Source organism: Sapajus apella, unplaced genomic scaffold (genome assembly GCF_009761245.1).
Source record: "Sapajus apella isolate SASKATOON/1434 unplaced genomic scaffold, GSC_monkey_1.0 scaffold36, whole genome shotgun sequence".
Taxonomy (NCBI): domain Eukaryota; kingdom Metazoa; phylum Chordata; class Mammalia; order Primates; family Cebidae; genus Sapajus; species Sapajus apella.
Window position 1 is genome coordinate 246002 of NW_022436976.1, and position 72089 is coordinate 318090.

Here is a 72089-nt window from a genome sequence, read left to right on the forward strand (position 1 = left end):
TTGGGAAGTTTGAAAAAGGACTATTATGGGTTGAATCTTGTTACCCCCAAAATTCCTATGTTAAAGTCTGGACCCCTAGTACCTCACAATATAACTTTATTTAAAAATAGGGCCATTAAAGATGTAATTAATTATGAGATTATACTGGTGAAGCCCCTATTTCAATATAACTAGTGTACTTATAAAATGGGAAATTTAGACATAGACACCCAAATAGGGACAACACCATGCAAACATGAAGGCAAGGGATCAGGTGATGTGTCTATAAGCCAAAGAATGCCAAAGATTGCCAGCAAACTACCAGAAGCTAGGGAAAAAGAAAGGGAACAAACTCTGTCTCACAGCCCTCAAAAACTCAGAAGGAAACAACCTGCCAGCACCTTTATCTTAGAGTCCTAGTCTCCAGAACTGTGAGACAATACATTTGTGGCACTTTGTTATAGCAGCCCTAGGAAACTATACAGGGACCTAAATTTTCTTCCCTGGTCATTCTTTAACTTTGTAAAATTTTGTTTACTTAGTCTTTGCCTTAATTATAGAGCTTAAAATTACAAAAATCTGGGTTGGAACCAAAATTTTCCCCAAAGAACCAAAGTTAAATATAGCCCTTGACTTTAGACTCATCAAACAGCTTTAATCTCATAACATTAAAACAAAAACGTAATAGATTCTTAAACATGCAACTGAAGCATTATGGTTCCATTTCACAATTTTTGAAGGAAATAGAAGCAACATTTCTCTTAGGTTTATTTTAGCTTATGATTCTGGGGAATCAGTAGAGGAAATCTAATTTTTACTTTAGGCAAATGTTTTTGCTCTTTGGTCTAATTAGAAGGGATATCTCATATGACAAGTACAAGTAGACCAGTACTACTGATATTGTTTACTGGTATCGTTAATAGTTCCAACACTACTGGAACTATTAACTCACCTCACTCCTTATCTAATCAGCAAAAGGCCTTGATTCCTACTTCACAAATAAATTACAAGCTCCTGGACATGAACTCCTTCAAATGCTTGCCTTCATGACTATTTATTTCCTTAAGCATCAGATAATGCTCATCATTACCTTTTTAAAGGGTAATCTCTGTACACTTGTGCTCTTTATTCTCCATTCTTTTACAGTACCTTCTTGATGTATTATTTGTCCTCTCTCTTTTTTATGTCTTCTCTTCTGGTTTCCTACTCCCCCCAACCCCTCCCCAACATAGAAAAATGATACAAACCTTCCTCATCTTAAAGAAAATGCAGTAATTTCTATATATTATTACATGCAAAGAATAATTTGAAATACTTGTATTGCTAGACCTCTCTGTAATATTTGAGGTTGTTGCTGATCATTCCCTCTTTTTTGAAACTGCCCCCTTTCTTGGTTTTCATAATGCACTTCTGATTATGTTTGCAAATCTATGGGCATTCTTTTTCAGTCTAGCTCACAATGCCTCTTCTTGTTTCTCCTCCTTAAATGCTGGCTTTTCTCAGAGTTCATTTTTGGCTCCCTTTTCTTCCCCTGTGTTTCAGTTGCTGATCTCCCTCCCAAACATAGCTTCAGTTATCCTCTGTATGCTGACGATGACCAATTACATATCTAACTCAGACTTTGGAACAGCAGCCTTAGGTGCAAGAAGTAGTAGAATATATTTTCAAACTGTTTAAAGAAAAAAATTAAACCTAGTATTTTTAATGATCACTTACATATTAGCATGAATTGGAAACAATATCAAAGATACTAAGACTCAGACCACCTAACACACATATTAAAAGCACTGTTGGGGCAATTCTCCAATTAGAAGCAAATAAGATATAGCAAATAAGTGTTAGTAAATAATTTAGTAAAATTTCTTGTCTAAAAAAGTAATAAATAACAACAACAAAAGTCTATCAATGTTTAAACTTTAGAAATCACCAACATGAATCAGATTGGTGTTGGAGTCCAGAGAGACACAAGAGCTTACTAAGGCATTTCTGTTGAAAGAGAAGGGGATAAGAAAAATATAGCTATTGACAAGCTTTAGAATTCTATTACTGTAGGAAATAAATCAATGAATGCTAAAGATAAGAACACATCTTAAGTTGAGAAAACACCAGAGGACTAAAGTCATAATGTGTAATTTTCAAACCAGCAGAGTAAAACTCAATCTATCCAATAGTTGTTAGGACCAGAGGAAAACAGAAGAAACAAAAAGGAAATACATGAAATGGAAGAAATAAATGCAAGAAATAAATAAATAAACCTATTTGAATTTGTTAAACTCACTTTTATTAAGACAGAGACTCTCAGTATAGATTTTTAAATGATAAAATAGTATAATGTTCATAGAGAAATATTTAAAATGATAATGTAACAATTTCAAAATTACCTATGTGTAAAAGAAAATGTAAGAAAGATAGGTTTTTTGTAACAGGTAATGAGAAAGAAAAAAACAGTTGATCCTAAAATATTTTATTATGCCTCATTATAACTTTGTTCAGCATCTTTCTAGCTCAAAGATTGCTAACTCTGTTCTACAGAACTCTTTGTCTCTATCTTGATGGTTGTCAACAACACAGTTGTCCTGCAACACAATCTAAGTTAAAACATAACCCAGTCCTGTTACTGCTTTTTGCAATCATTACGCATTGCCTATGGGATAAAGTCCAAGATCTTTGTCACGTTATTTAAAGCCTTCCTTGATTTGTGTTGGCTATTTCCCCATTGCCTCTCTACCCTTGACCCTCCTGTTCTCTCCTCTTCATGCTTTGGGATGAAACATTTGCACTTTTCTAAGTAGAGCATTATAGTTCTCATTTATGTACCTTTGCCTATTTGGCTGTTTCTGACTGGAATTTCCTTCTTCCTTGTTTGTCCATCAGGACTTTGAGAAGGTACCACCCTCTCTATGATACTGTCTCCTTTATGATTCTATATTTATATGACATTATATTACATCACATTACATTACTGTGTTGTCCTATCTGTATCCCCTACTAAATTTTAAGCTACTGGAAAACAGGGATCACATGGTCCCAGCTTCCAGCACAGTGCCTGTCATGTGATACAAATTGTTCTCCATGAATAAATGAATCCGAGACAATAAATATCATGTCTCAGGTGCTGGACAGTGAGAACTCAGACCAAGAGGTGAGAAACAAAAATTTAGAAAATAGGTTCTGTGTACAAAGGTTACAATAAGTGATTTAGTTAGCTCAAAAATGGAAATTAACATAAACTAGTTATTTTCTGAAATTTAATAGTACTGTATGAGTATTATACTTAGGCAGTACTCTGATGGTTGCATGTGACAGAAAACCAACTCAAATAAGTTCATTAAATACACAGTATATATAAAAAATATTGGGCATGTCTCAAATAGCGTTATAAAGGTGAGGCTGCCCCTACAGCTCAGGTTCAGAGGGAACTGGGAAAACTGGGGTTGTGAATGTAGCCAGTGTTCTGAGCATCTCTTGGTCTACTGGCCTCACCTCTTATACCAGCTTCCCCCTTTCAGTAGGAAAAATGGACAGAGAGGAGCCCTGAGCCTTACAACACATAGTTTTGCTGTCAGAGACATTGATTTTCTTCACTGGTTTCTGTTGAATAAGCCCTTGAGAAGAGCCCTGAAAAGGCTTCTGAGTCAGGTGCCCATCCAGGGTGAATCAATGATAGCAAAGATGGCAAGGGCAGATAGCCAAAGGTATGAGAAGTGGGGCAGTCTCAATCCTTGACATGCAAAATGAGGTCCTCCACTATCATCTGGAGCTTATTAGACATGAAGAATCTTAGGCTCCTGAACTTACTGAACCAAAATCTGTGCTTTAGCTCCCAAGTGATTCACGTACACATTCAAATTTAAGATGCATAGAACACATTAACCAGGAATGACTGTTCTCTATTTGTTTTTTTGAGATGGAAAAAATCAGTACTGGTTTTAAGTTGTAGCAGGAGGTGTTTCAAGGAAATGTTTGCAAGATTATCTTGTGCTTAAAACATGGAATACAAGAGTATCTTGAAAAAATTTGGAATTTTCTTTTGGAAGAAATTTTACAGAGAAATATTCACTCTTTTTCTCTGGAATAATTTGTCACATATGCAATGAAATAGACATTGAAATTTACTTTACTCTCCCATCATTTCTATAACAAATTCATCTATTTTGAAAACAAATTTACCCCAGAGACTAAATACTGGCACCTGGAAATACCTATTTCTATACCAGTGACTTATTTCCCTTTTGGGCCTCATGCTAATTATGTTTTCCCCACAGGATATTGATTAAGCAGTTGGACATTGACTATAACTCCCAATGTGGTCCTGTGATGGTATCAATACTCTTTTTCGGCTTGTGTAAGAGTAACCTGTGTCAACCAGTCATCAAATGAGACTCTGGGCCCTCTGTGCTAAGGGCTGTACCCAATGACATGGATGCTCCTGGAAAGAATAAAAGAGAATCACTTGCATATAAATTTGGTAACACGGGTCAGGTGCAGTGCTCACACCTGTAATCCCAGCACTTTGGGAGGCTGAGGCAGGCAGATCACTTGAAGTCAAAAGTTTGAGACCAACTTGGCCAACGTGGTGAAACTTGTCTCTACTAAAAATACAAAACTTAGCTGGGTGTGGTGGTGTGCACCTGTAATCTCAGATATTCAGGAGGTTGAAGCAGGAGAATTGCTTGAACCTGGAAGGCAGAGGTTGTAGTGAGCCGAGATCATGCCTGGGCAACAGAGCGAGATTCCATCTCAAAAACATAAAAAATGAAATGAAATAAAGTTAGTAACAGGTTTCTTAAATTTACCAATCCTTTTTTCCTAGCTTATTCCAGGTGAGGTCTAGAAAATGCTTTTGACAGTAAAGAATTTGTTCTTGGGTTGAGTGGAGCAAAAAAACATTTTCAAGAATCAACCATTCTCTTTATCTTCTCTGCATATTAGAGCTTAAAAAAACTCAGATGATGTCTTTGCTATAAGTCAAAATGAAGGTTGAATACAATAGACTCCCAAAGGATTAAAGGACAGTTCCAAAGAAATATTGGCTTTTTACATAGAATTGTTTATGTAACTTATTGTTGATGAATTAAATCAAAACATGATAGATATTTTTTCTATAGTAGCTTTTTTTCTTTAATGGTTTAAATCATTTCAGGTGGTGATTTTTTTTTCTTTTAAGACAGAGAATAGGCTAGGTAAGGTGGCTTACACTTATAGTCTCAACATTTTGGGAAGCTGCGATGGGAGGATCACTTCAGGCCAGGAGTTTGAGACCAGTCTGGGGCAACATAGCAAGATCCCTGTCTCTATTACATATACATATATAAAGATAGACAAGTGGTAAGAATTTAAAGCATCTAAAACCAGTTTCAGGATTCTGATTCAAAGTCTCACTAGTTTCTCAAACCAGCTAGCCCACAGTGACAAACATTAGCAAGATGCCAGTTCTCTTGATTTAAGAATTGATTCAGCAGTAAAACAGAACAACTAAACAAAAACCTCCAACTAACTAGACAACTATATCATGTTAAATTAGCAAATTTGATTGACATAAATTATACAGTGATAAAACAGAAAAAAAAAACAGACAAGCAAGCTAGGTCATTAACTATGTACTTTCAGTTAGTAAATTTGATGGACGCACAGTCATAAAGATTCCAGTCAATGGCAATGTTAAGAATAGTCCCTTATTCCAGTTCTTCCCTGAATCCATATAAATTTCCCCTTATTTCCTGGTTCCTGGCTGTATTGCAAATATAGATAAGGAAGGTACACAGGACATTGAATTAAATACAAAATATTTCCTGCATATGGGACCTTGGCTACATGATAAAAAGAATTAGGTCTATTATGAAAGTATTTAAAAATTCTTTTTTTTTTTTTTTTTGAGACGGAGTTTCACTCATGTTACCCAGGCTGGAGTGCAATGGCGCGACCTCGGCTCACCGCAACCTCCGCCTCCTGGGTTCAGGCAATTCTCCTGCCTCAGCCTCCTGAGTAGCTGGGACTACAGGCACGCGCCACCATGCCCAGCTAATTTTTTGTATTTTTAGTAGAGACGGGGTTTCACCATGTTGACCAGGATGGTCTTGATCTCTTGACCTTGTGATCCTGAAAAGTAAAATGCAAGAAAAACTGGCTAATGTTAGATGTTCATCAGCTAAACCAAAATGTTCCTGAAGTTTCTTGTACTATTATTCTAGAAGTATTTATAGATTCTCTTGTCTGGGTCAGTTGCTTTAGTTCTACCTGCCTGCAAGCAGAGCTCATTAACAGAGAGATGGATCCATGTATAGTGAGAGATGGCTCTAAGTAGCAAAACTGTCTGGATTCAACTAACCCAGTGCTTTGTCACTAACTGGTTGTGTGACCTTACTCAACTTTTTGAACCAATCTTTTCCTCAGCTTCCTGATTTGTAAATGTGGATAATAATATTATCGACCTAGGGTTTCTGTGAAGAAAAATTCTTAGTATCTAAGCAATAATAAGTATTTTGTTATTATTCTAAATATTCTAACTGTCACTACTATAAGGAAAGTAGTTTTCAGCTTCTTTCTTCATCCGGCTAATAATGTCTTGTGAATAGCATTAATATAATTGTGACTATGTTTCTGCAGTGAGCCTGCCAATGAATTAACCTGAAAATGCTTCTTAGCTATAGGGACTAAAGCTGTTGAACATCTGAGGCTTGTACAGTGTTGGCCCAGTTCATGCAACTAAGCTTCTTTCAAGAGGAAATATAATAAATTGATTAAAGAGTTTGGTTTCCAGAGTCAGACTAACTCTGATTTACATATTGCTTAAGTCACTTACCAAGTGGGGTTGCAGGCAGATCATTTAGCTCTCAGTCTTAATTGCCCATCTACACAGCCTTTTAATAAGGCATTTCTTCCCCTTAGTGGGCTCAGGGCCAGTTTCATGGGCATGAGAAAGACCTGTGTAGTCACTTATGGTCCTGCACTCAAAAGGGTCCTGTGCTTGGTTTAATCCTCTGCAACAATTGTCTTAAAATTCTTAATAATTTTATCTTTGAACTTGTGTTTTATAGGGCAAGTCCAATGGGACAATAGAGTGTGTAAGTAGTAGAGATAGGTGTAATATGTGTATCTGCCATTCCTTATGGTGCCATTTGCATACAGTTTCCTGATGCCTCACGAGTAAAGAATTTGGGTGGACATAGAGTACATGGAAGGTCAGTGAGACTCAAAGTACCAGATGAGCATGCCATTTCGAGGACTGAGTAAGCAGGTGCCCTGAATTCTTGAGATAATGCTTTCGGTTCAAATCAGAACTTTCTTCAAACACAAAAAGAAAACAATGACATTCCAAGAAACATGAATGACCAAGTGATTATATCTATCCTTTCTTATTTGTGTTACTTCCCTGTATTTGCCAATTACTCATGCTGAAAATGATGACATAGAAAGAAGGAGATAAATGGGGCAGCCTGTAGTTCCTCTTCCTTTCAGTCTTATCCATCAGTAAGCTAAAGGTAGAGAGTGTTGGTAGAATGTGAACATATTAAGTGAAATAAAAACACTTGAGCCAGTTTTGTGCAGTATTTTCATTGTTTTGACAAAACAAAGTATGTATGCATATATAAGCCACAAAATACAAAATGTGTATTCAACATACAAATTAAAAGTTCTTACATTTGTGTTTAAAACTGGCAGTGCATAATATAGATACATTGTGAAATTCATATGAACACTTTAAAATTATAATATTTCTTTACTTAGAACATTAATTGACAAAAAAACAAAAACAAAAACAAACAAACAAAAAAAAAAAACAAACCACCATGACAAGCTGAGAAGCACTGTGGAAGAAAGAAAAAATCTTTACATTTTAGTAGCTTTAATTATACTTTTTTCCTGATGTTTGAATGAGGCCTTGGTCCTACATTTTCATTTTGTTCTGAATCCCCCAAATTATGTAATGTGTCCTGTATTCTTTTGAGGGAGTGGAGAGTCCACAGGACCAAGGGGTTGTGACATCCATTGTGAGTCCTCCTGCAGCCCCCATTTCTAGAACATGTGTGAGGTACCCAACCTGAAATTCCCTCACAAATGACTCATCCTCCTTCATGGTCTGTGTGTGCCACAACTTACGTGGGTGCCAGGGCCAGTTCTCCCTAGGGAAGATTGTGACAAGGGTATGTATACCTCCAAGTTGGAAAGATGGGCAAAGGGTAGCTATTGATGTGGTATATGGGCTAATGAGGCCACACCCATATGCATGAGGCCCGTTGCAGTTTAGACTGAGGAGTGGAGAAAGATAGGAAGAGGGCGAACCATGGCTCATCTGTTCCCAAGCTGCCATGTTCCACCATCACACTAAGAGGTTTCCAAGAATTTTAAATTTGAACCTGATCTTCCAAATCATTATGAAGGTAGTATATTTGTCAAAGTAGGAGATAACACATTGTAACAGCTGATTTATAATGTTCACATATTTAGACACATGGTATTTGGATCTACATTTGTCCTCTTGCCTCAGGACACTTAAATGTTAGTGGAGGGCCTAGATGTGAATATGTGAAGCACTTAGTGCCTGGAACTTGGTAAAAAAAAACAAAAACAAAAACGAAAAACAAAAAACCAGGAAACAGCAGCTGTTATCATTATCAGATAAAATAAATAATGATAATGATAATAATGTCACACCATTTTCTTCTCAGTCAAGGCCCTGAGTTCTGCTCACCTCTTTCTCTCCCTGCACTTTTCCCAATCATTTGTTGTGGTAATGGTGGTAGTATTCTGCTTTCCAACCCTCAGATTAGTGTCTTGGGGGGAGAACTTTCTCTATATGGACTGGTTGCCTGGATCCTTAAAGTGCTGCCTGGGGTCCCACTTTCATGTCCTACCAGCAGGAATAGTGCATTCCTGTGCCTGCCAGAATCATTCATGAACTCAGTGTGTCCTCTGGCATTTGAACTGTGCTGTCTGTTCCACAGGTCATCACTTTTTAAAGTCTCCCCTCTCCCTCAAGAATTTTGAGCTCCTTTGAAATTTAGGGAAAGGTTTATCTCTAGAAACAGTTAAAATAGGTTAACATGTTTCCCTTTTGGCATGTGGGTTCAGGAACTGAGTTAAATAGATTTTTCTCAATTATAATAACTGTGCATTACTTGGGCTTAATGCAATGACTTTCTTGTCCTTATGATTTAGTTCTTATCTGGGTTGTTAAATTTGATTGTCTATGTGAAATTTTGCTGTACGCCTCCATGAACACTACTTTGTTGATTTGTCTTCTCTTTCTTCATTTAATGAATCACTCTAACAAATTTTGTTGGGAAAGATTTTGGCATTTCTTTAAAAGTCTGAAACCATGTAGAATTACTTGGAGGCAATTAAAATCTATTGAGGTCATATATCAGGTATAGTTTGAAAGTATAATTTAAAGATTATAGTGCTTATATTTTCTTTATTTTTGATATTGTTCTGGGCAATGATTTTTTGGATTTGACTCCAAAAGTTCAGGCAACAAAACTAAAAAATAGACAAATGGGAATTACATTAAACTAAAAACCTCCTGCACAGCAAAGAAAACAATTAACAGAGTAAACAGGCAACCTGTGCAATGGGAGGAAATATTTGCAAGCCATACATCTGATAAGGAGTGAATATCTAACATATATAAGGAACTCAAACAATTCAATAACAAGAAAACAACCTGATTTTAAAAATGGGCAAAGGGCCTACATAGACATTTCTCAAAAAAGGATGTATTAGTCAGGGTTCTCTAAAGGGAAACATATACATACAGATAGATAAAGGGGAGTTTATTAGGTATTAACTCACACGATCACCAGGTCTCATAATAGGCCGTCTATAGGCTGAGTAGCAAGGAGAGCCAGTCCCAGTTCCAAAACTGAAGAATTTGGGTTGGATATTCAAGGGAAGGAAGCATTCAGCACGGGAGAAAGATGTAGGCTGGGAGGCTAGGCTAGTCTTTGTTTTTACATTTCTCTGCCTGATTATATTCTAGCCTCACTGGCAGCTGATTAGATTGAGCCCACCCAGATTAAGGGTGGCTCTGCCTTTCCCAGCCCACTGACTCAACTGTTAATCTCCTTTGACAACACCCTCACAGACATAACCAGGATCAATAATTTATATCCTTCAATCCAATCAAGTTGACACTCAGTATTAACCATCCATTGTCAACTTGAATCCATACACATCTCCTGAGATGATACATAATCTTCAAATAAAGACAGTAATGTCATAATTACACTTAACATAATACAAGTGTCCATACAATCCACCAATTCAACAAATAGTCAACAATACATGAAAAAAATGTTAAACCTCCATAATTACTGGGGAAGTGCAAATTAAAACCACAATGAGATATCACTTCAAAGCTACCAGAATGGCAATTATAATAAAGACAAAAAATAGTAGTTGGCAAGGATATAGAGAACAGGAAACCTAGTATACTCTTGGTGGGACTACAAGCTAAGACAATCATCATGGAAAACAGCATAAAGGTCCCCATAAAGACTACATTGCCATATAACCCACCAATTCTTCTCCTGGGTATATATCCAAAAGTTTCAAAATCAATATGTTGAAGAAATATTTGTACTTCTATGTTCATTACAACATTATTCACAATAGCCAAGTTATGGAGTCAGTCTAAGTATCCATCCATATACAGAACATTTTATTTATCCATTCATCTGTTTGGATGCATGTATGTGTACCTGTATATGCATACATATACAGCTGTATATATATATTCATTGTGTGTGCGTGTGAGTACAGCACATATCTATATATACACACAATGGAATACTATTCAGCCTTAAAAAATGAGATTATGTCATTTGTGACAACATGGATGAACCTGAAGGACATTATTCTAAGTGAAGTGAGACAGGGACAAAAGACAAATGCCGTATGTTCTCACTTATTTGTGGAAGCTAAAAAAATTGAACACATAGAAGCAGAGAGTAGAATGGTGATTAACAGAGGCTGGAGAGTTAGAGGAAAGGGGAGATGTTGATCAAAGTATATAATGTTTCAGTCAGACAGGAGGAATAAATGATAAGAATTTGAGGTGATGTTTTTCTTAGCTGGATTCAATCATTCCATATTGTGTGTGTATATATATATATATATATATATATATATCAGAATCATTTTGTACCTCATAAAAATATATACAATTACAACTTGTCAATATCTAACAAAAAGTTAATTTAAAAAGAACTCAAACCCTAGAGGAATTCCAGTGTACCTGGAAGTAGATTTTGCCCAACATGACTAATTCCAAGATGTGGTAATATTTGGAGAAACAGAGGTTTTATTAGGGTTATTTTGCTTCATTTCTTTCTCTTGCTTTTGCCTTATTTTATACATATATCCAGACATCATGAAAGGGGAAGGATCACTTTCTCTGGCAGATATCACATATGGATTAGGTATGCAAAGCATGAGTTCCTATAATATGTGCTTCCCCTGAAACAGACCCTACATACTGTGCATTGATTTTTTGTTTGTTTGCTTTTAACTTTTATTTTAGGTTTGTGGGTACATGTGGAGGTTTGTTAGGTAGGAAACTTGTGTCACGAGGGTTTGTTGTATAGACTATTTCATCACCCAAGTATAAGGACCAGAGGACAATAGCTAATTTTTTCTGCTCCTCTCCCTCCTCCCACCCTCCATCCTCAAGTCTGTTGTTCTTATCTTTGTGTTCATGAATTCTCATCATTTAGCTCTCACTTGCAAGTGAGAACATGTGGTTTTTGGTTTGCTGTTCCTGCATTAGTTTGCTATGGATAATAGCCTCCAAATCCATCCATGTTCCCACAAAAGACAGGATCTTATTCTTTTTTATGGCTGCTTAGTATTCCACGGTGTATATGAACCACTTTTTCTTTATCCAATCTGTCATTGATGAAAATTTAGGTGGATTCCATGTCTTTGCTATTGTGAATAGTGGTGCAGTTAACATTTGCATGCATGTGTTTTTATGGTAGAATGATTTATATTCCTCTGGGTATATACACAGTAATGGGTTTGCTAGGTCAAATGTAATTCTGCTTTTAGCTCTTTGAGGAATCACCATAGTGCTTTCCACAATAGTTGAACTAAGTTACACTCCCACCAACAGTGTATAAGTGTTCCCTTTTCTGTGCAACCTTGCTAGAATCCGTTATTTTTTGACTTTTAAAAAATAGCTATTCTGACTGGTATGAGGTGGTATTTCATTATGGTTTTGATTTGCATTTCTCTAATAATTAGTGATATTGAGCATTTTTTCATATGCTTGTTGGCAGCATGTATGTCTTCTTTTGAAAAGTGTTTATGTTCTTTGCCCACTTTTTAACGGGATTGTTTTTCTCTTGTAAATTTAAGTTCCTTATAGACCTGTGCATTAAGTGCTTGTTTGCTTGATTGTATTTTAGTTGGCAGAAACTATGTAGCTTATTACCCATTGTAATCTTAGTGTTTAACATGTAACTTGAGATACAACATGGGTATGGGTACTTTAAAATTATTTTCTGAATAGAAAAATAAATGTCTCAAGCACACAGAAAATATGCTTAATGCAAAGCTAGAGATTTTCAGGGCAGGTGTGTTGAGAGGGTAAGTAGATGTGGGAGTTGAGGACTTGTCAAAGGAGAACTTGAAGTGACACCCCAAGGCATATAGGGACCATATAAAGAAGAAGATGATGGACTAGTTAAAAAGAAACAATCAAGGGATGAAAGTCATCATGAAATTACATGGTCAGTTCAGTGGGGTAGGAAGTGAACAGCGCAGAGAGTTAGGAGGCTGTGGCCATAATAGGATACTGGGTTTTAAGATTTCACAGGTGGAGTTGTTTCAGGTCATTATTAGATGAAAATTGTGGCCTTAGCAGTACTTGGTCAAACCATATAAAATTGCCAATATTCTCATTTTTTACTTATAAAAATATACTGTTTTTATTCAAAACAATAGTTTGCTAAAGTTTAGTGGAGGTGGGGTGATGATCAAGGAATTTCAAGGCTAAGATATTAATTGACTCATTCATATAGATTCTGATACCACTCAGTGATTTTAGGAGGTGAGGGGGAAGAGTGTTGTACCTAGTTTGGGTGAGGACAGTAAATGACAGTGAAGAGAAGGGATGAAGAATGGCATAGATCAATGGCATAGGATGGAGGCTTTAAACAAACCACAGTAGACCATAGGGGTAATGGCCTAGCTTGGAAGTTGGAAAGGGGAGTTTGGAGAATATTTTTCCCTACCTTCTTTTGATGCTGGATACTTGGATATTAAGAGAATTACCAATGCCTGGGACAGATTTACCATATTTACTCACTCACTTAATTGGCTTATCAGAAACTAAAGAAACTCAGGCCATTGTGTGTCAATGATGGCATAAGGCAAAATTTTGGCTTATTTTATCACCTGTGACAATACAGATCTATTTTGCAATAAACTTTCCTATAACCCAGAGTACATAAGATTGTTTTTTCTTTGTTGTTCTCTATTTTCTATCTTATCCATAGGCTGACATATATCTCTTCTTCTCTGAAGTCACATTGTATGCCCCTCTGCAGTTTACTACTATATCCCATGCTGTATATTTCACGGAATTCACCCAAATGGGAAATTAAAATCTCAGTGAGTGACTTACTGGAAATTTTCCAGGATAAACCCATGGCAACCATGTTCTCTGAAGTTGGGACCTCAGACTCATTTGTCACATGGGGCAGGTAAGTGGCCTTCTCGTCAGGTTTGTGCCTGGTTTGGTTTTGTAACATTCAGAAGAGGACTCCAAACTAACTCTCTGCCCATTTGGCTGGCAAAGCAACTGGATGTGCCCTCAATAAAAAGTACTGACTGTAGGAGCATCAAGGTCTTCCTAGTCTTGGAACTCTCTACTGCATTTTTTGGGTCCCTGTATAGTTGGCTTTCCTGAACAATGCTGTGGTGCGACTCCTTTGGCTTACAGTGAAGGATATAATTAGTACTATATTAATCTTGTTGTTATGATTATTATATGGATGCTGCTGTGGCTGCAGGCTTTAACATCACAGTGCCCTAATAAACAGAGGATCCATGGATAAAACTTCCTGTGGGTCTCACTACTAGGAAAAGCCATGTTTCTCCTGAGCTTCTGGCTTGCCTTTCACTATAGGCTCTGTTAATCTTGTTAATATATATGCCTCCTTTATCCTGCTTACTTGTCACAGAGTGAAATGTGTGACTTGGCCGTAGCAATTGTACAGAACATTATATTATGCATTCTATGTGGTGATCCTTCCTCTAGTTTTTGTTCCCCATGCATTCTTCCTAGAATTACACATGAGCACTTATTCTAATTTTTATGATATATTTACTTCACTTTATTTATTTATTTTTATGTTTATTGCATGTATCACTAAGATGCCTCAAATCTGGTTTTGAAATAAGAAAGGTCTACAAATAAAGAAATTTTGGGCCTATACAGAAAAAATATACTAGATATTTTGTTTTCAATCATAAAGAGATCCACCCACATCTTGAACTAGTTGTGCTAATAACTGAGAACTCGAAACAACAAGAATATCTACCCTTGCAGGCACTGGAATCTGTGACTAGTCCTTCACGAGGACTACCATACTGCTAGGCCTATACTTGCATCCCCTTTCCCTCTTCTCATTCCCGTTTCATCTGCCAGCCTGCTGGCCTTTCTCACACTTATTAAGGCCTTCATTTGTTCTCAGAGACCCCCTTCTCAAGCATATCTCTGAGCATATCTGCCTCCTGATTTCAAAAACAAATCCTCAAATGCTCTTTTTTATGTGTACAGGAAAAAGGCCAATGCTTACTCATCTTTCTATCATTAGAAACTAGCATTGGCCTGGAAAATGGTAAGCAGCCAGTGAATATTTGTTGAAAGAAGTGAATTACATTAAATAAAGTAATGCATATAAGACATTAGTAGGGCCATTGGCACAAAATGCACAATAAATGTTTATTTCTCAATCACTTTCCCTTCACACCTGGACTGAAGCTACCTTTCCCACTTTATCCCCTCCCTCATGGCTTAAAGCATTGCTAACTCTTGTAATTTCATGCACGTAACATTCATTTCTGTGCCTAAGGAACTTTCATGCTGTTCTTTCTTTCTTCAATGCTATCCCTTCCTTAAATGCACCATCATTGCTCAAATTTAGAGAAAATAAGACATATTTCTGGTGATGCTGGTCCAAAACTTTTATATAACAAGTTATGTCTTTTATATTTAAATAATTTAGATTGGTCTTTTCTTCACCAAAAGAAATCAAACAACTTTTAGCAACTCTATTAGATATATGTAATTGCATGTTATTTTAACTGGCAAAGCTCCTTAAAACAAATAAAAACATAATTCCATTTATTGATGCAAGCATTGCTTCTTTCTAGTATTCAAAATCATTAATAAAAGACTCAACAATTATTAAATTTTTGCATTTGAATGGATAGCATTTATGCATATGTACCCAGTTGTTTAGCATTTTAGTATATCGCCCCCTACAGGAAGTCCAAAATACGTTTTAGAACATTTTATAATCCAAAAAAAGGATGGATAATTTATTTATCTCACAAAAATTCAGCCCTAGGCTATTGTCAGCTGCAGTTCTCCTAGCCACTTCCACATAATTTTTAAAATGTGAATGCCAGGAATGGTGCTGTTGATATGAATATCAGGACAAGGAGGAGACATTTCATCAGGACTAGGTGTCTCTGGTGGAGTCTGTGGAGGTATAAACAAAGAAACTCGTGCAATGTTGGATATTTCTGATTTCAGATCGACCTTATCAACAGCCTGAATAGCAATGAAAAGATCTGTACCATTTTCAAAAGTAATGTTTTCTGGTTTAAAGAAAAAGACTTCCTCAGAGTTGGCCTCCTTTGGGATGAGAGCAGTAGTATTCACTTGAAGAGATTCATTGAACTTGTCTCTGAGATCAAGAATACTTGTACTTATTCGAATGATATACTTGTAAGCTAAAATGAAAAAAGCAAAACATGACTTAATTCTGAAATATTAAACTTCTTAAGCAGTAGAGCTTTAAAAATATATTTAAAAAGCTTTAAAAGTCTATTAGAAATTATATCACCAAACCATAAGGTTCCCAAATAAATGAAACTGATGGACCTATTTACAAGGGTTACTATCTCTTTTACATTCTTGTTTGTATATAATGACACAGTGATAAAAGTAAAACTGTATTGGGCATGACTTAAAGCCTTAGTTAGCATTTCTAGGCATAGTGCCAGGAAGAAAGAAGAGACAGTTTAACTACTGTAGTAGTTAAACCAGTGCTTCTCAAACTATAATGTGTGTACAAATCACCCAGGGTTCTGAAAACACTTTCTAACAAGTGTTTATGGGATCCCCATGCTGCAGTCCACAGACTGCACTTTGAGAGAGAAAGTCTGGTAGGACTTGAAGTTCCTTCCAAAAGACAGCCCTGTCTATAGACATCTATGTTCCATTCCCAGTTCTTCCCCAGGAATCACTGCTCCCCAGAAAATGGAGTTTGTCAAAGGACAGTTTGGCAAGATTTCAGAAACAAAGCGAGCTTTACCATTCATAGCTGAAACCTCTAACTCCCAAAGTATACCAGTTTTTCAGTTTTTAAACCTCTCTTTAAATAATTTACACCTTGTTTCAAAGGACCAGCAAGAGCTCTCCTGTCTTCTGTCCCCTAAGCATCAGAACATGGCTGCCTGCCTCACTCAGTTCTGCTCCTCTGCTTGGCTGGTAAACTCCTTTATAGGGTCCACACCAGGTACCACTTACCCGTTCCCTGGTCATAATCATCCCCAGGAGCTGTCCAAGTCAGATTAATGAGTCTGCCCTCATGAATTTCCGCCTTCAAGTCGGTGATTTGGCAAGGTGGGAAGAGATCAGGTATGGGAGCCTTTGGGACATCAGAAGCCACAAATGAGCCTCCCAAGGATGTTCTGCTGAAACATACTTGCTTGTCTTGAAGATCATCCTTATTAATTTCAGGTCTTGATGGATTCCATTTTATTTCATCTGCATTTGAAAAATTACTCAAAATATGATAAGCAACACCACTAAATGATACCTCCCTCTGTTTTCTTATCTGATCGCCCTCTTCCCTTTCCCCAGTTCTGCTTCTTTCCCTCCACACATAGAATTAATTTTAAATATTTGGAGACAAGCCCCCAAATCAGGTTGCATCAGAGAATCACAAACAGAGAATCATAATTTTTCTTCTCTCTTAGATATTTCCTGAATATTTAGTGGAACAAACTTTTGGAATTTATTTTCATGACATTTGTCATGAAATTGCTTCTTTTCCCATCTTTTTGCCCATCCTGATCTTGTCCTTCCACAATGTCAATTTAAATACTACCTCTGTTTTGTTTTTGTTTGTTTGAGACAGAAATTTTGCTCTTGTTGACCAGACTGCAGTGCAATGGCGTGATCTCGGCTCTCTGCAACAGCTGCCTTCTGGGTTCAAGCTATTCTCCTCCCTAAGCCTTCCGAGTAACTGGGATTGCAGGTGCGTGCCACCACGCCCAGCTAATTTTTGTATTTTTAGTAGAGACAGGATTTTGCCTTGTTAGCCAGGTTGCACTAGAACTCCTGACCTCAGGTGATCCACCCGCGATGGCCTCCCAAAGTGCTGGGATTACAAGCATGAGCCACCACACCTGATCTAAATACTACCTCTGTTTTAAACCTCAGACTACTTTAAGAAATGTCTTCCACCCAAATAATAATGTGGGTTTCTTTATCTTCTAATTTATTTGGCAACTAATCAACTGGGCCTTCAAGAATGCCTTGATTATTTATTCTATGCATATTTCTTTCACTTTCTCCATGTTTGTATTCCACTTTTCTTATTAAATCTCAGTTTTTAATGAAATGTTTTATGTTGGAGGTTCCAAAATTCTGTGCTTTTGAAAGACTTAATTTACTCAGTGAGCGCATGGGAATCTAGTTCTTGTAGCAATCCCAATTTCATTCACATTCTTGAAGACACGTATAAAAGTAGTCCTGGAATTAAAAAAATACCCTGGCCTGTTTGATCTGTAGAATTCTCAGGTTCTCTTTTCTTTTCAATAAAAATATCTCATAAGATCTTAACATGGCATTACTTAGAATTAGCTTTCTCATAAACTCTACATCTTCATAAAATTTTATCTGTTAAAGAGCGTTTAATCTTTATACCCATTAATCTGGTCCTCAGCAAAGATGAAGTGAATGCTGTAGCAGATTCAGGGTTCATATTCAAAGAACCAGTAGAGACTGCCATTAAGACTTATTAAGGGATAGAGGGAAGAACATGGCCTTCTCATGCTATGCCAGGCACTAACACTGTTAGTTATATGGGCCCATAACCTCTCTAGCTTCTGTTTTCCCATCTTTAAAAAGGGATACTTACGAGAATAAAATGTATTACTATAAGTAAAATGCTGTGATAAGCATTTTAGCCACTAAACCAGTCCCCTTCTGCCTCCTTCCCCTAACTCAAAAAGCAGTGGCATCTTTTAAAACATTTTCACCCATTATCATTTTTGCATGAGAGACACCATGTGTCTCTGAACCCTCTCTTTGCTAATCACACACCCAAGTAAAGACTACAGTGAGAAGCCTCTTGAAGAAGCTCTTCTCCTTCCTCCAAACCAACATCAGGAAAAAGCCTGCCCAGGACAGGGTAGAGATTGATGAAAAACAAGTCCTGGAACCCATTGGGACGCAAACTTGGTTTCAATTTCTGCTCTAGTGCAGGGCAAATGTTTGTAAGCCAAAGTGGTATGGTACTGTATGTTTCATGGATGTAATATTCCCACATGCTTACACGTGGGTTCAGTGTGCTGGCCTGCATGAAGTTCATCAACTATGCTCCCTGGTCTAAGCAGGAGAAAAGAGGAAAGACAGTGAACTTTGATAATGATATTGATGTAGATAACAAATCTTAAATTATTACTTTTTAAAATTCTCTGGAAATGCTTCATTAGAATAAATTAGAAATGTTTCAATGGAAAGAACTTCATTAGAAATGTTTTTAAAGTAATGATAAAACCTTTATTAAACACTATTTGCCAGTAACATTTGTTAGTTGTATTTACTTATTTATTCTTTGTGACCATCCTATGGGGTAGCTGCCATTATTATCCTTATTTTACAACTGAGGAGAGTGAAGTACAAAAAGATTACACAAAATACTGTATTTGATAGAGGGCTGGGCTTTGACCTGAGGCAGTCAAAAGTTATGTTCTGTCTAGTTATTTTCAACTCGAGGCTTGTCTAGTTTGTCCACGTAAAGGACAGTGGACGACATATGGAGACATTTTTGATTGTCATGACTAGGAAATTGCTACTGACAAATAATGGGTAGAGGTGAGGGATGCTGCTAAACATCCCACAGTGTGCAGGGTAGCCCTCCACAACAAAGGATTGTCTGACTTAAAATGTTAATAGTGCCAAGGTTGAGAAACCCTGATTTATTCATGCACCATTCTGCCCCACAGGCTTAATAGTTTCCTCTGGAAATCAATCCTTTTGCACAAGCCAGGTGTGTTATTGCAGATTACTTACCATTCTCAATCCAGCCAGGTATGAACATTGCTCCATTCTGCTGGGGTACCGTTCTCTGTCTGGCTGCGTTAACTCCTCCCAGAGCCCACACTTTTACACTGTATCTACCATTTGTGTCATAAGTTGTGAAATACCTTGAGTAGACACCGTCGTCCTTAGTGGCATCAGCCCCTTGATAAAGAGTGAAGGAATTAATAAATATCCTAAAGGTAACCAGGAGTGTATTTGTATATTTCCAACTCATATGTAGACTACAAATTTTCAAAGCAACACGAAATTCAGCATTAGCTCCAAAAGACATTAAGATTTTGGTGTGTTGAGGGTGAGGCTTACTTCTTTTATCACTGTGTATGTAGCGTGTGTGGTTTTATGTGTACATTCTGTCTTCTTGAATTGTTGACTTTCTTCTTGATATCTAACATAATATCTTGTCTCTGTTACACCCAACGTAGCACAAGGTAACTACTCAATAAGTATCTGTTGAACTAAATTAGACTGCTATATGTGACCGTGGAGGAAAAAAATGTTGTATGATTATTTAATAAAATTCATGACTTCTCCCCCAGGGTAGATTTAGGTAGGAAATTCATTTACAGAATTCATTCTAATAAGGTTACTTGCTTCACAGTAGCAGACATGTTTTTTTCCAAAAAGAAACGTAGAAGTCTCTTTCTCTCTCTCCCTGATAAACTTCTTAAATACAAGAATAATGGGTAGAATTTTCACTTTGGGGGCAAGCTAATATAGAGTCTGCATAGATACAGGAATCGTACAGGACTGTGCTTGAATCTCTGTCTGCTGCTTTCTAAATGTGAGAGCCTCAGTTTCTTCACCTGAAACTATGCAATGTAGGGAGACTATCTCAGAAAAGTGTTGTGAAGATATTATAAACAAAGATTATATATGTCTTTGTATATATGTATTAGTGTATATATGCATATATATACACAATGCACCTAACACAATATAGTTATTGATTTTCCTCTTTTTCTTTTTTGGAGGTTGTGGAATACCCTATGACAACTCCCTGGAGACCCTGACTCTATTGAGCTTGAGCCACTAATGTGTTTTGGGTCTTGCAGAAGCCGTCATGTTTTCCAACACTTTGAAATGTAGAAATTGTGGGGAAATGGAGAACTCTCCCAACCAGACCCCAATGCTGTGCTGTGTCTAACTGCCCTCATCAGACTGTGCCCTCTTGCCATACCCTGGTTGTTTCTTAGAAAATGAAAGATATATTTTCCAATTTTACCTGCTCCATTATCCAGTAGTTCCAAGGTAATTGTTTTTCCATTCACTGATTCAATTAGGGCTGTGACTCTGGCCCTGAGAATGGGGGAGGCTCCTTGGCGAATCTTTGCGTAAACGATCATAGGGCTGGGGAATTTGCCAGTGTCCTTGTTCATTTTGGAAGTCACGGTAATTGGAGGCAGGGTAGCACTGGATGCGCGGGACGTGACAGTCAGAGTCAAGGTTTGTGAGCTTGCTTGCAGACTGTATTTCCAAGTGCCAACCTGACCAAAACACATGTAAACATTTCCAATGAATAACTTCAGGTGACACAGACCTGACTTCAATGTCACGTACAGAAAAAGCCTCTGATGCAAGCATATTGGAAGCATATCTAAGAAGAAGTGTGCATGTTTGATACTCTGTCAGTTACGGGAGCTTCAGTGTGTTTGAACTAACTATATCATTCCCTTTGTCAAGAAAATCCCATGGTGGGGGGATGGATGGGGGTTGGTAAGGTCTGCAAGCTATATGCTTATTATTGCCTTGGTTTTATCACAGACGAGTCCCTGAGATAAAAGAAATAGTTTTTAGGATCCGAAACTTCGAAGATCATTTTGCATCTTAAATTACTATGTAATTTGAAGGTTCTCCCTTTAGTACCTGGGCAGAATATCACCTGTTTCCCTTTTCTTTACTTGCTGGCATACTGAGTGATTTTCATGGGATGGAGTTTTTTTTCTTTGTTCTGTCTTTGATTCAATACTGACTATTCTTTTAACAACTGTCAACATTTAAAATGCTACAATTATTCTGTGAGTTAAACTTTATTTTATTTTGTTGAATTATGAGAAAGAAAAAAAGGTGACTTCATACCTTAGCAACACCTGGGATTTGGATGTAGGCCATTTTGGTGTTTTTGTCCACTACAAAGCCATCTTGCTTCTTTCCACTGGGATCCCAGAGAAGGATTTGGGGAGGCTGCGTTGTCCAGGTGATAAGAAACAAAGTTTCCTTTCCCACTGTGCTGTCCATGATCACTGTGCCATTCATCCACTGGCTGTTCTGGAGGGTTAACCCCTTACTCTCAAGCTGTTGAGAAAAACAGCTCTTACTTTCTGGAGGGTACAGCTCCCATCATATGGTCTTTCCTCTTCTGCCCCTGTCTCCCCAGGGCCCCATTAAAAAGACTTCAGTGGTGCCTGAGTCCTTGATTTGGTATTAGGACCTATTATGATGCAGTTCTAAGTTACCTTTCTAGCCTTAGCTTTCACAATTTTCCTTCCTCCACCCAAACAAGACTGCTTCCCAAAAGATCCTTTTGAATCCCTGACCCTTTGACTTTATCATTGTTCTCTTTACTATTCCTAGAAGGCTTTACATTTGTCTTCTCCATTTATCTAAGCCTTCTTAGTCTTCTCTATTTGTCTAAGCCTTACCCATCCTTCAAAATTCAGATATTACTTTCTCCATGAAGTTTTCTCTGCTGTCCATCTCATTTACCAGCTGTAAATAATCTCCCCTTCCTCTGATCTCCTGTAGGATTTTATTTCTATCAATCCCTTGACATTCTTCATATTGTGCTTCACCCTATATTTATTGGTATATACAGCTCATCTTATTTTCTAGACTTTGAACGCTTAAGAGAACTCACTGTGGTTTATTTTTCACCCACACATGGATTGTCTGAATTACCTAACTGCTAGGTCAGGTAGTATTGCAGGCCCTGTGGAGATAAATGAAATAAGCCAAGGCCGACTTGTTTGGAATAGAATGAGGGAGCTGCAGAGCAGGGAATGAGGTGGGGAAGGATTAACAAGGCTTTTTTAGAAAATGTGATTTGGAGCATTATCTCCCAGGTAGTTATTAATTGTCTCAAGTTAGCACCTATTAGAAGACAGACTGGCCTAGTTATAGAGCCAAATTTCCTAGTTTCACAGGTAGATTACAAGCTGGTACATGGAGAAAGTGAAGGGCTCTTAGACCTGGTTCTTGTGGCACACTGGTGAATGAGTCTTGCTCATTTCTCCATCTCTCTCTCTCTCTGTTAGGTTTCTTAAATACAAAAATCATGGGCAGAAATGTTCTAATGTGGGTGAAATTGTCCTTTTATCATTTTAATTATTTTTCTAGGACACATTTCTCCCTTTTCCAAACCAGGCCCTTGAGTTTAATTTTCTAAATCTGAACCAGAATAACCCAGATGGGTATAGCTGCTGTCTTCCTAGATTGAATAAATGCTACATTGGTAAGCCAGAAAGCGTACGGTTTCAAAATCTGTCATTATTAGGCTTTGAAATTACAGTATTCCTTTATGTTTATCTGAACTTTCATCATAAAAATTATAGTTCATACCACTGTGAATGATGATTGTTCACTCTCTCTAGTTTAAACATTAATGTGAATAATTTCTGCAATTACTAAAAAAGAGGATTGAAAAAACTACATTTGTTCGTTTTTCTTAATAGTTCCAAGACTTTTGAAAGGCAATTTGGTTTTCTTGAAATTTTGGAACCAGATGGGCCATTGGAGGTTTTCTGGCCTATACCTGGGGGAGAAATGAAAATCCACAGAGGTGAAGTTCTTGGCCTAGGTCACATAGTTAATGGCAGACCCAGTACCAAGATCCAGGGATCTGGACTGACACCACTGGCTTTTTACAGTACAAAACACTTTCTGTCCATTATATGTAAATCTTGGCAAACATCAGAAATTTAATGTAATGGAAAAATAAAACAAGTAATCCCTGAACACTTGTCCCAGAAAATTTGTAATTGAGATGATCTACTCTGAAGAAAATTCTGAGCCAATTATATTGCTCTAGTTGCTTGTTTAGAGATGTTAAAAAAGAATTATTGGCTCTATGATATTTTATGCTGCTGATTTCTATGAAGAAATCACTTAGTATTGTTTCCAAACAAGTAAACACTAATTGCCTTGTTTAAATGATAGTGTTGCATTTTAGAAATAATGTCTAATATCAGGCCAAACCATCTATTTTAATTTTAATTCAGTACCAGAAGAGTGATACTGAATTAAATGGAGTTTAATTCAACTTAAATACTGAATTAACACTTAAAACTTTTAGCCATTAAGTTCTCCATCTTGGCTATGATTATGTGTAAATATGAAAACCAAAGATTAAGAACTCCAACCTGGATGGAGCGCTGAGAGACAGCTCCGTTTCCTGATGAAAGGGCCCCAAAGGCATCAATGAGGCCATTGTTCTGAGCTTGATCAGAAGCATATGTCTGAAAACCTCCTAAAATGCAATTACATTTTCAGAAATTATTTTCCAGAAAGCAAATATTTGTAACATTTAAGCTGTTGTTTAGAGAATATACAAAATAAATATGCCATTATGTTATTAAAGTATAAATAGATTAACATCAAATAGGTGCCTACATTAACTCAGAATTCGATACTATTTTTTTCTAACTTATTTCTTTTTTTCTGAGATAGGCTCTTACTTTGCTGCCCAGGGTGGAGTTCATGGCATGATCTTGGCCCACTGCAACATCCACTTCCCTGGCTCAAGTGATCTTCCCACCTCAGCCCTCAAGTAGCTGGGATTACAGGCATACCCAATCACATCTGGCTAATTTTTGTATTTTTTTTTTTTTTTTTTTTTTTTTTTTTAGAAACGGGTTTTGCCATGTTGCTCAGGTTGGCCTTGAACTCCTGAGCTTAATCAACCCACCGGCCTTGGCCTCCCAAAATTCTGGGATTACGGGCATGAACCACCACACCCAGCCACTAATTTTTAAATCTTAGTAAATAATAGATTAACCTAGCTATTCACCTGGCTACATCTTAGATAAGACTTCATCTTAGTCACCTGGCTACTTTAACTATCTGCAAAGTAGCCATGAATCTCTGATATGATTTGATATCAATTTGTATTATAAAATCTACCTATTAAAGGTCCTGTACTTTTACATGAGAGAATTCATTAAGCTGTACTCCAAGACTGTTGGTTTACTCTTATTTGAAACATAATTCTAACAAACCTGGCTTCAGAGTTTTCTTCTAAATGAGGAAAGACACATATGTGACAACAGGAAGAAATAACAGTGGACAAAGGGACAGCTACAGAATAGCATATCGTAAAAACAGGATTTTACACCAGGCCAGGCAGTCTTGGGCTGTTTAGAATAGGTGTCACTAAGTTAGTTGTTGTGAAAACACTTTTTAACTGTTAGAATTCCATTTGAAGTTACAGAAAGAATTTCAGTAGGGAATTTCAGTTGATGACCCACCCACATCCCCTTACCCAGCCAAGTGCATTTCTTCCCTGTTGCTCTAAGTGTTGGCTTATAGCTGCCTCCTCTTCCAGGAAATTATCTCACCAAAAGGGGCCACCCTACCTAGAGAAATAACATGCCCCTCTCCTCTGCCCTGTTCTGACAGTCCGCAGCCAAAGGCTGATAGGCACAATGGTACAAAAGGCCACCCTCCTCCCTCAAGGTGAGATAAGTCTGTGATGCACTTTTCATTTCAGAATCCCCTATGGGTGCAGCTAGACTCTGTTAGGTCTGCATCAGTGCTTAGCTCCTTCCCTGGCCCTATCCTTCCCTCCTACCTTTTCTTCTGAGAGCTCTCCCCTCTATAAATTGCATGTACCCAAATCCTTGTCTCAGGCTCTGCTTCTAAGAAACCCAGCCTAGGACAGGTAGTATTAGGAGCAAACAGCTCTGGCAATTTAGCGGCCTCAGAAGCAACTCAGTATAATAATTGAGAACCATAATATTATCCCTAAGTTAAACAAGAAAAAAATGTGTTCACCTACTCTGCTAAAGAAGCTGGGGACATATGGAATCTATTTTAACCATCTGTCTGTGTATGGGAGTTAGACATACAATATGTTAAGGTTTCATGGAGAATTGTATTCTATTTTAGGAGTGATCTTTTGCATTGTAACAGGCCCTTTCCCCTTCCTTGCTACTCCTCCTATTTCTTGAATGCTTCTTCTTTGGGTAAAGTTAAAGACTCCCTTATTTGTGCTTCATTGTACTTTCTGTTGCTAATATAGCACTTGTGCCAATGGTGTTATGTAGTTAGTGGCTTGTCATCTGTCTCCCCTGGGTCTCTTGGCCAGCTGCCACTGAAAGGGAGTGGTTCCTGGCTGGGGAAGAAGGTCGTAAGTCCTCACCAGAGTGCTGTGCTGGTTTCATCTTATTGATGCTTCCCTAGTCCTAGATCCAAAGCTTTAAAATAAATGGGCAGAGTGCATTCAAACAGTCATTTGGGGGTAAGGGTGGCTAGCTGGCCAATTAGGTTATACTATATCTCTTTCCATCCCATCCTTCCTCCACTCCCCAGTTGACTGGAGCTCACAGTCCAGAAGGAGATACAATACCTGGGATCTCAGCAAATCATCCCTCACCTGTCATTTTGGACAGCTGCTCTAGTTCTTGAGCTGCAGAGGGCCCCAAGGCCACTGTGTGGATGATGGCACCACTTTGTTGGACCTCATTAAAGCACGAACCTATAGTGTTGTCCTCCCCATCTGTCAGCAGCACAATTTCGGATCCATCGGTTGGATATTTCTTCCGAATCACCTAAGGACAGAATTCAGGGCATGAGTTATCAGACTCAGGGTGGCCAAGGTGTTAATGAAAATTCTGCTTACAGGAAAGGAGAAAAGAAATTCCAGTGGGAATAAACAAAAGTGCCTGGGAATGACCAAATATCTGTCTGTCTTGAAATGATACAATCTTAACCCAGCAGCATTCATGGAACTTGACCGCTGTCTTTCCTCATGGCTAGCCTGCTGCAGAGAAGGATGGTGTGGGATGCAGGGCAACTCTAGGGATGGACAGCACTGGGGAAACAGCAAATAAGGTGTTTCTAGTTTCCTTCATGTGGTCTTTCATTTATAGGCTTTCAGAGCCTCCAAGATGCCTTCAGAAACCATCCTCATTTAATGGGGATTATACTGGGGGATATTAGATCCAGGGCAGACTTTCGCTTGTATGATATTCACCAATCTGACAATATCAGCTATTTATGGCTGGCGTTGGTTCTGATTGGTTATTACCTAGGTCACACGAGTTGTCAATATTTTTAACAGCACTTCTCATTAAAGCAAAACATTTTGTTTCCATTAATCCTCAGTTCCTAGTTGTTCTGTGACACCTATGTCTCAACTATTCCCGGTAGATTTGGATTATTTATTTTTTTTACATGGTGTAGAGAGGATACTCCTGCTACCAATGTTGAATAAGATTAGGACAGTAGGAAAATTAGATAAAAGAATAATGCTATCTATTTAAGAAAAGAATGCAAGAGTCCCCTCTTCCCCTAAAAAGAGTGGAAGGTGAGACCCAGAAACAGGGGAAACAAGCAATCAAGACTAAGCATCTCTCTGGCCTAGAATCTCAGAAAAGAAGGCATCCTCCGAAGGCCTAGTCAGAAAAGAAGTCATCCTCTGAAGGTTGAAGGGAAAGCTGAGGACAGAGGAGTCTTCTGCCCCACTCTGTGTTTTAGCTATTAGAGGAGGCTGCCTTGACTCCCTATAAGAGAACAGAGCTGTGACTGTTGCTGTTGCTGTGTCAAGGAGCCCAGAGCACAGAAGCCTGTCAGCTGTGGCCATGGCCTTGGCCTTATAAAGCTGCAGACCAGAGAGGCCCAATTTGGATTTTTTTTTTTTTTTTTGGTCTCACTCCCCATAACTGCTGCGTGTCATGGAAAACAGGCAGATGTTCCTACATATCCTACAGTGGAGACAGAAGGCAGCTGAATTGAGTGTTGGCAGGTGAGAGAAGGATAATCCTGCCACACAGACTGAGGAGTGTACAGTGTGGCTAGAGGCTGGATGGAAGACAGGGTGATGCTCAGGACTCTGCTCCAACAGAGAGAGCCAGAGTGGAGCTGAGTCATTGGGGGAGGACCACTGGGCCCTGAGCAAGCCAAGAGAACAAGCCAAAGTCCTATGGCCACAGCAGACACCACAGCAAGGAGTTCAGGGCAGACCTGACCAAGGCCTGCAGCAGGGACCAGCAGGGGTCATGAGGACAGTGCAAGATCCAAGGTCCTTTGCCTCATCACCCTGAAGCCACAAGATCTTCTCCTGCCCCATACCCAGACTCCATTCCAGGGGGTATCCTAAATTCCATTGGTATACCTCACACTCTCTCTCACTCATCTGAATGGAAAATGTAGAATGAGAAGTCCTCTCTTCACCACTGTGCCATCTGACATTAGTCATCTCCACTAGAGTCTTGCACAGCAAGAGTTTGGTACAGCACATTGGGGATTTCATTGTCAATTTTCCTTCCTTATTTGCTCCTCTAGTCAAAGCTTGGGTGGGTGACAGGGTAATAAAACGTAGATGCATGCAGGCCTCTGGAGAAGGGTTTTATAGCTGACTATGTATGCAATAGAAACCACTTTTAGGGAATTGATCTTCAAGGTGGACTAAAACAGTCAGAGTGATAGAAAGCACTTGAGGAAATGGTCAAGCCCATTGTCCACATCAAGAGGTATGAGCTGGAAAAAATATATTCCTGCTACTACATGGGAAACCGGAACAGCGCTATTGGGTGTGATGTGCCCAACGAGCAGGCTTCAGGCAAACCTGCCTAAGACACTGTGAGGTTTGGAGACCTTATGCCTGCCAGCCTTTTTCAATCTACTATGTTGTTTCATGTGGCTAAATAGCCTCCAAGTAAATATGGAATATTGCATTTTATATTTGCAGCAACTAAACATCAGGTGTTATTAGTGCATCAAATAATGAATTCAATTTTATTTACTAGGAACCTCCGGCATAAATGATATTGTGCTAACAGTCTGGGAGATAAGAAGATAAGTCCTATTCCTAAAGTAGATCTGCTCAATTGAAATGGATAATTAGAATGTAAGACAGGCTAGTTAGATATCATAAGAGATAATTTTTTTTAAGAGTCATAGGCTTTAGAAAGCAATTCTATCTGGTGGAAAGAATCAGGAAAGATGTTAAGAAGTAGGTGGTGTCTGAAATTGGTCTTTGAAGAATGAGTATGATTAAAAGTTCAAAGAAGGGAGGAGAAAGTGCTCTTAGTGAGGAACTAGTGTGGCAAAGATGTGGAAGCTCTGAAGGACAAGTTGTCCAGTTTGCTTAAACACAGGCTGCCAGGAAGAGCATCCCTTGTGCTTAAGTCTGGAAAGGTAGATAAAGACTACATCATGATAGATCTTACATATTAGATAGAGAAATTTTTACTTAATTATGCTGAAAATGGAGAGACAGGATATCTAAATAGAGGGATGATGTGATTGGATGGTCAGATGAGATTTTTAGGCATGACATCAATACAGTCATAGTTATAGTTCCTAAAGCCTCCTGCTTCAATAAATAAACCTTTTGCTTTCCCAAAAGGAGGTCCAATATGCCTGGAAGTTTGGAGTGTTCAGTTGCCTCAAAGCTTAACCATACTCATAGGTCTTTTTATTCCCATAGAAGATACTCTTTTACATGATTGTGTACCTTTACTTCATAGCACTCATTACAGTTAGTAAATATATACTTATTTGTGTTATTTTTTGGTTAATGTATCTCCTCTAATAAGACGAGAAGTTCCATGACAGAACTTCTCATCTTCCATGACAGAAGGGTAGTGTCTGTTTGGCCCTCATGGTATTCTTAGGGCCTAGAACATTGCCTGGAATGTAGAAGGCACACCATGACTATTTTGAATGTAGGTACATATGCAGAAAAGCACGAAGGCACAGATGCAAAAGAGCGCAAAAGGGTAAATGAATTGGTTACTAATATCTTTGGAGGTCTGTGTCTTTGCATCATTTGAATCATTGTTCTGTCCTTGGCTATCTCATCTAGTTGGACCCTACGCATGTATGGAAAGAATGGAAATAGAAATTTGTTAGGCAACATAAATTGCAAACATTTCAAACTACAATAGAAAAACACGTCTCACAGTAAATGCCGATCGAAGCCCGGTGCAAATGGATGTCCCTCCTGCAGCTGCTGTAGGTAATCTTTTGGTGAGTGTGTCCCTGTCACTGCCACTGTTTATCTGCACGAGTTCACTTTGTACATAGGCAGCACTGTCAAATGTCACCATCCCAACCCAGGACCCCAGCTCAACCGTCTGCAACAGGAAAAGCTGGCCTGCTTGATTTAGTCGATTGAGGCGGTCACCCGTCTAAATGGAGAAGCAAAAGAAAAACAGTTGGGTTAGGCTTAGATGGAAAGACTAATAACAGAAAAGGCCATAGGGAATTTGGGAGTGACTGCCTTAATGTAGAGCAAGTGACTATAAGCTTACTTGAGGCATATCCTATGGGGGAAAATTTCTCATTTATATTTAGCAGCATCTTTGGGTAGAATTTTAGGGCCAGTGTATAAATAGTAAAAGATAACAACAGATTACACAATCATTAAATTCCAATATATTAGTAATAATTCTAGATACGTTCTAGATCAGGTGATATGGTTTGTCTCTGTGTCTTCAACCAAATCTCACCTCAAATTGTAATTCCCATAATCCCCACATATCAAGGGAAGGAACTGGTGGGAGGCGATTGGAACATGGGGGCAGTTTCTCCCATAATGTTCTCTTTATAGTGAGTGAGTTTTCACAAGATTTGATGGTTTTATAAAGGGCTCTTCTCCCTTTGTGCATGCTCCCTCTCTCTCTCTCCTGCTGCCATGTAAGACATGCCTGCTTCCCCTCCCACCATGACTGTAAATTTCCTGAGGCCTCCCCAGCCATGCAGAACTGTGAGTCAATTAAACTCCTTTCTTTATTAATTACTCAGTCTTGAGTATTTCTTTATAGAAGTGTGAGAGTAGACTAATACAAAAGGCTATGGACCTATAGACTTATATATTGTCAGTGAACCATAAAAAATGTTATGCTTATATAATTCATCAGATCTTTGCTCATAAATTGAAAATTAATTCAATTTGGCAAATGAGATAGTTGACGCTGAATCTTTGCTGAACAAAGTGGAAATGGGCATTTCTGAAAACAATGTTATAGTTACAACTGTTCTGGCCCTCAGATTGTGTTTATTCCCATCAGTTCTGAGTCAGGGTCCAGAACATGCATATCGGTGACCAGCATCCAGAAGACTGAGACTCATTGAACATACCACCATGCTTCCAGATTTATCAAGGACTAAACACACAATTCTTTGTCCAATCTGCAGCAATGAGAAGGTGGGCTTCGGTGGCTGTGTTGTCATAGGAGTGGTTTTCTTAAAATCCTCAGAATCGCGGATCACTTCCCATGTGCTTCGGAGATTGCATTTTTGATTTTGCATGTTTGGAGCTTCTTTATTGTGGTTTTGTTCTGTACAGAATTCAACTATCTGAAATTGTCAATGAAATGATATAGATAATGGTAAACTACTTGGCAGACTCTTTAATAATTTAAAAGAAATATTTTATTTTATTTTGAGACAAGGTCTCACTCAGTCACCCAGGCTGGAGTGCAGTGATACAATCTTAGCTCACTGCAGCTTCTGCCTCCTGGGCTCAAGTTAACCTCCCACCTCAGCCTCTCGAGTAGTTGGGACTACTACAGGTTCATGCCACCATGCCTGTCTTCTTTTTGTATTTTTAGTAGAGATGGGGTTTCACCATGTTCCTAGTCTGATCTCAAACTCCTGAGCTCAAGCAATCTGCCCACCTCAGCCTCCCACAGTGCTGGGATTACAGGCATAAGCCACTGTGACTAGCCTGATAGAAATATTTTAAATCTACATTTAAAATATTTTAATCCTCTGCCCTTCTCCCGTCTGCTCTGCTAATGCATAACCTTGGCTCAGTTGCACAATCACTGTAGAGCAGTGCTGGGGAAAATCATAGTCATAATACAGAGATCCTACCTGAAACCAGAGCTTCAATCTCATTGGACCCTTAGTGCTCCTCAGCAATCCATTTATCTCCTCTTTTTGGTTTCCTTCCTACTCCTCAAATTTACCATTTCAAGCCATCATTACTCTCTCCATGGCACCCTCTCCAGCATTCCTCTCTTGGAACCATCTTGTTTCTCCATCCTTATACCACCAAACTCCACTTCCTTACTTCCCAGTCATTTACCAACACACTATATTCCAACCTTCAACTCCTAATAATCCTGCTCTCTCCAAAATCCACTTGGATGTTTCACATGCTCCTCAAACTCCACATGTTCATGCTGACGTTATCACCTTCCTCCCATCTGCTCCTCCTCCTCATGTATTTCCTAACTTGATGTCACAGCTATGCACCCTATCATCAAAATTAGGAAACTGGAAGTTTTCCCACCTTTCCCCCACTAAAAAATAACCAAGACGAATATATTTCACTACCTCTCCATTTTGTCATCTTTCCTACATCTCCAGTGAAATATCCATCATCCAAGCCATCACAGTCCCTCCCTCAGATGACTGCAGTTTTCCATCTTGCTTCCTCTGTTTGGTCTACCTCACAGCTGCCTGAGAATCTTCCCTCTTACTCCTCTGCTTAACATCCTTTGGTGGCTAATGATTGTTTATATGTTACAATCCTCTCCTTCATATACCAAATGGCAAACTCCATGACTTGGAGTTTTGTTTCATTCTCCATTCTCATGCTGGCTGTGTATTTTATGTCTCTAATTTACCCTACTATAGCCTATCAGTTCCCAAACTTCCAGACTTTGGCATCTCTAAGGCTTTGCTTAGAGATGATACCCACTTGGTCAAGAAGTTCCTGCTCCTCCTCTGTCTTCTACATTGTAAACTCTACCTTCATGTTCAGCCAAAAAGTCACTCTTGAAATATTTCCTCATTTTCTTCTCTTCTACCTGAGAATTTCCATTCCACTATTTAGAGTCTCACAGTATCCTGCAGAAATTTCAGTAAAGCCCCTTTAACATTGCAATGCACTTATTGGGCTGTAACTCCATCTGAAATGCTTTGGCTCTGTGTCCTCAGCCAAATCTCATCTCAAGTTGTAATCCTCACAAGTCAAGGGAGGGACCTGGTGAGAGGTGATTGGATCATGGAGATGGTTTCCCCCATGCTGTTCTTGTGATGCTAAGTGAGTTCCTACAGGATCTGATGACTTTGTAAGTGGCAGTTTCCCCTACATTCTCTCTCTCCTGCCACCTTGTAAGGTGTTCCTTGCTTCCCCTTTTCCTTCCACCATGATTGTAAGTTTCCTGAGGCCTCCCTAACCACGTGGAACTGTGAGTCAATGAAACCTCCTTTATTTATAAATTACCCAGTCTTAGGTATAGTTCATAGCAATGTGAAAATGCACTAATACACCATCTATTATAGAAATCTGCTTGTTACATTTGGCTTCCTCAAAATTTGGCTCTAGTGTCTGACACACAACAAAAACTCAATATAATTTTGTTGTTTTTTTAATAACATTAACCTCTCTGCACCTGAATTATTAAATCTACAAAACAGTGGTAGTTATCATTCAGGGAATAAATGAGAATATATGGACTAGAGTCAACCCTAACACAGCCAATAAATGATGGTTCCTTTCCCTTTCTTAGTCATATAGCACTTGCTAGTATTTATATCCCTAGCATGTGGGGGATTTTTTTTTTAAGGCATAGTATACAAAAGAGAAGTAATGTAGTTCTTCCTCTCAGTTACTTTACAATGTTATGATTCAATTACAAATACTAATATCTGGGATTCTATTAATTTAAAAAGTAATTATTTGTTGTACAACATTTTTCTCTTTATGTGCATTTTTCAGGTCATCTGTTTTCATAATGTTTTTATGTTATGAATAAGGATACTTTTTAGGAAGAAGAGTTGAAAAACTTTTGTGTTAGCCCCAGGAAGAGGCTACCACACCTGACTAGGCATCAGATTTAACTCTGTGGCTAATTTAAAATACATAATGTGAGCCTCCTCCTCGAAGTTTATGAATAGGTCTGGTAATGGGCTGCAATGCCAAATTGAAGAACAATGGGCCTGGTGAGCTATGGTGCATCAGATTTTAAAATCTTAGTCTGCATTACTATTGGCAGACTCTTACAAGTTATTTCACCCTCCATTCCAAAAGGAAAATGTAATTTTATATGAGAGACTGGAAGAGAGACTTCCCACTGAAGTCAGTTAACTGATGCCTTCAATCTCATTTTGTGCAAAATTTCTGATTTATATAATTAGCAGTAATATAAATGACTGGCAAAGTTCATTTTATGGCCAGTTGGTCATTAAAAAATTACAAATTTTAAAACTATTTAAAGCTGTTAAAACTATGTATAAACTCCCTAACATAACCAATACTCTGAAAAAGACAGAAAACTTCAGTTAGCCACCAAAAGCAAACATGCAGGCTGAAAAGAGCTCTCTGAAAGTTAAATCAAGAGCCTATTGATCATGTCTTTATTAACTAATAAAAGGAACTGCCTAATCCCCCTGAGTAAAGTCCTTATTTAAGTAAGAATGTCTGTGCTTGTATGCCTTTGTGAGTATTTAAAGTAATCCTAAGCACTTGAACTAAAAAACGAGTGGCAGGGAGATGATGGAGAAGAAAGCGTGGATACTAGGAGGGTGAGGCGAAGGAAGATAGGACTTTATCCTTGACTTGTACTCCCAGCTTGTCCCAGAGAGAATTCACTGCTCGCTGATGATTTCTCTAAAATTCAATTCTCCCTTAGAGCACCTGGAGTAAAAGCCTCACTAAATTCATAATAATCTAGGGGGAAAAAAAGAACAAGATACTTACAGATTCAATGTATTGGGCAAACATTATAGAAGCCTTCTCGGTCTGGTGGGTTTGGGGTATAAACTCACATCCTTTTTCGTAGAGTCCTGTTACTTTATTGAACGTGCATTTTTTGGTGTAACAGCTGCCTCCCTGACACTTGTTTACTACATTTGTACCAGCAATACCTGCTGAACATCTGAAAATACAGGAAGTTTAGATGTTTAGGTGATGTCATCATTTCAAAGGGTCAGAGTCTATGCTCAGTTTCTGACAGATTGCCTAAATGTGATTTTCCTCTCATGATCCAAGAAACAAGGACATCCCCTGTCATAGCAAAATTATTAAATTGTCATCAGAGTCATTTCTGTTTTCCAGAAAATAGGGGATTACAAAAACAGTATCAGAATATATTTCTGTGCAGCAGAAAAGCCAACTCTGGTTTAGGGCTGCTATTAGCATTAAAACAGAGAACTAAGTCCTCAGGCACCTCTGAATCTATTCCCCTCATCCCTACAAAGTGAAGAGCCCTCTTTTATTTACAAGAAAGGATTTGCTGACATTTCTTGTTTGTTTGTTTCTTTCCTAGTTTATTTCATATGGTTTTTGTAGAGTTCTGGCGTGTTCATAGTTATTTTAAATGTTTCCATATATTAGATATTTATGAGTTTTGTTGCTATTATAGCTGGAATGCTTTCCTCCTACATCTTATTGTTTAATTGTATTTTTAAAGTATATAACAATGCATGAACACCATAGCAAATTTGGAAAATGGCAAAAAGCATAAAGAAAAGAAAAAACATGTCTCACCATCAGAAATGAGCTACTGTTACCATGTTGAAGGATTTTTTACTTTCTACATATTAATATAACATTGCACATATAGCTTTGTTTCCTGCTTTTTAAAAAAACTTAGCATATAATTTTTTGATATATTATTTAATATTTTTCAAAATGTGGTTGGGTGTGGTGACTCACACCTGTAATCCCAGCACTTTGGGAAGCTGAGGTGAGTAGATTGATTGAGGCCAGGAGTTTGAGACCAGCCTGGGCAACATGGCGAAACCTAATTCTACCAGAAATACAATAAAAAAGAGCTGGGCGTGGTGGCACACACCTGTAATCCCAGCTACTCGGGAAGCTAAGGCACAAGAATCTCTTGAAACTGGCTTGAAAAGGTAGAGGTTGCAGGGAGCTGAGATTGCACCACTGCACTCTAGACTGAGAGACACAGTGAGGCTGTCTCAAAAAAAAATTCAAAATGTTAATAATTTTTTATCTTTTAATACTATCACATGTATTCAGACTAACATGTTTAGTTTAGTTTTCCTTACGAATTTGTAAGTACTATAAATAAAACATCAATGGATAAATAAAATTTCATATCCAATTTTGACTGTATTTCCAAGTTTGCCATGTGATTGATACCCTGAGTAATTATTGGGTCCAAAAGTTTGAACATTTTAAAGCCTGTTGATACAGCTGTTGTATCATTTCCTTACAATGCATTTTTAAACATGAAATCACAGGACCAAGAAATTTTTAAAATTTGATATGTGTCACCCAAATTGCTTTCCAGAAAAGATGCATGAACTTATGCCTCTAACAACCATCTGTGAGAGCTTTCATCCCACTGACAGTAACTTACTAGGTAATAAATGAATCTCATCCTTGTCAAATTTACATCTCTCATTACTAGTAAGTATGAATATTTTTATTATTGGACATTTTAATTTCTTTTCTTTACTTTTTGTTTTTTTGAGACAGGGTCTCACTCTTGTTGCCCAGGCTGGAATGCAGTGGTGTGATCATAGCTTACTGCAGCTTGAACCTTATCCCCAGGCTTGGGTGTTCCTTCCACCTCTGCCTCTCAAGTAGTTGAGACCACAGGCACATGCCACGATGCCAGGCCAATTTTTTAAATTTTTTTGTAGAGAAAGGGTTTTACCATATTGCCCAGGCTGGTCTCAAACTCCTAGGCATTTTAATTTCCTCTTTTGTAAATTATTTATTTTTCTCCTTTGTCTATTTTTCTATTAGGATGTTACTGTTTTACTGATTTTTTAAAAGCTCTTTATGTGTTACAATACTAAGCTTCTACAAGTTTTTTATTTTTGGAAATATCTTTTTCTGTTTTTTCCTTTTTATTTAGTTTATGTTTGGTTTGTGTGCAACAAAATTTTTAATTTATATGTAGTCACAATTATTATTCTTAGTTATATTTTCCAAAGATTGAATGCATTGAAAGAGCTTTGCTGTCTAGGGACTTGACGCTTATTAACATTCTTCTATTTTTCATTATAATTTTGCTTTTTATCTTTAATGAGTTCATCCAATTGGAAAAGAGTATGTTAATTTTTTCCCACATAGTTAAAAATTGTCTATCTCAAGAAATCCTGCCTTTTTTCATAGATTTGTAATTCTACCTATAGTAACCAAATTATCATATATGTAAATGTCTGTCCACATTGTTTTAATTAATTTAGTTTTATAGCATATTTAAAATTTGAAAAGTAAGAATTCCCTTTATTACTTTTTTCCCCAAAGTGATCTTAGCTACTATCTACTAAACGAACTCTTGGATTTTTTTAATGAGATAAAAATTGATGTACTTCTGACTAGATTTTCATAAAACCTACATATGAATTTTATTTGAGTTTATATCTTCCATGAGTTGAATGTGTCTCAATTTGTCTTGGTTTTCTTTTAATCCCTTGAGAAGGATTTTATAGTTTTCTCTAAATACATCTTCTACATTTCTTAGAGTTGTTTCTACTTTTGTTATACCTTCCATTGCTGTCTTGAATGAAGTATTTTCCTATTATATTTTTGAACTGGTTATTGCTAATATATGGAAAAGTAATTTGAATAATTATTTTGTATCTGGTGACCTTATTGGCTTCCCTTGTCAATTTTAATTTCCATTTATTTCCTTGTGTTTTCTAAGTGGATCACATCATCTGCATAACAGTGATTTTCTCTCTTCCTTTCTAGTAGCCCATCTTTTTACCTCCCCAGTTTTATTACGTTAGCCACAACTTCCTAAGCAAGGTTCAATAATTGTGATAATAGTGGCCGTTCTTAATCCTGGCAATGTCTCTAGTGTTTCCCTATTAAATATGATGTAGATTGTTGGCTTCCAACAGATGTTTTGTATCACATGAATGAAGTAACCTTCTGTGCTAGGCAGTACTGACATTTGTGTGACTGCTTCTAAGCCTTACAAATAATTTAAAATTTTGAAGATAAAGAGTAATACATATTATTAATATATTAAAATTAAAAGTTTTAAAGAGTAGGTGGTAATCATGTCTTATCTGTGGAAAGGAAAAACATGCTCTATATGTACACATTTCTAGAAGATCTCTAGAAAGAAATACCACCAATCAGCCTTTCTGCCAAGGCAATAGACAGTGTCTAACTGTCTGGAAGCTTGGGAAAGAGAACTAGGAAAGATAGATGTTAGGTTTGGAATGGTGTCCATTGGGTTCGAAAAGTCAAAGCAATGTATAATTGCATCAGAGAAGCCCCCAGAGGCTGTGGTCTGTGTAGTGCAGAGTGTACAGGCTGAAGGCATCCGTAGGCTATGCATGGCTCTAGGAGGCAGCAGTGCACTTAGTCTCTCTCTCTTTTTTTTGAGATGGAGTCTCACTCTGTCACCCAGGCTAGAGTACAGTGTCACAATCTCAGCTCACTGCAACCTTTGTCTCCTGGGTTCAAGTAATTCTTCTGCCTCAGCCTCCTCCCAAGTAGCTGGGATTATAGGTGGGTGCTACCACACCTAGCTAATATTTTGTATTTTTAGTAGAGACAGGGTTTTGCCATGTTGGTCACGCTGGTCTCGAACTCCTGACCTCAGGTGATTCTGCCTCGGCCTTCCAAACTGCTGGGATTATAGGTGTGAGCCCTTTGGCAGGCTAAGGTGGGAGGATCTCTTGAGCCCAGGAGTTCAACAACCAGCCTGGGCAACATGGTGAGACTCCATTTCTACAGAAAATATAAAAATTAGTCTGATGTCATAATGTGTTCCTGTAGTCCCAGCTACTCGGGAGGCTGAGGTGGGAAGATCGCCCTAGACCAGGAGGTTGAGGCTGGAGTGAGCTGTGATTGCACTCCAGCCTAGGTGACAGAGTAAGGTCCTGTCTCAAAAAAAAAAAAAAAAAAACAAATTATTCTTCCCTCAAGGAACTGAAGAGCCTCATTAGCTCTGTCAATGTCACTGATGCTGGTATGGGATGATGGAGACACTGAACGTAGCACCTGTAGATTTATTATAGTTGGTACAATTTTTTTAAAAAAGGAGGCAAATGATTTCTAGCTGCAGAGTGAAGAATTCAATTAACTGAAGCACTCGTAAAGTAAACAAAATGGTAGTTTTGTGGAAATCTGAAAAAGAAGGCACTAAGAATGAATTTGAATTAGAAAATACAACAGGACACACATTTTTTAAAGTAATCAATTCCAGAAAAAAACGTTTGCAATTTAAAATAGTATGGAAAAAGTTAAACCAAAGTATCTGTACCTTACTGCTTGGATTTTTCCATTGGATAAATAGAATTTCTCATCATTATTGTACTCATCAAATACTCCCCATCGTAGATGAGCCCACTCATGGACAAATGCCCTACCTGTGATAAAATATTTTAAAAACCTGATTACAATAAGAATGGCAAAATTACCTTCTCACACTGGAAGAAAGCAATTTTTTTGGAATTTTTATGCTTTGCTCTGTTGATTTTTTAGACTTGATTTCTTTAGATCTAATATCACAACTGTACATTTCCCTAAAATATAAATACTTATTTCGACTCATCAAATGTTAATCAGGCACCTAGTAAGTGCCAAGCAGTTATTCAGACACAGAGAAACAGCTGCCCTATCCTCATATAGCTCCTGGTGTAGTGGAGGATATTTGTGATTAGAAACAAAAATGCCTGGTGGTGCAGGTATGATGACAGAGATCAGCACACGTGGCTATGGGAGCCCAGGAATTCCTATAGCAGCCTGGGCAGCATCCTCAATAAATTCTCCTCCCTATGGCTCATATCCCATCAAACCTCAAGGTCTGCCTACACCACCTTTGTCTTTTTGATCCATTCTCACCTTTCCAGGCACATTGCCACTTACTCCTGAATTGCTGCAATAGTCACCAGATTGGACTCCATGTCTCCATTCTTCAGGGTAAGTCCAGCTTCTCAGCATGCTGTACAAGGTCCCTGATGCCTCAGGCCCGCTCTTCTCTGCAGCCTTTTTTCTTGCTGTTCTCTACTTACTTCCCAACTCTATAATTATGATGAATTTCTGAACTCCTTCTTTTTCTAGGTCACATCATGCTCTTGTTCAACTCAGGTCTTTCTTACATATGTTTCTTTAGCTTGGAATACTTTCTTTCTATCTTTGTCTGGGCAACTTGTATTCTTTTAAAATCAAGCTTCTGTGTGCCTAGAAGCCAGCACTTCTGCCAGCACTGCATATATACGCCATCTTCTGGCTATTATATGTATTGCAGGCAGAAGATTTAATTCAGTTGTCTCCTTACAGATCCATAGAAGCTTAACAATACAAATTAAATTCCTTTTCAGTTGTAGTATAATGTATAATAATAATTTATGAAAATTCAAAATATCATATTTATACATGTATCTAAAATAATTCATAGCTGAGAAACGCTAGAAGTTCTAAGTGAAATGCATATTCTATTTTAAGTGAAAAATGCTATGATGTTTATATCTAATAGTTTATTTGGCTTATATGTGCTTACTCACAAAAATAATGCTAGTGTTGATACATTTTGAATGTAAAATAGTGATATTGTACGAGAAGTAAGGTAGAACATTTCTTACCTTGTGGTCCATGTTCTCGTAACTTTTTTCCGGATACGAAATTAGGAGTGAGGTGGATCCTTTCACCCTTCTCCCCACACTTTCCCATCTGCTCAGTATAAGGTTTATCACTCTGTGGAGGAGTAGGCTCAGCAACCAGAACATCAGCCTGAAATTTAACAAAAAGTTTTTATCATCACAAAGTTTCAGTGAATGAAGTAACCTTATTCACACTGGAGTAAGTTTTAAATATTCACATTTGATTCTAGAGTATTTTGATTTAAAAAAAAATCTGGGTTACAGGGAAAAATGGAATTTGGAAGAAGAACTTGATATTCTCACATTTTTGTAGGTCTCGAGTTTTGGTCTCACATAATCAGGTTTTGTCTTCCATGTTTCAGGAATCAAAATGACAACATTTTTGAAATAAAATCGTTTTCCTGTAGCTTCAAACAGGTACGGAGATGCCTGGGTCACCATGTCCTGGGAAGAAAAAAAAAATACATAACAATTTACTGAAAATAAATTACCAGTGATTCAAATTCACATCTGGATTTCACATTTTCAAAAATGAGTTATTTGTTAAGATGAGAAGAAACGTAAAAATACCTTTTAATAATACCATCTAAGCTTTGTGAGCATCTACCATATACTCTGCGTCACAGCATCATCAGTAACAATGCAGACTCTAGAGGCAGACCCTAATCCTGGCTGCACCATTTTTTGTGGGACATTAGGCAATTCCTAATTCTGAGCCTCAGTTTTCCCATTTACAAAATGGAATATTATAGTGACGAGCTGATAAGGTTGTGGTAAAGAACAAAGTGAAACATATGACATGCTAGGAACAATGTTTACTTTGCACAAGCAAGTATAAAGTGTTAGCTATGAGTTTCATTTCATTTGCTCCTTACAGGATCAATAAACCTTTGAGGGTGAAACAGAATAATTCTCAAGGTTTCACAGCAAGTGGTAGTGAAGAGATAAAGTGAATGTGATTGTAAAACCTGCTGACTCTTTTAATAATTTTGGGATTATATACTACGTTAAATTAAATGTATTACTAAATGTTATGGTATTATTTTATTTATTTAGTTATTCATTTTTCTTTTTTTTAACTTTGCCAAGTGCTGATGGAAGTATTTATTTTTTTGTGCAGTGTAGTACTAAGAGTTAAATACAAGAAAATGTCATAATTATATATTTTCAAATTACATCTAATTTTACTTTTCTAAAATGAAAAAGCTACAGTGTTAAATTATACATGTCTCTACAGATTCCCTGAGTTGCAACAAGAGAGTAGGGAGAGTGATAGAAGATATTGTCATAGAAAGGGGGCAGTGGGTCTGTTAGGACTGAAAACTATTTGCTTCAAAAGTGAACATAGACAGAGGAAAGAAGAGGCTGAAGATTGAGCCCAGGCCCAGCATTCAGAGGTAAGAAGAGGAGCCAGTACAGGGGCCTCAGAAGGGCAGTCAGTGCCTGTGGAGGAAATGAGAAGCCGTGGGATGAGAGCATTGGAGGGAGAAGGGCATGATCATCAGTGTCAAGCACTGCTGAGCTATTACTTAATATGAGGACTAAGAACTGATCACTGGACTTGGCAGCATGGTGAGCTCTTGTAGCAGAACAAAGACAGCAGCACTATAAGAGAGGATTTGAGAAAGTGAGAGGTGAAGCAGTGGAGACAGTGAATACAAATAACAACAGGTCAAGAAGTTTTTCTGTAAACTAAAGGGGAATGGAGAAATGGGCAGCACCTGGAAGTGTACTTCAGGACAAGACTGTTTATTTGTTTTAATGGGAACTATTATAAAATACTTCTATGCTAATGGAAAAAAACCAAAAATGCAAAAGAAAAAGGGATCATTGGAAGAGCAAAGTCCTGGTGGGAACAGACCAGAGTGACTAGACTCCATTTCCTCATGGGGGTGGTCATAGGAGCAGAAACACTTCATCAATTTATGGGGAAGCAGCACTTAGATATTAGTGCAGGGGTAAATCCTGCTGTGCCTCTTCCCAAGGGGTGAACTTGGAGAACTTATTTTACCTCTCTGAGCCTCAATTTCTCCCTTTCAAATAGTGATAATAATGGTTGCCTCTAAGTTTTTTTGTAAATTTTCTTAATGATTTACATTTTCCTCTTCTAAAACTCCCAGATTTTTAACACTCACTAGGAGAGTTTAATATTATGTCACTTTAAAAAACAAAATTAAAAAATGAGGCAAGATCACCAAAAACTTGAAAAGTAGGTGTAAAACTTCATATATTAGAGTATTATCTTATCATTTGACTTGTGAAATGTGAATTTTCGATGTCTCCCAGGAAGAATAAGTAGCATGAAATGCTCTCGTTTTCCACATTGTAATAGAAACAATAACAAGGGATCTTTGTTTTGGCATCTGTTCCAGATTTTCAGAAAGTGACCTCATTTCCTAATACACACTTAAACCCCTTAAACTCTCAGGCTGAGAGAAGGTTGGTGGTGACAGTTTATAGGATGGGCTAGAAATTCCTTCAGCACAGGGACAGTATATTGACCACTGGACTCCTAGTACTTGACATAATTTAGATGCTCTCTAAATGTTTGTTGAACAAATGAATGGATAAATAAAGTAGGTTTGGTAAGTGGCAAACTGGTGTAGCAGTGCCAAGACAGGCAGTGCCTGGGCTCCTGTGCATTGCAGAGACCCCCAAAATAACCCTGTCATGTACCTTCTTGTGTGTGTGTGTGTGTGTGTGTGTGTGTGTGTGTTTGACGGGGAGAGAGAGCTTCCCTGATTCTCCCTTTCTCATCTTGTGACATGTATTACCCTTGCTAATATTAGCAAGAGTGCAGTGGATGGAAGTGGTACAGAGCCTTCAATTAGTCTTGTAGTTAGGGAAATCTGGGGACTGTCCTGCTGAAGCAAGCATTTTAAAAGCTAACACAGAGGCTTCTGTCCCCACAAGGGAACCAGGGGAGAGTCTTCTCATCGGCAAGTAGGTTGTTAGAGCAAAGGGAGGAATAGTCAGGAAAGGTGGCCAAGCTCTCGATGAGGTCCCTCAACTCTGCAGATCTGGAGCATTGAATAGGAAGGAGCTAGGGACTCTGAGTATTCTATTAAATTTAATTTAACTCTAAGTGTTCTTGTTATAGAGAAGGAAATGGTGAAAGCCAACTTATCTCACCCTCAACTTTAGGATCCATACTAGAAAGCCAATTTAATAATTGTAGTGAGAAGTACATATCTCAGGAGGAAAATCTCCAAGAACAATGAAGTGGAAGCACTTTGAAGTCTCTAAGCACTACATACTGTAGATACAAATGACCGTATCACTAGAGATGAATACAGCATGTACATTCTCCTTCTGGCATATTACTGAATCCCACTGTCTAGCCAGAGACCGAAACACACTGGTTACATTTTTGCTGATGCCATTTCCAAATTTAGAAACAATCAAAAACTCACTCAACATTTTAGATTAGAGATTCAAGAGGTCCGAATCTCTCTTTTATCGCAGACAGCCTGATCCTCTTTGGGTTGAGGAGGTAAGCTTTATGGTGAGAGGTGCCCTCCACTCTGTTCCTCATCCCCTACTGCTGCAATTCCCTAACTACACCTTCCTGGCAGGTAGAGACGGTTTTCTTTCCAAACATTACCTTTCTGTATTTGCCTCTGCTTGGAGCAAGGGATCTCTGGGGAAAACCCTCTGGACCCTTGTACTATTAATTATCCATCTAGAGAGATCAAAAGGGGACTGGTAACCAATGACTATATCCACCACTTATTGAGCTCTTACTATGTACCAGGCACCATGTATGCATTTTTAAAGTTATTTTTTAAAGTTCTGAGATACATTTAGACTAATTTATTATTGCACTGTATTCTTACATACTATTCATCCAGACAATGTTTTGCACTGTATTCTTACATACTCTTCATCCAGCTTCCCTTTATATGCATGCATTTTAAACTTTGATCCTCACAAAATCCTATAAGGGGGATATTTATTATTATTATTCCCATTTTACAGACTAGTACTCTTACTAGTACGGTACTTCCTCTGGATGTGCTATAGCCAAATTCCAGGGCGGTCTTTTATAAGGTCTTTTATAAAATGCCCTCTTATTTTTAGCTGTTTGCTGTCATACAAGACCTTCTCTAACAGTATAGATGCCTCTGCCAGGACAGGAAGTCTTCTTCTCTTCCCTTCTGCCTCATAGGAGGTAGCAACAAATCCCTGAAAGGATCCCTTGAATTGGGGCTGAGAAAATGCAAAGTGTTCTCCCATCAGAGGGTCAGGGTTGTTCTTACATAGAGATTTGCATCTTGGGCTCCTTTTAGGATCACAGGGAAGGGGGCTCCAATCAGGAGAATAAACGGAGAGTCTGATACGAGTCAAGGGCAAAATCAGGCAAAGAATCTGTGCATCTCACAGTATCTGTCAAATGTAGCTGACTCTGCCTTACTATAGAACTAAATAATTTTCAGTGGCATAACCCACAGCAGTACATCATTTATCAGTCGCCAACAATGTATTACTCTGAGTTATGTGCATTGCATTTATTATCTCATATGACACAAGAGTCCTAATGGTTAACTTGTTATTATTTCAGTTTTACAGATGAAGAAACTGAGACTTAGACACAAAAATAACTTGCCAGTGTCATGCAACTGGAATAGAGCACTCACGTTCTCTCTATCACAACATTATGCTTATTTTTAAAAAATCATGGACAATTACTATGAGCTTACCTTTATGTGTTGAATGAGTGTTTCATCTTCTGGCACATTGGGGTCGATTGCAATGACAATGCCTTCATAACCATTATTGTTCAGCTGAATGAGTGAATTACTCAGGGCCCCTTCTAGAAGGTGAAGAATCAAGATGAACACAGAACTCTTAAATGGCCCCATTGCTGTTCATGTCCCTGTGATTTCGCTCTTTGGAAAAGGCTAGTTATGAATATGTGTTTCTTTACCATTATATATATATATATATGAAAATGTAGACACACGTTTCCAACTTATCAGAAGTGGTTTCTCACAGGTCTTTAACCCTTTGACCTAAATGTGTTTTACTATTGCTTTTGTCTTCAATAGGAGAATGATAATATCTTAGCCTCAGATTGTGTACATATAAATATTTCAATTTGAAAGGAGTGTTGGCCTTGCCTTGAGCTGTGCCGGATGCTGGGGTAAGGGTGGGGGAGCCCACATCCGGTTCCTTGGGAGCACTCACAGGTGACAAGCAGCCTGGCCATTGAAAAGTTTGTTTACTTCTTATAAATGTTTACCCAGCCATTGACACCAACCCACCCAAAACCACCCTTATCCCCTCCTTCCAAGGAAAATTCAGACTGTTCCACATATTCAATAAACACCTTGTATGCCATATGTCCAGTTATCCCTCACCGTGGTCTTTAGCACGATGGTAGTTTTGTTTCCTTGACATAACCTCAACACCTCTTCATGCTCCCCTTAAACAATAAAACATTCAATTATATTTTACATCCATTTGCACTAAAAGCATTAGCAACTGATGTAGATATTATTGAATATTTTCTAATGGGGAGAAAAGATAAAATGTGTATCTTACTTTGCAAAGCACACTCCCTCAATTTTCCTCATCAGACCTCTGCTTTCTCTATTCCATAGCTCCTACCAATCAATGCAATTCCAATTAACAACAATAAATTATTTTGCTGAAACCAAATGTTCCTTGGAGCATGAATCATGGACTGTCATCTGCTGTATATATTCTTTAAATTTGCCAAACCTCAGATAAAACCTCAAATTGGCCCACCATTTTCTTTTATTCAAATACTTGAAATATCTCTTCATCCGTAACTTTATTTGGTCTTCAGATGGTGGTAAGCATCAATTTCATCTTGTCTGTGCCTTTTCATAAAAATTAAATAATTCCTTTTTCTAGCATAATCTTAAGCAACTAAAAGTGAAATACTAAAATAGGGTGGAAATACTCAACTATAACGTGGTTTTCCAGATGATCCAAAAGATGCTTTTATATCAAAATATGTATACATTTATTATTCATACAAAATTTAAAAATTTAGATTCCAAGATATCCCAGACCTCAAATGTATGTATCTTTGTCTGGGTTCTCTGAAAAACAGAGACTAAGGCACGCATATGTGCTAAGAGTTTGAGAGTTTAATGCCAGAGCAGTGAGAATGAGGAAATGGGGAAACTGGTCAAGAAAGACTGGGAAGCAATTAAAGGAGGAACATTACTAAGCCAGCAACTGCCATGCAATGAAGAGACCCAGCAGGCCAGCCCACAGGTGCCCCTGCCTTACTGTGTGGGATAGCTCCTAAGTGGCCATGCAAAGAAACCTTGGAGCAGCCCTTTGGAGAGAAGAAGTTAAAGCATTTGGCTCCTTCTCATCTTCTACAGGTGGTCAACTCCCCTAGACTTCCTGGCTGTGTCATCCAGCCCTTCCAGCAGTTGCTTGGAAAGAGAGACCCCCATGCCTTGTGGTATGTGAGGAGGACCCAGGGGGTTATAAGAGATGCCAGCTTGACCTCAGGCAGTGGAACCACTTGGACCTGCAAGGAGTGGTTAGTGACTGAGGTGGAGCAAATGACTGAGTGTCCAGTAGACAAACGGAGCCAAGCAAATCTGAGGAGGTTCAGTAAGAAGAGTCTGATACAGTTTACTCTTTGAGCTGCTCAGATTCACTCTTGTACTTTCATCATATCTAGCTCCAATATTATAATATAGGATTTGCATTTTTTGTGTGTGTGAGCACAAGCTGTCTCACTTTTTCCCTGAGAAAAGGTACAAGTTTAATCATTTGCAGAATCTCCTTCAAAGTGGTGGCCAACTGCAATCAGCTCAAATGCATAAGGTAAGAGTGTTATTGAAATAAATTACAATGCCTGATGCTACAGCTGGTCTCAAGGGATTTATAATATCCCTCCTTTATCACCTATTTCCCTCGCTTTTACTGAACATTTCAGCTGATCTGTATTGTTTGTTCTCTTATTGGGGTAATCCCACCCTTCATCCCTGAGTGGGGCTTTTGGTTGTCCTGCTCTTGTTGGCTGTAGCTGCTGCATTTCCCTATGACAGGGGTCATCTGGTGTGATAGACTCAGTTTAAATGCTCTCCAAATTTGCTTGGCATTCCCTGAAAGCTGGGTCTTGGCTGCTTGCTCAATGGAGATTCCTGGCTGCTGCTAAAATTCACACATATCCTAATACCAGTGTATCTTCTTAGCTTTCCCCAGGAAGCGGGCCAAGTTCAGCATGGCCTTCACTATGCGACTGGGTGGGCAGCTCCCCCATTCTCTCCCATGCCCAAGTCTGGCTTGAACGGATGTGCTGAGGCTTTGGCTCAGATAAAGCACTGTACCATGGCATCTGGAATCTGGCTTTGTCAGAGGAAGCCCAAATGGGCCAAATAACACAAACCAGAGGAGCAGCGAATTAGCACCCCAAGGGACAACCTTTCACCGAAGAGTATTTCCAGCATTCTAGAAGCTTCCTTTGCATTCCCTCCCAGTCAATCCCCCTGAAAGATAATCACTATTCTGACTTCTATTGCCACGTAGGTTAATTTTGGCTGTTTTTGAACTTCATATAAACAGAAATATGTCATATGTACTCTTTCATTTGGCTACTGTGACATAATTTTGTATTAAAGATTCAGCCACGTTGTTGAATGTAGCAGTAATATGTTCTTTTTCCATTGCATTCTGTTGTAAAAATACACTGCAATTTATTTACCAACTGCTTTTGATGAACATTTGGATTATTTCCAGTTTGGGGCTATTACGAATGAAGCTGCCATAGATGTAAGCATTGATTTCAGTTGTGTATATACAAAGAGTGGCATTGCTGGGTGACAGGGTATACATCTGTCTAGTGACAAAGACTCCCTCCTTTGATCAAAACTTTAATCAGGATCCTCTCTGACTAGGTCTGACTTGGATTTCTCTCTCTGTCTTGCAGAATTCTGTTTGAGCAAGAGTCCTGCTAAGTCAGTTTAGGGAAAATCCCCACCTTTGGTATCTGATCATTCTCAATATCTTTCCATCATGGCCTGCCTTCACCAATAACCCTATCAAGTTAGTTTAGCCAGACATTCCTTATCCTTAATATTTCCTCTTAGGCATTTTTCATCCACTGACTCCACACTTCTCCTTGGTTGTAAATTCTCATTTGTCCTTATTGGAGTTGGAGTTAATGCACTCTTTCTCTCCCACTACAAAACTTCGTTGCAGTGGTCCTTGTACTTATCACCATGCCCCCGACCCCTTAGCATCTTTTACAAGTGTTTGCATAAAGTTTTTTTTTTTTGATACTAGCTTATGTTGGTATCCCAAATATTTTTCAAGTGGTTGTACAAGTTATTCCACATTTCCACCAGTACATTGTACTGTCAAGTCTTTCTAATTGTATTCATTTTTTTGGGAGTGTAGTCATATTGTTCTGTGGTTTTTATTTGTATTTTCCCTAATGACTAATGTTGTTAAGCACCTTTTTATATATATTGGTCTTTTGCGAAGTGTCTCTTCAAGTTTTTTTTTTTTTTGTACAATTTTTATTAAGCTGTCTTTTTCTTATTTGATTTATAGGAGTTCTTTATGTGTTCTGGATACTAAGCCTTTTGTATTGAAAGATATATTGAAAATATCTTCTTCTAATTTGTAGCTTGCTTTAATAGCATCATTAAATGAATAGAGGTTTTAAATTTTGGTACAATCCAATGTAATATTTTATGGGTAATGTTTTCATGTCATATTTAAGACAGCTTTCCCAAATTCATGATGATATTATACAATATATGATTCTAGAAGCCTTACTTCTTTACCTTTAACATTTAGGTATATTGATCTATCTCAGAATATTTTTTGTGTATGGTATGAGGAAAGGTTCAAGGTTTTTGTTTTGTTTTGTTTTCCCCTGTGATAGCCAATATGCCCATTGCATTTATTGAAAAGACCATAATTTCCCCTACTGAATTACAGTTGTGCTTTGGTTGTGCATGAGCTGACTACAGATGTGCAGGTCTGCTTCTGAACTCTCTATTCTGTTCCTTGTTCCATTGGTTTGTATGACTATCCTTACCTTGATTATCTGGTAGTATAAATAGTCCAGATTTGTTTTTATTCAAGATTATTTTGGCTATGTCAGGTGCATTTCAATATAAAATTTAGAAGCAGCTTCTCAATTTCACATATGAAAAACCTGAGTTTTATAGGAGTGCATTAAATTTATAGATCGAGTTTGGAAAAATTGACATCTTTATGGTATTGAGTATTTCAACACATGGAGATGGTATGTCTCTTCATTTTAAGTTTCATTTAATTTGTCTCAACTGGGTTTTATAGTTTTCAGGATAGACATCTTGTGCATCTTTCATTAGATTTATTCTTAGGGGTTTTTCTCGGTGCCATTGTAAATGGCATTTTAATAAAAATTTCATTTTCCAGTTGTTTATTGTTGGTATTTAAAAATATAATAAATTTTTATGTATGGACCTTAAATTTAGTGAACTTATTTAATTCACTTATTTCTCATATTTATAGATTATTTTGGATTTAATATGTATATAATTATGTCATCTATGAATCATAACATATTGATTCTTCCTTTTAAATAGTTTTGTTTCGTTCTCTTCTTGGACTAGCTAGCACCTTTAGTACAATATTGAATAGTGAAGAGAATGGATATCTTTTTTCTTGTTCCCAATCTCAGGGAGAAAAACATTCTAAATAATTCTATATTTTACCATTAAGTATGCTGTTACCTGGAGATATTTTGTAGATACCTGTATCAGATTAAGAAGTCTCTTGGGCCAGGTGCAGTAGCTCACACCTATAATCCCAGAACTTTGGGAGGCCAGCACAGGAGGATTCCTTGAGTTTGAGACCAGACTGGGCAACACAGTGAAACCCCATCTCTACAAAAATTACCAAAAATTAGCCAGTTGTGGTGCCATGTGCCTGTAGTCCCAGTTACTTGGGAGGCTGAGGTGGGAGGATTGCTTAAGCTCAGGAGAGACCTTGCACTGCTGCAATCCTGTCTGTCGCTCTCACTTTGAACAGAGTGAGACCCTGAGACCCTGTCTTAAAAAAAAAAAAAAAAAAAAAAAGAAAGTATTTTTCTATTTCTAGTTTTCTGAGAGGTGTTGTTTTGTTGTTGTTAAATCATGACTAGGTGTTGAATCTTATCAAATGCTCTTTATACATCTATTAAGATGAGCATATAATTTTTCTTCTGTGTTCTGATAATGTGATGAGTTACAGTGATTGATTCTTCAATGTTAAATCACTCTTACATTCCTAGAGTAAATCTTAGTTGATCATGATGTAGCATCCTTTTAATTTGCTAATATGTTACTTGGGATTTTTGCACCTTCATTCATAAGATTGGTATGTACTTTTTCTTTCCTGTAATGTCCTTGCCAAGTGTCTGAATCAAGGCTATTCTGAGGCTAGGTGTGGTGGCTTATGTCTGTAATCCCAGCACTTTGGGAGGCTAAGGCAGGCGGGTCACTTGGGGCCAGGAGTTTTAGACCTGTCTGGCCAACATGGCAAAACCCCATCTTAACAAAAAATACTAAAATTAGCTAGCCATGGTGGTACAGACCTGTAGTTCCAGCTATTCAGAGGGATGAGGCAATCACTTGAAACCGGGAGGCAGATGTTGTAGTGAGCCGAGGTCACACCACTGTACTCCAGACTGGGGGACAAAGTGAGACCTCGACTCAAAAAGAAAAGAAAAGGAAAAAGAAAAGAAAAGAACCAAAAAAAGGAAATACATTTTAGAATGTATTTGGAACTACATGATCATTAAAATAAGATATGTCAAAATTTATATGACAAAGTTAAAACAACGGTCAGGAGGAAATTTAAGAAACTAAAAATAGTCTTATAAAAACTGTTGCAGAGTCTATGAAGACAGAATATACTTTATTTATTTACTTTTTTTGAGACAGTGTCTTGCTTTGTCACCCAGGCCAGAGTGCGGTGGCACAATCTCCTCTCACTTCAACCTCTGCCTCCCGGTTTCAAGTGATTCTTGTACCTCAACCTCCTGAGTAGCTGAGATTACAGGCCCACACCACCACGCCTGGCTAATTTTTGTATTTTTTTGTAGAGATTGGGTTTTGCCATGTTGGCCAGGCTATTATTAAACTCCCAGCCTCAAGTGATCTGCCTGCCTCAGCATCCCAAAGTATTGGGATTGTAAACTCTTTTCTAATTTTCATTGTGAGTTCTTTCTTAACATATGAGTTATAAGTTATATGGAAATACATTACTTAATTTCCAGACATTTGGGGATTCTCTAGTTGATTTATTTTTGATTTCTAATGTAATTCCCTTGTAATATTAATATATACTAATATAAATATTATATATGTATATATTCTAATATATTATATTCCTCTTTCCCCTGTCTCATAATCTGTTTTGCTAGGATGTTAGACAAGCTTCTGAACTCTGTTGGAGGGTTCAGTCACTCTGTGATTCTTTCCATGTGGACATTAAATAAATTTGTATGCCATTTCTCCAACTAATCTGCCTTTTGTGAGTTGATTTTTCAGCCAACTTTCAGAGGGCAAAGGGGATGTTTTGAGAGAGGAGAAAGGAAGAAACCGGTCAGGTAGGTCAGTTAGAGTGGGTCTTCCGTAGAATTCTTTCAAACAAAAGAACAACCTGCAGGCCCAGATAAGGGACTGTACAGAGGGGCTTGCCTAAGACATACCCACAACCACACAAATAAGAAAGGCTACACAGGTGACTTGCCCAGACATACTTACAGTGGAAAATTCTGTCCCCTAACACATGTGCAGTAAGAGGAACAAAGCAATATGGAGTAATTCAAGCTAAGGGCCCACATGCACACTAGGAGGACAGAGTGGAGCTACCAGAAATTTGTGCCTTATGCAAATGAGACACCCAGCCCTCACTGGTTTCTTATAAAAGCCTGAGCATTCAAACTGTAAAAATGGCAATCCTCTTCTGGGGCCCCTCTCCAGGGTTCCCTCTCCACAGCACAGAGCTTTCTTTTTTAGCTTATTAAACTTTCACTCCAACCTTACCCTTTGTGTCCATGCTCCTTAATACTCTTGGTCCTGAGTTAAGGAATTCTGAATGATACCTCACAACAAGAGACAGCTACATTGTGGTACACTGGTGGGACTGTAACGGCTTCCCTTGGCCCATACACTGCACCTAACCTAATTGATATATATATAGAACACCACATTCAACAACAGCAAAATACACATTTGTCTTAAATGCACATGGAACATTTTACCAAAATAGATCACAAGCTGAGGAAAAGCACTTTTCAGTAAATTTCAAAGAATTTAAAATTTCAAATATATTTTTTGACTACAGGAGAATTAAATTAGAAATCAATAATATACATGTATATATACACATATATGTATGTGTGTGTGTGTGTGTATGTATATATATATGTATTTTTTTGAGACAGTGTATTGCTTTGCCACCCAGGCAAATATGTGTGTGTGTATATATATGTGTGTATATATATATGTGTGTGTATGTATGTATGTGTGTATATACATATATATACATACATATATATACACACATTTATATACACACATAGCTTCATCTATATATAGTTTACAATAAAATAGCTTTACATATATACATATATATATATATATATATATATATATGTATATATGTGATATGGTTTGGCTATGTCCCCACCCAACTCTTATCTTGAATTGTAACTCCTACAATCCCCCATGTCATGAGAGGGACCTGGTGGGACGTGGTCGAATCATGGGGGCAGGTCTTTCTCGTGCTGTTCTCGTGATAGGGGGTAGGTCTCATGAGATCCGATGGCTTTAAAAAGAGGAGTTCGCCTGCACAAGGTCTCTCTCCCTTTGCCTGCTACCATCCACATAAGATATGACTTGCTCCTTCTTGCCTTTCTCCATGATTGTGAGGCTTCCCCAGCCCTGTAGAACTATAAGGTCAATTAAACCTCTTTCTTTTGTAAATTGCCCAGTCTCAGGTATGTCTTTATCAGCATTGTGAAAACAGACTAATACAATGTATATACGTATATATACACATGTATACACACACACACACACACACACACACGTATATATACACACATATGTATGTAAAGCTATGCTATTTAGTCCATGCAATTTTAGGATTGTTATGTAATTATCATTACAAAATGTCTTTTCTAGTTCTAATAATACCTCTTGCACCACCTCTGCATCTATCCCCTTTAGTAATGTTAATAAGACCATGAGGAAAATGGCATTCATAAATTATCAATGGGAAAAAATAGGTATAAATGTTTTGAAGGGCGATATTCATCAACATTTAAGTGTGTAACTTAAAAAATTTTTTTGCCTTCACTTCTGTTTTTGGAGTAAGGTGTGTACCTTTAACATAGCAATTCCACTCCAAGGAATTTGCTTTACAGGCATACACAGGTGCACATTACTACATGTACAAAGGATAAACCTATAAGTGCACAAGATTATATGTACATGTGTGTCCCATGAAGCCTCCATTATAATAGCAAAAAAATGAATTACCCAAATGCTTATTAGTAAAGGAATAAGTAAGCATATTTATTGAACATTTATTTATCACATCTTACCTAAACATCTATACATTTTATAACAGAATTTATTACTTTTATAGTTGAAATAAATTATAAAAATAAAAATATTGGAATAAAGACTATCACTTTGAAATCCTAACATAAGAAGGGTGGTCTTGGCTTTTCTACTCTATTTTTGATAAAACAATTGAATTGTCTTATGTTTTTAAGTTTTTTAATCTTCAAGAAATATTTGAATTTATTAAGCATTTCTTGAAGATTAAAAACTAAAAAATGCAAGACCATTCATTTGTTAAATAACAAATACTAATTTCAAAAATCAGGAAGTGAATGGTTGAAATGTTATCTCACTCTTTATTTTCATAAAGTATTGGGTCATCTTAATTGCTGTTTTTTTGGTTTGTTTTCTTAGCAGCTGCACCGCACTGCCTACAGCCATTCACTTCCAATAGAAATGTGCCGTCTGAACTGGAATACATGATTGTTTCCTTCGGAGAAACACACATGTATCTTTAATAATGGAATAACGGTTCTGTCAGGAGAGCCAATTTTCAGCTCAAGCAGACTGTAAACTTCTAGAGTAAAGAAATGTCACTATTCAAAGTGTGGTGAAACCCTTCAGCATCTTTGGGCAGATTGTGGTTTTCAGTGATACAGTAGAGAATGTATCAATACATGCTGCTTGACTGCACCATGATAGTTAATGCTATAGTTGTAAATGTTGGGGAGCACTCTCTTTCTTACTATTAATTTATATTTTTTCTTTTTCTTTACCCTCCCATTTTTGGTTTTGTTTTCTGAGCCAAATTGGGGTCTGCTTGCCTGGCACAGTAAAGCCAAACATCCATGCTGAGGTTTTGTAGTGGGAGAAAGGAGGGTATTTATTTGCAGGGTGCTAAGCAAGGAGAATTGGGCAACTCATGCTTAAGACCCAACCTCTCCTATGGCTTACAAGTAAGGGTTTTAAAGGCAGGGGTAAATTTCAGAAAAGCAGATGTTACAGGCAAGATTATAAGTAAATACATGGAGGTTAGATATTGGTTTGCCCTAAAACAGCAGGATATATTGAGGCGGGACTTACAGGTCATATGTGGATTCAAAGATTTTCTGCTTTGCAACTGGTTAAGGAAGAGAAACTTTGTTTAAAAATTTGGGGTTGGCACAAAGAACTATTATGCCTGGCTCACGGGCGTGACTTCCTCCAAGCCCCTCAGGAAGAAATTTAGAACAAAAAACACTGCTGAGAGTCCAGTCCTCAGTTCTTTATCTGAGGTCTACATCCTAGCAGATCCATCTGGTGGGGGTTTCTGAAAAACAACTCAGGGACATACCTTGATGTTACCTTTAGTTTCTCTAGGGAATCAAACATCTAACTTCCTTGGATATGGTTTTATGCTACTATTACCTTCTTGCTTATCAAGTTGCTCATTTATTTCTCAGGCTAGCTAGGTACCTGGAATTTCTTTTGAAGGAACTCAAGGTTTTTCTTTATTTCCATGCTTGGGGGTAGTTTCCCTGCAGGTCGCTAAAAAGGGCCCTCCACTCCGTCTCAGTTTTATGCTCTTCACCTTTTACCTTCTTCATTTTCTTGCTTCTTTCCTATGTTGGTGTGAAGTAAGATCATGCCAATTTAAAAATACTCCTTTTAGATGTTTGTTCACTTATATTGCTTTTGCTATGCAGAGCCAGGGAAATAGAAAGTAATTGCCCACTGTACTGGATAGCTTCCTCATTCCTGGGTCCTTGAGGCAGCTGTTGTCAGAAAGCAGCTTTTTGATAAGACCCAGCAGCTTGTAGCTGAGAGGGACTGGGAGATAACACTGGCCACCATCTGGGTCACTCTCCACCCATTTCAGGAACCATCTTCCTGAAAAAAGCTACTCATTCGAAGGGCAAGGGATTTTTGGACAAAGGCATGGCTTTTGATCTTTGGGAACAAGCTCTAATCACCTCCATGCCTGTGTGTTTATGTCTTTGAGTGGTTCTCTATCAGTGTACTCTGGGATGTGTCCCTTTCATATCTTATTTCATCTCTCTTTTTTGTGCCAGATCTGTGCATTAAACTTCCTATAATGCATACTAACACAATAAATCAGATTTTTCTTTCTTTCAGAGCCAGCTACTCATCTGAGTTTCCTCTTCCTCTACTTCCTGTTTCCCTGTATTTTGCATTTGCAGATTTTTAAAAATATGTATATTTTATTGCACTTCAGTTTCTGCGGTGCATGTGAAGAAGATGCAGGATTGTTGCATAGGTACATACATGGCAATGTGGTTTGCTGCCTCCATCCCCATCACCTATATCTGGCATTACTCCCCATGTTATCCCTCTGCAACTCCCTACCCCCCCACTGTCCCTCCCCTAGTCCCCCCCAGCAGACCTCAGTGTGTGACTCTCCCCTCCCTGTATCCATGTGTTCTTATTGTTCAACACCTGCCTATGAGTGAGAAAATGGGGTGTTTGATTTTCTGTTCTTGTGTCAGTTTGCTGAGAATGATGGATTCCAGGTTCATCCATGTTCCTACAAAGGACATGAACTCATAGTTTTTTTATGGTTGCATAGTATTCCATGGTGTATATGTGCCACATTTTCCCTGTCCAGTCTATCATTGATGGGCATTTGCGTTGGTTCCAAGTCTTTGCTATTGTAAACAGTGCTGCAGTGAACATACATGTGTATATGTCTTTATAATAGAACAATTTATAATCCTTTGGATATATACCCAGTTATGGGATTGCTGGGTCAAATGAAATTTCTATTTCTAGGCTCTTGAGGAATCATCACACTGTCTTCCACAATGGTTGAACTAATTTACACTTCCACCAACAATGTAAAAGTGTTCCTATTTCTCCATATCCTCTCCAGCATCTGTTGTCTCCATTCTTAGTCGTGTGAGATGGTATCTCAATGTAGTTTTGATTTGCATTTCTCTAATGACCAGTGATAATGAGCATTTTTTCATATGATTATTGTCCTCATATATGTCTTCTTTTGAAAAGTGTCTGTTCATATCCTTCGTCCACTTTTGAATGGGTTTCCTTGTTTTTTTCTTGTAAATCTGTTTTAGTTCTTTGTAGATTCTGGATATAAGTCCTTTGTCAGATGGGTAGATTGCAAAATTTTTTCCCATTCTATTGGTTGCCAGTTCACTCTAATGATTGTTTCTTTTACTGTGCAGAAGCTCTGGAGCTTAATTAGATCCCATTTGTCTGTTTTGGCTTTTGTTGCTGATGCTTTTGGTGTTTTAGTCATGAAGTCCTTGCCTATGCCTATGTCCTGAGTGGTTTTGCCTAGGTTTTCTTCTAGGATTTTTATGGTCTTAGGTCTTATGTTTAAGTCTTTAATCCATCTGGAGTTAATTTTAGTGTAAGGTGTCAGGAAGGGGTCCAGTTTCTGCTTTCTGCAAATGGCTAGTCAGCTTTCCCAACACCATTTATTGAACAGGGAATCCTATCCCCATTGCTTGTTTTTGTCAGGTTTGTCAAAGATTAGATGGTTGTAGATGTGTGCGTTATTTCTGAGCCTCTGTTCTTGTCCATTGGTCTATATCTCTGTTTTGGTACCAGTACCATGCTGTTTTGATTACTGTAGCCTTGTAGTATAGTTTGAAATCAGGTAGTGCGATCCTCCAGCTTTGTTCTTTTTGCTTAGAATGGACTTGGCTCTGCAGGCTCTTTTTGGTTCCATATGAAGTTTAAGGTAGTTTTTCCCAGTTCTTTGAAGAAGGTCATCGATAGCTTGATGGGGATAGCATTGAATCTGTAAATTACTTTGGGCAGTATGGCAGTTTTCATGATATTGATTCTTCCTAACCATGAGCATGGAATGTTTCTCCATCTGTTTGTGTCCTCTCTTATTTTGTTGAGCAGTCGTTTGTAGTTCTCCTTGAAGAGGTCCTTTATATCCTTTGTTAGTTGTATTCCTAGGTATTTTATTCTCTTTGTGGCAATTGTGAATGGCAGTTCATTCTTGATTTGGCTCTCTTTAAGTCTGTTATTGGTGTACCGGAATGCTTGTGATTTCTGCACGTTGATATTGTATCCTGAGACTTTGCTGAAGTTGCTTATCAGTTTCAGGAGATTTTGGATTGAGACAATGGAGTCTTCTAAACATATAATCATGTCGTCTGCAAATAGAGACAATTCAACTTCCTTCTTTCCTAAGTGAATACCCTTTATTTCTTTTTCTTGCCTGATTGCTCTGGCTAGAACTTCCAATACTATATTGAATAGGAGTGGTGAGAGAGGGCATCCTTGTCTAGTGCCAGTTTTCAAAAGGGAATGCTTCCAGTTTTTGCCCATTCAGTATGATATTGGCTGTGGGTTTGTTGTAAATAGCTTTTATTATTTTGAGATACGTTCCATCGATATATAGTTCATTCAGAGTTTTCAGCATAAAGGGCTGTTGAATTTTGTCAAAGGCCTTCTCTGCATCTATTGAGATAATCATGTGGTTTTTGTCTTTGGTTCTGTGTATGTGGTGAATTATGTTTATAGACTTGCATATGTTGAACCAGCCTTGCATCCCTGGGATGAAGCCTACTTGATCATGGTGGATAAGCTTTTAGATGTGCTGTTGCAATTGGTTTGCAGTATTTTATTGAAAAGTTTTGCACCTATGTTCATCATGAATATTGGCTTGAAGTTTTCTTTTTTGCTGAGTCTCTGCCGGGTTTTGGTATCAGGATGATGTTGGTCTCATAAAATTATTTGGGAAAGATTCTCTCTTTTTGGATTGTTTGGAATAGTTTCAGATGGAGTGGTACCAGCTTCTCTTTGTGTATCTGGTAGAATTTGCTGTGAACCCATCTGGGCCTGGACTTTTTTTGGTTGGTAGGCTGTTTTTTTTTTGGTTGGTAAGCTATTATTTTCAGTTGGTAGGCAATTATTTTGGTTGGTAGGCTATTGTTTTGGGTTGGTAGCCTATTAATTTTGATTGGTAGGCTATCAACTTCAGCCCTTGTTATTGGTCTATTCAGGGTTTCAAATTCTTCCTGGTTTAGGCTTGGAAGGATGCAAGTGTCCAGGAGTTTATCCACTTCTTCCAGGTTTACTGGGTTATGTGCATAGTGTTGTTTGTAGTAATCTCTGATGGTGGTTTGTATTTCTGTGGAATCTGTGGTAATATCCCCTTTATCATTTTTTATTGCATCTATTTGATATCTTTTCTTTTTTATTAATCTGGCTAGTGGTCTATTTTGTTGATCTTTTCAAAAAACTAGCTCCTGGATTTATTGATTTTTTGAAGGGTTTTTGTGTCTCTATCTCCTTCAGTTCTGCCCTGATCTTAGTTATTGCTTGTCTTCTGCTAGTTTTTGAGTTTTTATTTTTTTAATCTTGCTCCTCTAGCTCTTTCATTTTTGATGATACAGTGTCAATTTTAGATCTTTCCTTGCTACTCATGTGGGCATTTATTGATATACATTTTCCTTTAGACACTGCTTTAAATGTGTCCCAAAGATTCTGGTATGTTGTATCTTCATTCTCGTTGGTTTTGAAGAATATCTTTATTTCTGCCTCCATTTCATTGTTTATCCAGTCAACATTCAAGAGCCAGTTGTTCAATTTCCATGAAGTTGTGCAGTTCTGAGTTAGTTTCTGAATTCTGAGTTCTAATTTGATTGTACTGTGGCCTGAGAGACTGTTTGTTATGATTTCTATTCTTTTGCATTTACCGAGGAGTGATTTACTTCCACTTATGTGGTCAATTTTAGAGTAGGTGTGATGTGGTGCTGAGAAGAACGTATATTCTGTGGATTTGGAGAATATACAAATGGTGGAGAGTTCTGTAAATGTCTATTAGGTTTGCTTGGTCCAGGTCTGTGTTCAAGTCCTGGATATCCTTGTTAATTTTCTGTCTCGTTGATCTGTCTAATATTGACAGCAGAGTGTTAAAGTCTCCCACTATTATTGTGTGGGAGAAAGTGTATATTTTCTTCTCTCTTATCTTATCTACTTTATTCAGATCTGGTTCACACCCTTGTCCTGTTTTTCCCCTCAATAAGACCACTTTTTCTTTTATTTATGTATCAAATATCCTTGCCTCTTTCTCTTCCTCCTTACAAAGCAAGGTTTCTCAGCTTCAGCATTATTGAAATTTTTGGCTGAATAATTCTTTGTTGTGGGTGTGTTAGAGTAGGTAGCTAGGCAGACATGAGTAGGACTGGAGACAGACCACTCACCCTTCACCACGAATGTCAGGCAGCCATCAGATGATGTTCAGGCAGGTGTTAAACTGTCTCTCTAAAATAGTAATTGGTTGCAGCCAGCACCAGGAGAAGGTAGTTTCCCAATAGATAGAAAACACCTGAAGCTGGTGATCAGCAGCTTACCAGTAAGATCTCAGGAATTGGGTGGGTGGGCTCAAGCATGTGTACTAAGAGGCAAAATGATGGAGTTTAACTGGTATCTGACCTTTCTCTAGGAACACTCGACAGGTAAGGACAAAAATGCCTCAAATGAGCATGCACACAACTTTCGTAAACACACTACACATGCTCCCTTCCCAAGTGCTGGCAGGCCACTGTGATTGTAGACAGCCTGTCCCAAGACAAAATCAACAAAGGAGAGATGAAAAACCCCAGAACCATGCCAATGTATAAAACCCTGAGTCAAAGGTCAAACAGGGCACTTGGATCTCTCAAGTTGCCCACTTGGTCCTCTTCCAAGTGTACTTTACTTCTTTTCATTTCTGCTCTAAAGCTTTTTAATAAACCCTTACTCCTGCTCAAAAACTTGCCCCAGTCTCTTACTCTGGCTTTGCCCCTTGGTCAAATTCTTCCCTTCAAGTGGGCGAGAATTGAGTTGCTGCAGACCCGTGTGGATTCACCGCTGCTAACAGGGGCTGTCCTATGCATTGTAGGATGTTTAGCATATTTTTATTTTAGATATTTTTATTTTAAGTATTATTTTTGAGACAGGGTCTCACTCTGTCACCCAGGCTGGAGTACAGTGGCACAAACATAACTTATCGTAGGCTCAAGTGATTCTCCTGCCTCAGCCTCCTATGTAGTTGGGACTACAGGTATGTGCCACCACACCTGGCTAAGTTTTTGATTTTTTGTAATGATGGGATCTCACTGTGTTGCCCTAGCTGGTCTCTAATTCCTGGGCTCAAGCAGTCCTCTCACCTCAGCCTCCCAAAGTGCTAGGATTACAGCCACCATACCTGGCCTCCATTCTCTATTTTTAATGGGTGCTAAGAGTTACAGTATGCATCCTTAATTTATCACAGTCTATTCTGAATTAATATTATACAACTTTATGTATAATGTGAGTACCCTTCAATATTATAATTCATTCATTCATGTTCATTCTGCCCTATTGTCATATATCTTACTTCTTCATGTTATTAATACCACAATATATTGTTTTTATTTCTGCTATAGTTAATTGTATTTTAAAGGAATCGAGTAAAGCAAACCAACAGCATATATACTTATCTACCTATTTAGAATTTCTTTTTTTTTTGGAGATGGAGTCTCATGCTATGGCCCAGGCTGGAGTACAGTGGTACAATCTCGGCTTGCTGCAACCTCTGCCTCCTGGGTTCAAACGATTGTCCTGCCTCAGCCTCCTGAGTAGCTGGGATTATAGGCCCCTGCCACCATGCCCAGCTAATTTTTGTATTTTCAGTAGAGACAGGTTTTCACCATGTTGGCCAGGCTGGTCTTGAACTCCTGACCTCAGGTGATCTCCCTGCCTCGGCCTCCCAAAATGCTAGGATTACAGGTGTGAGCCACTGCACCTGGCCTATAATTTCTAAAAACCCTTCAGTGCTGTATTTCTATATTTACATCAGACATAATTTTTCTTCAGCCTAAAGAAATTTCTTTTGTATTTCTTGCAGGCAAAAATCAGCTTTTACTTATCTACTTTCATTTTGAAAGACATTTTTGCTTGAAATCATTCTATGTTGACAGATTTTCTTTGAGCACTTTAAAATGTTATGTTATTGCCTTGTGGCCTCAATTGTTTCTGATGAGTAGTCAGTCACCATTCCTATGATATATGTATAGGTGCTTTCTCTGTATAGATCCTATTTTAGATTCACTTGAATATCTAAGATCTATGGATTGATAGTTTAAATCAAATTTGTTTATTTTTTCAGCTAATATTTCTTTTAATATTTTATGCCTTTTTTCCTCTCTTCTCTAATTCTGGGACATACTTATATGTGTGTTAGTCTTCTTGATATTATCTCACAGGTCATTTTTGCTATTTCATGTTTTAAAACAATGTCTCAGTTTGGGTGCTTTCTATTTTCCTATCTTAAATCATCTGATTCTTTCTTCCAATTTATTGTTAACTCATTACAAAATATTTTTTCTTATATTTAGTTTTTCAATTTTAAGATTCCAGTTGCTTCTTTAAGAGTTTCTATATCTTTCCTGAAATTCCTCCTGTCTTCATTTTTATATTCATCTTTTCTATCTTTTATTATATTTATAATAGTTATTATAAACTCTGTCTTCTGATTCCAAATCTGGATTATTTTTTGATTTTCCAATTGGGGACAGAATTCCTGCTTATTGGCATGCCTAGAGTTTTTAATTATATAATGGATGATATGTTGTAGATAGGTTGTTATCTTCCTCTGAGTTATGTTCTAGGGGTAAACTATTGACAAATCATCTTGATTATGTGGTGACTTGGTTTTAGACTTTGTCAGAGCACATTTATTTCACTTTTGCCCTTAGTTCTAGGGCATAATCTTTAGTCTGGGAACATGATCTTTACTCCTACTGTGGCCTTTCTAGAGTTTCACTGGAAGCTAAACTCCTCTAACATAGGTGAGTTTGAACCCTGAACTCTTTCTTTCCAGTACTAGGAAGTTGCTGAAATCCTGCTCAGTGCATAGGCTCTAACAATAGCTCTTAAAAGTCCCCCATCCTCTACTTGTGTCTCTTCCATTGAGATGTAAACTTCCTCTACTATCCCTAAAAGAACAGGGCAAAAAATGGGGGGATTCTCTCTTCAATTTCCAGAACAAATTTCTATCCACTACATAACGATGACTATTCTGAACTTTGATAATAACATCTGCCCATATTGTCTTAATTCCATAGACTTCCATCTCTCAGATAACTGTGCATCTGGCCCACAGTCTTCCTCCTCTTGCAATCTTAGGTCAAATTGTTAATGATGTCATGTGTATTGACATCATGGTATTGCACTAGTGATCAGTAAACGCATCATAGTTTTTCATTCTTTTTGGCCAAATGCCCTATTGTTTCTATTTTTTATCAGATATTCAGAATCAACAGGGCCTTTACTTTGACTCTGTTCTATTGATTGCTGGAATCTCTAAAACTGTGTTTTCCTACATCTTTCTTTTTGTTTAATATTTTCACTCCTTACAATCACTGAACACTGTTTACCCTAACCCTATGCACTTCATGAGATCACTTTTTCTACCCTGTTATATTTGTTTGTTACTTTAATATCTTTAGAACCCCTTAGTTTTGCCTTTTATAATCACTAATTTCTGGACTTAAGTCTATTTGTTCCATTTCTGCACCCACAAAGTGGTAAACAAACAACAACCACATCAACAAAACCCACCAGGTTTCTTTAAAGCTGAATCTGCTGTCCTGCTAACTTATCATGAAACAAATATCTCTAGGTAGAATCCCTGGCATCTGCCCACATCTTCTTAAATAGTTAGGAGTAAAGGAGTAGTCTGAGAATCTGGCTCTACCTCTATATATCTTTGTTATTAACCAGCATAAAACTTTGAATTACTTACTGAACCCTCCAATTTCCTGTCTGTGAAATGAGGAAAAATATCTGAGAACTTGAAACCCACTACAATCCATCTCTGTGTTTCACTAGCCCAGTTAGAAACTAGAGAGAAGCAAATTCCATGCTAGCAAGTGTAATAGTGATAGAGGGAGGAGGGATTGACTGCCAACTAGGGATTGAGCTGCAAGGGTCTTGAAGTTCCCATCTGTGAAAATGTAGGCACTGTGAGACCTAGAAAGTAACAGACCAGACACTGGGTCAGTATAAACTACAAGGAGGCGGCCTGGGTAGAGAAATTTGCTGGTTGTTTTTCTCCCTTTATCTCAGACTCCTCTGAGTCTCTCACTTAGGGCTTCATGCTGTCTCTTTCTTCCTGTCCCAATTCTCCACATTTCCCTCTTCACCACCCCAAAACATAATCTAATTTTTATTCTTAATTGGTCCTGGTTATAAAACTTAGATCTGGTCTACATTATTGCATGTATTCTTCAATAAAGCTTTAAAATCTTTAATTAAAAAGGCAAATGATTTTATTGTTCTGTAATATTTTTTAAAATAAGAGGAAGTAGTAAAATTAGATGAAAGATGTTTTTTATTTCCTTGTGACCTCTGTTTCCCCCTTCTCCTGCCCTTGGTAAGTAACTCTTGATGGAGAAAGGATTCTAGACTCTTATTTAACCAAAAAACAGAGCCAGCTAATCATTTTTAAAGGTTGGCTGTCTCCCTGCTCTCCTCTTCTTTGGTAGAAATTGAGTAAAACTATATGGTCATATATATATATTAAAACAAGCTCAGAAGAATGTCTTTTATTCCTTGGTTGAGGCATTATAGGGGCTATAGCTATCATCCAATAATACCCAAGGGAATAAAAAGCTGCTTTGCTGGGAGTAGAAACTTATAAACAAATCCAATAGACCTTTGCTACAAAACCAATATGAAGAGAAAAGGGTAATAGCCATATTTTTAAAGGTACCTCTTATGGTGAAAAAAAGATATCTGAGCATTAGCAGTGGGATTTCATCTGTAATACATATATCAAAATAGCAAGAGGTAAAGAGCTTTACAATGGGTGCTTCATATATAAAAAACAGCATGATCTCCAGTTGTAAACAAGCAACCTGTTCTGCACAGATAAGGAGAAAATAAAAATTAATCAAAGTAACTAAATGATTGTTTCACATAGGCAGTCATAATGCAGACCTACCCTCCTTTTCTCTAGTTGGGGCTATTTTTCCACTTCAATAAAATAAACTTTTTTTTTTCACACTGGTCCAACTTTACCCTTCCCTTTGCCTTAAAGACATTACTTTGAAGAATAATTTTTATTATTTTTTCATAGCCAAGTCTAAGGGTTTTCTAATCTCCCCTGAAAAAGAATTTGCCAATTTACCATGTAAAAATCTTACCTGTATTGTACAGAGACTCAATGCATTTTAATACAGTTTTGATGTTAATTTGACTTTGTTGGTATGTTTTTGTAGTCAAAGGCCATGGGTCTTAAACCTAAGAAGGAAGACACTTTGTATTTTTTTTTTTTGTATTTTTTTATAATAATTTTGTTCCATTCTCTTTCTTGTCTGCTCTCTTTTTCCTGTTTAAAGTACAATGTGTCACAACTATAATAAGGCAAATGATTCCTATCAAACCCATTGCTGTTAAAACTCCTTTCAATATAAGATAATCTCTGGCAGGTACAGGAGAAGAATTGGGGGGAATAAACAGAGATGCGTGGGCAATGTTAGATACAGCAGACTTTAAAGAGTTCCTATCCATTGCTCGTATTGCAACATAAATTCTGTGGCTTCCATTTTCTCCATTGGGCCGATGTTCAGGTCCATTTGTGAAAATTTGCGGTGAGAACGTAAATATCTCCCTGGTGCCAGCGGGCTGAGGATTTAGCTTTGATGTATTTACTAAAATGGCATTGTTAAAGTCATCTTGGATATTCTGTAGACTGTTACTCATTCTTATTTCATAGCTTGTAGCTGAAATTAAAAATATAAACAGGAAACAAGTCAGCTTGAGTATATCTTCTACTTTGTTAGAAATTACTCATGAAAACAGCAATAAAAAGTCAACATATTTAGGAATAAACATAACAAGAAACATGAATACAAGCAAAACTTTAAATCACTACACAAAAACTCATACTAAAACCCAAGGACTTATTTTTTTTTTTTTGAAAAGCAAGATTCAACATATAAGATGTTATTTTTTTCCCAAGTCATTTTGTAAATGTTATGTGATTCTACTTAAAATGCCTCGTTTCTGCTTTACTTAGTCAAGTTTATTGTAAGTTCATATGGAAATTAAGCAATCAAAAATGAGCATATAAAGCCTGAAAAATAGCAGTGTGGAAGGACTAACCCTACCAGATATACAAATGCTATAATATCTCAATCATTAAAATGCCGTGGTACTTACTGACGCATGAGTAGACATATCAAACCATAGGCCAAAACACATTCAGAAGTTTAGTACATGATAAAGGTGGAATTCAAGTTAATGGCAGAAAAATAAAAGTGTCTCAATAAATGGTGTGAAAACTGGGTAAAAAAATCTGGAAAAAGATGATGGAGGTGGAAGCCTTAAAGTTAACATAAGCCTTAGACAAGGGAAAGTAGAAGAAGGTACTTTGTCAATGTTTATCCAAGCAAGGATAAGAATCCCCTTAATCAGGGGACTGGTCCTGGCCTTCCTAACAAAAATAATGGCCTGAAGTAGGAAACAAAAATGCACCAAGATTTGCATGAGTTATGAAAAAAACTCCCCAAAGCCTACTGATAAATATATGAATAAATATTCACTACCTAACTTTCAGAAAATGAATCACCTCCAGTATTGGGAAGCACATGCTCTGTAGTGCAGAACCCATTTCTGCTGAACAGACACACACAAGCACATAGTGTTTATGCTTCTAGACAAGGTTTCTGAATGATTAGTATCAGCGAGTTTTCCAGGGCCTCCTCAGTACAGGGGTAGCCTAAATACTGTCCTTCTGGGACTCCAGGATTTAAAGCTTTATCAGCAACTCAGGGCTTTTCACAACAATCCTCTGTACCTTTTTCAGTTCTAAACCCCCAAAGTTATTTTCACTCAACTAACTAGTTATTAGAAATGCTGTCTTATGGAAAAATAGGTACTGAAATGAGCAAACCTACCCTGGCCCTGATCAAAGTCTTCTCCAGGTGCTGTCCAAGATAAAGTTACCTTCTCTTCTACTTTTACAGCTTCCAGGTCAATAATTTTGCTTGGTGGAAACACGTCAGGGTGGAGGCCAGCTGGAACTCCCAGCACTGAAAAGGAGCCCCCTGAGCTGACTCGGCTAAAGCCCCACTTTTGCTCCTCCTCATTTCTGCCTACTGGTTTCCTTGGCGCATTCATCTGAATGTTACCTGCGACACAAAAGAGAAAAATAGGCAAAACAACAAATTATAAAGCTCCTGAACAGCTTTTTCTTGACACAATGAGCCTTTGTTGAACTTTTTTTTCTTTTACTACATCTTTAGATTAACTGAGTGTATTTGTACAATTCTTTGTCCACTAATTCATCCATTTATTCAGTAAATATTAATTAATTTAATTTTTTTTTTTTTTTTGAGACAGAGTCTCACTCTGCCATTCAGGCCTGAGTGCAGTGGTGTAATCTTGGCTCACTGGAACCTTCCCCTCTTGGGTTCAAGCAATTCTCCTGCCTCAGCCTCCCAAGTAGCTGGGATTACAGGCACCTATCACCACACCTGGCTAATTTTTGTGTTTTTAATAGAGACAGGGTTTCACCATATTGGTCAGGCTGGTGTTGAACTCCTGACCTCAGGTGACCCACCCGCCTCGGCCTCCCAAAGTGCTAGATTACAGGCATGAGCCACCATGCCTGGCCTCGGTAAATATTTATTGAGAGTATATGCTGTGCCAATAATTACAGACAAAACAGTATCCCTCATGGAATTTATAGTCATGTTAATCATATTAATAAACATATATTTACAAAGTATGATAAGTGTAAGAAGGAAAGAAGGCAGGAGGCTAGGAAAGAAAATAACATGGTCTATAATTTAGAATGGTATCAAGGAAGTAACATTGAAAGGTTTCCTAAAGATTGAGTAGTAATTGGCCAGGTAGAGAAGGGTTGGGAAGAGCATTCCAGGCAGAGGGAACAGCAAACCCTGAGGTGAAAGGAGATTTCAAGTTACAAAAGCTAAATTAACTTCGGGAGGTTGAGGCAGGTAGATTACTTGAGGTCAAGAGATCAAGACCATCCTGGTCAACATGGTGAAATCCTGTCTCTACTAAAAATACAAAAATTAGCTGGACATGGTGGTGTGCTCCTGTAGTCCCAGCTACTTGGGAAACTGAGGCAGGAGAATCACTTGAACCCGGGAGGCAGAGTTTGCAGCCAGCCAAGATTACACCACTGCACTCAGCCTGTTGACAGAGGGAGACTTCATCTCAAAAAAAAAAAAAAGCTAAATTTAAAAAAAACGAAGAGAGTCATTTGGTATGAGGCAGGAGAGAAGTTTACGCAGGACCTCATGGGCCAATGTAGTGGCTTTAGATTTCAATGTTACATGCTGTAGGGAAGCAGGGGAGTGACAAAATTATATTTGCTTTCTAATAGGACACTCTGGCTGCTTGGTGTAGAATGAATTAAAGCACAGCAAGCAATGAGGTGGCCACTTAGCCAGTCAACAGTCCAGATGAGAGCAGCTTGGGATGGGAGATGGCATGGAGGGCAGAGCAAGAAAGATGCAGTTCAAGATGTGTTCTGAAGATGTCAAGCAAAAGCTGGTAATGGGTATGAATATAGAATGGTGAATAAGAGAAAAATGGTTTAAAAGAAAAAGAAAGCGTCCCGGTTTCTAAAATAGGCAAGCTGGGAGGAGAAGCAGGCTAAGGAGAAAAAGACCAAAAATTAAATTACAAGGTTTGTGATTCCTGTAAAACATCTAATTCAAGATGTTAATGAGCCATTTAGATATGGATTTTAAGCTTAAAAAACAAATTTTAGCAAAATTTAATAATTTTAAAGTTATGAATTTGGAGGTTATACACAAATAGATGTTATTGAAGGCATATGGATTAATGAGATTAACTAAAATAATTTTTACTGTAATGATAAGTAATATTTATTGAGCACCTACTATGTGCCATGCACTTTTCTAAGGCCTTACATAAATCAAATATTTAATTTTCCCAGCAAGGCTATGAGAAGGGTACAATTATTGTCCCTATTTTTTTAGACGATGAAACTGAGACACACAGAAGCTAAGTCACTTGCCCAAAGTCACACAGCTAGTAAATGGAGGAGCTGGGTTTCAAAACCAGGCAATGTGACTCCAGACGGTAGAGTAAGAAGGTTCAGACTGAGCTCTGAGAATTGCCAACATTTAGAGGCCTGGTAGAAAAAAAGGAGCTGGAAAAAAAAAAGCCTGATAAAAATTCCAGAAAATAAGAGGTAATAGGAAGAGTGAGCTATCACAGAAACCAGGAAATGGCAAAGGAGAGATCAATTGGCTGTGTCAGATACTGGTGAGGTCAGGAAGAATAAAGACTGAAAAATAGAATCATGTTATGGAATAGTCTAAACGATTAGTTGTAACTTCAAAAATACAAGAATAATATTTATAAAGAATCTGCAAATTTTGAAATAAAAATGCTTAGAAGTCTTTTTTGAGGTTGTTTTTAAAGACTATAGCATAATATATTTCTGTTTGTCTATTATACTTTTAAACACTCCTTCCTATCAGGAACTGTTATAATGGTGTTAAGAAGATATGTATCTTCCATTTATTTTTCACTTTTATCTTGAAGGAAAACAGAATATCTTCAGGAATCACTTAGTTGTCTGTAACATCCAAGCTCATATTTATCTAGGAACTCATTTCTTGTTGGACTGTTTCGGCTGTTGGCCCCCTTCTTTCAACTGTTAATAACTTTTTGCCTCTTTCTTTTGCCTAAACCTCTATAGAATAAACACAGAAGCAGAAACTGAGAAAACCCAATAAATCTCTTTATCTATTAGTAATTCTGATGAAACAAGAAAAAGGTCAACATAATGACTAAAATGAAGGTAGGTATAATCTGTGGGCATTACCTATTGCCTTCCTGTTACTGCCATGAATCAGTGAGGATTGAAGAAGCAGTCCACAAATTACATATGGACTTAAGCATAAAGAGTTTTGAAATTCTCTTTTACTCCCTGCCACCCCAGTATGTACATACACCCGTCAGAGGTATGTACATGAAATGATGTTACTAAAATAACAGTGCTAATGGTTCTTACCATTTGCTGTGTAACCTGGTACATACATAGCACGACTCCCTGGATTAGAGTGGGCTAGGATGGTTATGCTGGGAGAATGATTGGCATGCACTTTCAAGCTATATCTACCATTTACAGCGAAGGAGAAAAAATACCTCGAGTAAATTCCATCATTTTTTATAACATCAGCACCTGTATATATAAAAAAACAATGTCAACATTTGTTATCATAGTAGATTACTAATACTTAAGTCATTAAAATGAGATTTACTCTCCTTATTCTTTCTGTGTAAGATATATTATCATGCTCTTACCTACTTTTTATATTCTCAGGTGATGAAAAACCCAGTGGGTCCATAATTTCTCCCTAAAATTTCTTATCTCAGAAAAATGATTTTCTGAGGGTGAATGAGTTTGTACCATGCTAATAAAACATTTAATAATCACCTTTAACATTCTTGTTCTTATCATTGAAAATAATACCATTTTTTTTCTAGGAATCAAGCACATTCTTAGGGTTGCTTGTAGTCATAGACCCTTTTGAGATATTAATAAAAGCTATTTTGTCTCTAGGAAATAAATATATATGCACATATGCATATTTTCATACAGTCCCAAGGGTTATATGAATGTCTTGAAGTCACTTGATTAAGGACCTTTAATGAATAAAAACTTTGATAGTTTATAAAATAGTGTGACATTACTTAATTTCCTCATTAGAGGGTATTTGGAACTGTTTTTCTAGATTCTAGGAGGCTTGATGACCTGGAGTTTGACAGAATTTTGTTGCGTCCACTGTGCCTTGCTTCAGGGGGCCTTCTGAAAGGTTAGCCAGTGCTGTACTTTCTTCCTCTTGCATTGATCTTCAGAGAGCAGTTCAATTTCAAGCCAACTTCATGACTCAATGGCAGGAAGACTTAGACCCCAGGGCAGCAGAGGGAAGTCCAGCTTAGCCCAAGTACAGATCACAGTCGCTATTCAATTGCAGGTGGCCAATTGGGCGAGCAGCTTGTCCTCTATCCTAGAGGTCAATGCAGTTCTCGTACCACAGACACAGCCCTGCCCACCAGCAGTGTATCATTGCTAAAGTGTCCCCAGAATCTCCCTCTTCCCCACTGCAAAGGTAGGGCTCCTTAACATAAGAAAAGTAGGAGTATATTTAAATCAAATCAGAAGTGCTAAACATTTTATTATCAAGGTAGATTTAGAATTTTTTTTTGTCTGTTGTAAGAAATCAAATGTTGATATTTAGTGGTTGAATGATTAATAAGGTTTGTCTTTGTTGAGAAATTACAAAGGAAAACCTCTCCATATTAAAGTCACCACTGCCACCTCTTTTAATCACTGAGGAAGACAGAAATGGAAAAAGAACCTTGACTTGGGAGACAGAGGAATTGGTTTGAAGGCCTGCATCTGTCACTTAGTAACTATGAGGTTTCATGTCTCTGAGCCTCAGTTTTCTCATCTATAAAATGGAAATAACTTATCTTGCAGAGTTTTTGTGATGATTATTTTAGAATATGCATAAAAAGGTACATTTTTAATTGTAAATCATTTCAGAGGTATACATTTTATTATAGCTCATTTACTGAGCAGTTAAATATTGCTTCCATTATAAAAATAGCATTAAACAACTAAGTACAGGTTATGTTAAGCATTGATTGGAGAGGGAACAATTTACATTTTGATGCCTGAGCAGTATTTTTTATTGTTTCTTTTTTTAGGGTATACATTTAGATATCAAACAAATAAATTAGTTCCAGGGAATAATATAAAAACCTATTGAGCTGTTTCAGACGATTTTCCCTAGGAGAGTAGGATCTGTTCTCCAGGCCAGCCCACAGGCTGGGGCAAGGGAGAAACATTCTGCAAAAGTGCATTTTTGGACCATAAACAAAAAATGAAAGCCATGGATAAGCAATCAGAGCATGAGAAGTTCATTTGGATCCAATCCATCAAGCAAAACAAGAAGACTTCTCTGGTATCCCCCTGAGGTGGACTTGAACCAAAACCCTTTGAATGAACTTTTGTTTTCCTGCACATCATACGTGATTGCCATGGCAAGATACTAATGGGCTGCCAAACATAAGACTCTTGAAAAAAGATTAACTTTGAAAAAAAAGGGCAAAAGAATATAATTTTGTTAGTAGATCAAATACTTCGGGCTGCCAACAGAGGCAGGCCTACTGCCATTCTGAGAGTGTAATTTAGGAAAATAACCAAATAGGAAGATGGAACAACAAAGGAATTTATTTTTAAAAGAGCCCAAATG

General features: G+C 37.7%; 2 protein-coding genes and 1 long non-coding RNA gene across 5 annotated transcripts in view; 1 reads left to right on the forward strand and 2 right to left on the reverse strand.

Moving 5' to 3' along the window:
- Positions 1 to 14917: 14917 nt before the first annotated feature.
- Positions 14918 to 45247, reverse strand: CLCA1 (chloride channel accessory 1). Its single transcript, XM_032296365.1, has 14 exons — positions 44962 to 45247; positions 40565 to 40705; positions 40244 to 40391; positions 38923 to 39028; positions 34422 to 34599; positions 30848 to 31066; positions 29668 to 29895; positions 26136 to 26310; positions 23905 to 24011; positions 21626 to 21841; positions 20772 to 21033; positions 19520 to 19690; positions 16745 to 16984; positions 14918 to 15945 (listed from the first exon to the last, which is right to left on the reverse strand). Exons 1-14 carry the CDS (start codon positions 45121 to 45123, stop codon positions 15554 to 15556), a joined length of 2745 nt encoding a protein of 914 aa, XP_032152256.1. The 5' UTR covers positions 45124 to 45247; the 3' UTR covers positions 14918 to 15553.
- An 18815-nt stretch (positions 45248 to 64062) lies between these two features.
- Positions 64063 to 72089, reverse strand: part of CLCA2 (chloride channel accessory 2) — a 32058-nt gene continuing 24031 nt past the window's right edge. Inside the window, exons 12-14 of one of the 2 annotated variants that reach the window (XM_032296366.1) lie at positions 69839 to 70009; positions 66717 to 66950; positions 64063 to 65540 (exon numbers count right to left, since the gene is read on the reverse strand). In XM_032296366.1, coding sequence (XP_032152257.1) covers positions 65101 to 65540; positions 66717 to 66950; positions 69839 to 70009 — 845 coding nt within the window. In that variant the 3' untranslated portion in view covers positions 64063 to 65100. The remainder of the gene's footprint in view (positions 65541 to 66716; positions 66951 to 69838; positions 70010 to 72089) is intronic. The other variant, XM_032296367.1, reaches the window with a different exon arrangement.
- The window catches only part of LOC116563733, a 39801-nt gene continuing 31894 nt past the window's right edge, over positions 64183 to 72089 (forward strand). For both annotated transcript variants that reach the window (XR_004274541.1, XR_004274540.1), the window contains exons 1-3: positions 64183 to 64266; positions 68174 to 68479; positions 69524 to 69625. This is a non-coding gene — a long non-coding RNA (uncharacterized LOC116563733). The remainder of the gene's footprint in view (positions 64267 to 68173; positions 68480 to 69523; positions 69626 to 72089) is intronic.

What these genes read in the sequence shown, in the direction of transcription:
- CLCA1 (XM_032296365.1), bottom strand. Translation starts at nt 45,123, where the DNA reads ATGGGGCCATTTAAGAGTTCTGTGTTCATCTTGATTCTTCACCTTCTA. An exon ending in ATAAATCTGGAAGCATGGTG is followed by an intron (nt 29,896 to 30,847) that starts GTATGTTCAATG and finishes TTCTCCATTTAG; the next exon opens with ACGGGTGACCGCCTCAATCG. An exon ending in GCAGCTGTCCAAAATGACAG is followed by an intron (nt 24,012 to 26,135) that starts GTGAGGGATGAT and finishes ATTGCATTTTAG; the next exon opens with GAGGTTTTCAGACATATGCT.